The sequence below is a fragment of the Nelumbo nucifera genome, chromosome 6 (genome assembly GCF_055504915.1).
Source record: "Nelumbo nucifera cultivar China Antique chromosome 6, China Antique-T2T, whole genome shotgun sequence".
NCBI lineage: Eukaryota > Viridiplantae > Streptophyta > Magnoliopsida > Proteales > Nelumbonaceae > Nelumbo > Nelumbo nucifera.
In genome coordinates, this window is record NC_142654.1 from 2549486 (window position 1) to 2621574 (window position 72089).

A 72089-nucleotide genomic window follows, 5' to 3' on the forward strand; every position below is an offset into this window, starting at 1 on the left:
GGAGTACGGTGACGAGATTCCCGCGGTTCCATGCAGTGGTCAGTCAGCATTGCCTAAACTCGTGCTCTTTAGATCCGACCTGATATGAATGCCGAAGTGCTTTGGGACCGATGTGGTCCTGATGTGACCTTGCACCGAGGTATACTCGTCCTGAGGTAGACTTGTCCCAAGGTGGTCTGGTTATCAGAGCTCGATCCATTGCGGACTTGGCATGTCAGAGTGAGCTGTTGGCCTGCTAGTTAGGTCGTCAATTCGGCATAAAGGTTGGTCACCAGGTCGGCGTCAGTGCCAAGCCGCCAGGTCGACGCCTGTGCCTGGTCACCAGTTCGGGACACCGTCATCTTGGCTAAGTGGTTCCGGATATCACCCAGTTGTTCCGAGGTGCCATGTGTCACAATATCATTGGAGGGCCAAATCCGCCCTCATCAACTCCCTTGAGCTATTAGATTCTAGCAGTAGTCATTGATAGAAAAAGGTAATTTACTAAATTGCCCTTTCAAGAATTTTATAAGTGAAGGACAATAATTTCAAAATGACAAAAACATACATAGGGCAAAGCATGTTATCTCTTTTTTTTCTACAAGAAGAAAGAAAAAAAAAAAAAAAAGAAAAGGATTTAGAAAGGACAAAGTGTTAGTTCGAAGAATTAAAAAATTAAACAAGTATATAATAGTCGAGTGAGAATTTTTTGAAAGTTAAGCAACGCAGGAAGGAGCAAAGTGGTCCAGTTGGAATATGAAAGTTTAGACAAGCGGGTTTAATGTTTATGTCGCAAATAAAAGTTTGAAGTCCTCGGACCTCGGATCTCCATCACCTCGGCTATACCGGTCCTCGGACCTTGGATACCTCGATCCTTCTCGGACTTAAAGAAAGAATAAATTTACAGTATTGTCTTCGACTAAATCGAGCATCAACAATGTTTATTTCGCAAATAAAAGTTGAGGGGCTAAATGCAAGTGTAACTACTACCCCAAATTACAATTACAGTGGTAATTTGGGTTGTGATCGAATCTGGTGCGGAACCGGAACGGAATAGCTGATCCCTGCGCTCCGCTATGTATAAGATGATCAACTGCCGGACTTCTCTCCTCTTGCCGTCTTGCGGGTATCCAGATTCCAGACACTGTGAGACACAGACGAGCTGGCAAGGGCAAGTCGAGATTTCTCATTTTCCCTATCGACTGTAATTCTCTGGGACTGGGGCTTAAAAGAACTCTGTCTATAAGGCATGCCTTTTGTAGTTTTGTTATTAATCTCAGTTTGCGAAGAATATGAATATGAATATAAATATAAATATGTATAGTATAAAATTTAAAAATATAAAATGCAAGGTTTTACTTTGGCACTCCATATATATTTGTATTTGTACTCGAATATTTTTTAAGGTATGATATAGCTTATCGGTACCACATAAATTGCCGTTCGCTTTTTGCGAGATAATGGGGCACTTGAGGTAAATTGCGATTGCCTATAAAGTATAAACCCAACTAAAGCCAGTAAGCCACTAGCTAAGACTGAGATGATTGAAGAGAGCCGTTCTGAACCTTCTATTATCCTTCATTCCGTCGTTCAATCCGAAGCGAGGAAAACCAAGCATGAACAGTGGTTTGTAGGGATGCCTGCAATAACCCCCATGGCTTCAAGAGAATAACAATTCCTTCAGTTCCCATCCTCCTTCTGTGCGAGACCACGTGTATATCCTCGCTCTTTGTGGTGAAACCCTAGAACACTGAGCTGTCTCGAGCCGTCGAAAATGGAGTCGGGGTCGAACAACGAAGAACCGGCTTCATGGGATGAACTTTACAACGTAAATTTGGTTCCGTCGGAGTTGTTTCTCAAGTTCCGGAAAGAAATTGAGGGCATCCGTCTTGGCCTTAATCTGGAGGTACTTTGTTGCCCAAACATTCTTGTTTCGTTCTATGCCCATTTCATTGTACCCCAATTGGTCATCACCTGGACACATTGTGTCCCAGACAGCCTTTGAATAACAAGCTGAAACAACTAGTAACATACTGCCTTCTTTTCGGTTGCTTTGTTTAAGTACTTATGGGAAATGTTTATTCCTATAAAATTAATAACTAACTGGATCAAATGTTTCTTGATGCATTGTTTCTATGACCACAAGGATATTGAGACAGTTATCAAACGTTGGTATCTGAGAAGTTGAATTTCTAATAATCTAATTGCTTCACTTGCCAAAGGAAATGCTTCTAAGAAGATTTCTTGCCTTTGTTATATTGCTGAGTTTTCTTTTAATGCTTCACCGGCTGCTTCATCTTTGAGTATAGCATATATTCATTATCAATTGCTCTGATGAGAACTCGCAAGGCTTCTCCTGTTAGCCAAAGAATTTGGAATGGTCATTCTTTTTCTTTCTTTTTCACATTTTCCTCTGAATGTGTTCTTTTCACTTAAAAGTTAGGTGATGCATACTTGGATGTGAAAATGAAAACCCATGCTTGATTGGTTTAAAAAAAGTGATGCTGTTACTGGGATCTGTCATGTGGTAGTCGGTACTGCATGCTCCTTAACACCACAAATACATCAGGAATTATACCTTACATTCTGAGCATTTTAAGAACAGATGATTGATGGTTAAAATTGTAGAAGAAACGGATCCTTGCAATCTGTTTATTCTAGGACATAACAAATGTTAATCAGAATTTGTGATTTATTCATTTCACTTTTCTGGCTCAGTTCTACAATGCTCCAACCAATGAGTTCCAGGCAAAGCTGGTATTAAAGCCATTAGCGCCTGAGCGGATGTGGAAGTTTATATATGAGCCTATACATCATGATGTTCGCCTTCTCTCCAAAAAGATACCAGTTACCAAATTCCTAAATCTTCAGGTTAGATGCATTTTCCTGGTTCACTTTTTTATTCAAATTTCTATCCCATGAAAAGAAGGAGATTTGCCAAAAAAAATGTCTGAATCTTTCATGTATGGGATAATATATGCTATTTCAGACTAATAACAAAACTTGTAAAAGCAATTTATATGTCTGGACCGCTTTTGCAGAGTTGATTAACCACTTTCACCCTGCAATAGCATGAAAATAGCAGATAAGAAATGAAAGAAGGAAAAAAAAAACTAGTTTCTAAATCCCACGCTACTACTAAAATGGTAAAATTTGAAACTTGTGGAACTAATTGATCACTCACTATCCTAGTTATTATTAACCTTGAAACAATGCAGATTGGTATAGGCCACAGTTTTCTGTTGCATGCAACTGGTTGGAAATGGAAGCTTTCTACATGTTTTGGTGGAGATGGTGTTTCACGAATACAGAACAAGACATCCATCGGCTTGTTCCCAGGAATGGATTTGCGGTTTGGATGGAGGGCAGAATATGTCCTTCCAGAGATTCATGGGTACGTACTTGATCTTCTACATTTACTTAGGAAATCATGAGTGCAGTGAACTATGAAAGATTATTGGCATAACGGCTCTTATCAACAGTAGACCTAAGAATTTCAATAATCCAACCACTCCTGATCGTTGTAGTTCACATTGTTTATTAAAGAATGGACACCCTTGTTTTTCCATTTGTTTTTCAAATTCTCATGATTGAAATCTTTCACTTTGAAACAGGGCTGTAGGCACTGGAGAGCCATTGTTCAACCTGAATTCAGGACGGCTGCATGCATCACTTGACAGGGTGGAGGCCGTTTTCACTCATACTACGACTGGTACCTGTTAAAGAATATCCTGCTACAATTCATTGATGTACAGATAATTTCTGAACCAGTCATCATATATATTTCAGTTTTGAGAGAACCAGAGGATGCAAACACAGGGCGGATCAGTTTAATGGAACTGAAACTAGTTCAAGTAAAACCCAGAATGCTTTATGTACATGTCAATGGCGATCCAGAAATCATTGCACAATCTCTGTAGTGCTCGTCTCATTTTATGGATCTTATAAGATGTGGTTATGGAGATCACTGGTGGGATTGTACACGAGCCAAAGAGTGTTTATTAAAAATATCCCTGTGGTCACTTGTTTTCTTCAAATAGATAGTAAACGGATCTACCTCATGTTAACTTCCTTTTCTAAGTTTTAATTAAATTAGTTGTATTTGCTACCCCATCAGCCTAGCTCCATGGAACTCAATTTTGAGTATGAGCATTAAAATAGGAACCTGGTTTATGGCATGGAAGATCTTCTAGGTTGTACCTGTTGAATTATGTGTTCAATTCCCCTGAGCATTAAACATGTAAAATCATCCTGTCCGCTTGCCAAATTGTCTGCGGAAAATTCACCAAAAAACATTCAATCCTGGAGGCACCAAACCACCACCCCTAGTCCCACCAGAGATCTCTGGTGGGATTTCCTTGTGATAGGGTCTGTCTTATTCTTACTAACCCTTTATTGTGTTTCATTTCTGCTCGTAATTAATTATTGGTGACCTGGCAAAAAGTTGACCCAACCTTGCGAACCTGACCCGATCCAACCCGAAAAACAGGGTTAGGGTCTCATATCCAGCCACCTTAATATGAGAATGATCCAACCTGACCCTAAAAAGGTTGGGTCGGGTCGGGTCATGGGTCAACCTGCTAACTCGATTATCGGGTCTAATTGTGATTATTTATGTATTGTTAGAAGTTTTCATTCTTTAATCTTTACTATTTAGTCTTTATTATTTATCGTTTATTCTTTGAATTTGAAGGTTTTTTTTTATTTAATGTTTGGAATTTCAATGTTAATTCCTTTAATTTTGACATTTTCATGTATTTTTCTTTACTTTTTAAACTTCAGTTATTTTTAGGATTGACTCAAATTGACCCATGGGTCAACCCGAACATTTTGGATTAGGGTATAGCATATGCTAATCCAACCCGAAATCAATCTAAAGTGTTTTGACCAAACCCAAACCCGACCCGCCCAACCCAATTGCCAGGTATGGATGGGGTCGTACCTCGGCCCAATTGGATCCCCACCTCGGACATGATGTGCTGCAGTTCAAGCATTGGCTCGGCCACATCATCAAATTGGATCAGCAGCATCAAGAGCAGAGTAACAATTGTAGGGCTAATTGAGAAGCCCAGACGATGAGGGGCATGTGGCCAAAGGACAAATCCTCCTTAACCACCTACGATGAATGAATTGGAGCCGCCCTAGAACCTCGGATGATGGGCACCTCGGCCCGTGCCATGTGTCTTGACAAGCAAGGAGCGTCGTTGCGCTCCCCCTAGGCATTTAAAGGCACTCTCTCAAAGTATATCTCTCTTCTTCCACTCTCTCAACTCTATAGCCTTCTTGCCCTCTTATTCTTCAGCACAACTCAGTTAAGGCCAGCTTGTGCTCAGTAGGTCGGCCTAGCCGACCTTCTCTTCCCTTTATTGACTTGAGCATCAAAGTGCCTCTCCCTGAAAAACGTCCTGGAGGCCTCTGACTTTACTCCCTTGCAGGTCACGCTCGATGTATCACATCGTCCTGCTCACTTTGGTGCAGCCTCAGACCACCCCTCCACAGTATCATCAATTACCATCTAAATATAGTTTCGAATGCAGGAAATCAAATTAGAAATTAGAATTACTAGTTATCACATTCATCTCTCAGATGTTCCATCATGAAGATAGCTGTTGAAATTTTTAAAGGAAACTGTCATTAGTTATAATTCTTAAAGGTCATACTTGTGCAAAATAAATAAATAATAATAGTGTATGATGTATGATCCAGTATTTGATGGCTGTAGTTAAGGCAAGGTTAAAGTGTTAAAACGTTAAAGGCAATTACTTATCTTTTCTTTTTTCTTTGGTGAGTACTTTTTTATTAGCATCCCACTGGTTTTCCAACATTAATCCTCACTTTTCCATTGACAACAACACTGCACTGCTCCAAAGAAAATGTAGGAGCTGAGTAAATGCCATTACGCAATATTGGTCCTAGCCATCTGAGTTCTTAGGTGGGAAGGGTGGACATTGGACTGGACATGGACCTAACCCTACAAAAGCAGGAACGGAGTCCAGAGCAGAATTCAATTATTATTAACGTGGTGTAAATTTAGTAAAATAGTGGGAAACAGTTCAGCATCAACTGCTCAAGACTTCAGTAAAATAGTGGGAAACAGTTGAGTCCTCTCCAGTCTCTATTCTTGATTTTTAGAGCCTAGTACCCACATTGATCTATATATTAACATGACATTGCGTAGATCTGGGGGATACAGCCAGCACTGCTCATTCACCAATTTCTGATAGGGTTATTGCTATGTTGGACAGCCTCAGGGGCTTAGGCTGCATTTGGCATTCCTTATTTTGAGAACTTATCTCCTTTTCGCAATTAAAAACTCAATGTTCATAACCACAAAAAGGAGATAAGTACTGAAAATAAGTTTTAAGGAATGCAAAATGCAGCCTACGACCATTCGGGTAAAACCACTAAACATGTAGTGTGTATTATATTTGAGATATCTTTTTAACTCTTTTTGGACCCAGCTAAACAATTTGTGGCATTTTCTGAAACCCTTCTCGTTTATCATTGCACCCAGATGCTAGTGGGGCACATTACCAACCTAGAAACAACCCATATCCGAACTTGGGAGTTGCAGTATACCATTGGGATAACAACAGCAGAGTTATTCTCTGCAGTGACTATTTGATTGACAACATCTTCGCGTAGATGTCTTGCTCTTGGACGTTAGTTTCGGTGGGTCTGGACTACTTGGTTTCCTTTAATAAATGGTTGGGAGCTTAGTTTTAATCATACAAATCCACCAATTCATAATCGAGCCACTGAACTAATCTAGATCACGAGTCATGACAATTGACCAGCAGCAGAATTTAGCCAACTCAACATCATTGTTGGACCCATCGATACCATACCAAATACCAATATGGCGGTAATAGACTTGCAACCTTGGAAGCGGTATTCTCAGTCTATCTATTGTTTGGATTTGCAAGAAGAAGAAAAGGACCGATTCCCTTAAGGGAGGGAGGGGCTGCGTGCCTGCATCAATCAATTCCCAGTTGGTGAAGTGAGCCTAATGCCGCGGAATGTGGATTCCCAACTTGAGTAGAGACTTGCCAAAGTAATTGCCCTAGGAAAAATGCCATGAACTGTACACCTTATAAACGTTCAGTAAAATCATCAATTGCTGTTATTCAATTTTATGATATTAGATCTTCATACACTGGAGATTTACATTAATTTTGGTCGCTCGGTGGTCTGCGAAATGACCTCTCCAAATTTAAGAAATAGTTGTGCGTCTGAGGTGCTCAGGGATGCACAATTTACCATGTGTGGGTTCTTGAGTTTGGCATACTCGTCCATGTAACTCGACACGTTGGTCTTGGTGGGAGACACTGGTGCTTGAAGTGCAAATTGTTGGTGCAAGCATTTAGTTTCTTCTGAGGGCACGAGGGACCCAAGGATCCGAGTCACCTCATGCATTGTTGGCCTATCGCTGGCTTGTTTCTTAGTGCAGAGAAGGGCCAGCTGAAACACCTTCTTTACTGCTCCAAGATCTTTACATGTGGCTGAGATTTCTGGATCAACGGTCTCCATGACAGCGTTGTTGGCAGTCTTGGACATGACCTGTGATTAATGGGATGTAAGGAACACAATTACAGCAACTGGCTGAGAGAAACCATTGGCATAACGATGCAACAATGAGTAGAAGCAAACATTTTTAGTCAGATCAAAAAAAAACAAAAGGTGGCAAGCTAACCAGTAGCATTGCCTACTGAAATTATCTGGATTACAAATAAGAACTCTAACCAGTTGGTGGAGATTGGAGTCATTGTCCACAGCTTTCCTTCCAGTCAAAAGTTCAAGCAGTACAATTCCATAGCTGTAGACATCAGATTTCTCAGTGAGACGGGAGGTTCGAGCATACTCAGGGTCAATGTAGCCTATTGTTCCCATAACATAGGTTGAGGTGTGCGACTTGGAAATACACAAGCTCTTGGCAATTCCAAAGTCAGTGAGATGGGCTTCAAAATCTTTATCCAACAGTATGTTGGATGACTTCACATCTCTGTGGATTATGCGTGGGTTACAGTCATGGTGTAGGTATGCCAGCCCTTGAGATGCTCCTAATGCTATCCGAAGGCGAGTGTCCCAATCTAGTTTCTTCTTCTTTGAAGGTCCTGGAAAGACAGGTGAGAAATAAATCTAATTTATATTTATCTGCATATCAGGTACTATATAGATGCCTGGCTCATTAGCATTTTAAGATAACTACAGGCAACAAGAGCATTTGGTTTGATAGAAGTGTAATGTCATGCATAAACACATGAAAGCAAGCTCCAAGCATATGGCCTTTTGCAGTTACAACTACCAGTCATCCAAAACAAGGATCAAACTACTTTCAGGCAAAAACTTCTAGACTAATAATCCCAAACATAAAGATATGGTTTATGGACATAACTGGAAAAGATATCAACCCTCAAATAATGTTTGATCAGGCAATTGCAACACCAGCTTTTTATGACCTATGCAAGTAAAACATGCATGCATTTTAGCACTTCTACAAAGATTGAAGACTTTGAATTCTTACCATGGAGGAGATCCCAGAGGCTGCCATTTTCCATATAGTCATAGAAGAGCAGGTTCCCAAAGGGGGACAAGGAATAACCTTGGAGGCTGACCAGATTCCGGTGCTTGATGCTCCCAACTGTTTCAAGCTCTGTCTCAAATTCCTTCAGGGTATGTGGGTGTTGAGAGTACAGTCTCTTGATGGCCACTGGTCTGCAGTTCTTCAACACACATTTGTACACTGTGCCTGATGCACCATAACCAATTATATACTTTTCACTCAGATTCTCAGTCATCCTCATGATGTCCTCATAGACATGCAGAGCCATGTTCATGTGAAGAATGACCAGCTTTGGTGGCAAATAGTTCACTGTAATTTCATTAAGCAGAATATTTAACTCTGTAAATATAAATTAGCTAAAAATAAAAATCACCAATTCATAATGGACTTTCTTGGACCAGGGCAGATCCATTGACAGATGGATGTCAATTTCTGCCAGCTTATCTGATCAGGCTAATTTCTGGGCAAATATCACCTTAAAGGAATCTGTTGCTTCCAACTCTCTACATGTATCAGGTTTTCCTCTGTCATTAGCAGGCCACTTGTGGTATATCAAATGTTTGCCACAGTTGTTCTCCTGAATTAATATTAACTTGGTATAGGGATCTCACCTGGTTTGTGAGGAGATCCTTCTAGAAAAGGTGTTGAATTATGCGGCCAGCGTACTGCCACCAAGATAATAAGAAGGATCACAAGGGCACCCAAGCCAATCCCTAGGATTGCTGCTTTGGAGATTGAGACTGCACATACAATGTTAAACATCATAAGGACAAGGAAAAGATAAAAGGTTATTTCATTTCTTGTACTGATACAGTTGGCATCCCACTCAGGCAGAAAATTTAAGCATGTGTCAATTCACTACTTGAACAAATCAGTAATAATTGTGTTCATTCATATTTATAACTCCAACATCTAAGATCAGAATGTTCCGTGACTTGTACATTTGAATATAGCTCATATTGCTAACAGGAAAGGAAAAGGTTTGTAATCAAACAAAGAACCATAGTAACATACTAAAAAGATGTGCCCTACTAAAAAGACACTTTCAACCACTTGACAGGATCTCTTGAATGCAAAAATTCTTCATTCTTGCCTCCAAGAAACGAAAGTAATTTGTCTGTCAAACACAACCCAGCTTCCAGATGTGAATTGAAAAAATGTTGGCATGATTAGCATTTACTTATTGGATTAAGATGGTATAAACACTGTCAAATGGTTCAAACTAAATCTTCAGGCTTACCTCGTTCTGGTGGAAAAGACGTGTAGCATGGAGAACTGATCCAATAGCCGCAGAGAGCAGGGTTTCCAATGAAGCTGCATACAAGATGGTTATCCATCCATAGAATGTGGAGACTATAAAAAGATGTATATGTTTGTAAAGTACAAAAAAATAAAATAAAATACAAACTATCTTGATATCAAAACCACAAAACTTGGAGGTAGAAGATAGAGTGAACCTAAAATGTATAATCTAAATAGAGATTGATCAATGGCCTTACCTATCTGGCAAAAACCTTGAAAAGTTGTTTCCTGTAGGAATAGCACCAACTAGATTGTTGTAAGATACATTCCTGCTTTGATACAATGTTAAAGCAAGAATGCTCAATTAAAACAACCCCAGTCAACCTAGGTTGAAAGGAAGATAACACAATAGATCTTATTGCAGAATATCTTTTTCTTTTTTTTTTATAATTAACAGATATCATTTCATTAATATAAACAAAAATGTACAAAGATGAACAAGCGGGGTATGACAACCCCTAAGAGAGATCCTATTGCAGAATATCAATAAACTTACAGGATGGTAAGGCTGAAACAGCTAACCAGAGGGAACAAGTTCCCTGATAGATTGTTGTTATTGATTCTCCTGTCATTTTTTGCACCCAAAGATCAAAACCGCAGAATGGGAAACAAAAGGACACCATTATGATCAAAGGATCATAGAGTACAATCCACAAGAGGAACATTTGCACTTGCCATTTTATGCCATTTCAGAAATAACCCATGTTAGTTCTTAAAAGAATGAAGAAGATTAAACCATCCAATTCCCAAAGTTTTCTTATGGACCAAGAAAAAAGTTGAGATTCAAAATGCAGATCATATGGTTGCAAAACCTGAGATCATTTTGTGGCTTTTGTTAATGACCAAGTAAAATTTGTTGGTGGGATCTATGGAGTAGTTTCTCATTATCCTTTGTAAGTTGTATCTCTTCCCACATTTCACTTTATAATGAAAATCCACTAAATTCCAGCAATGCCATGGAAATTTTTTATGTATTCTAATCAAAAGATAATGTCCAAATGGAACGGTAGAGGGAAAATATTAACTTACAAAGAGTACAAATTTTGTAGCTGACCAAGTTCCACAGGAATTGGACCCAGTAGGTGATTATTTGAAAGGTCTCTGCTATGAAGAAACATGGTTTGCTTAGTTTCATTTTTTATTAGTTGCAAAATATCAAGGATCAAAGAAAGCTCGATAACATTCAAGTGGTACAGTTTAGGATAACTTACATATTCATGATACTCCTCAAGTTCCCAAATTCTGCTGGAATGATCCCAACCAAACGGTTCTTACTCAAATTCCTATTTGGGGGGTGGGGGGGGGGGAGACATTAGCCTAGAGTGGAACAAAGAAAAGAACTACTTACCAGTTACCATATCAAATCACTTACAATTCTAGAAGATGCTCCAAGTCACCAAGAGAAGAAGGAATATAGCCGCTAATCTTATTATTAGAAATGTCTCTGAACAAAATGAAAAGAAAAATGATGGTTAACAAAGGAAGTGATAAAGAACAATAAATGTTTTATATGCCAGCTAATACTTACAAAGTGTCCAAATTACCAATCCGGGATAGCTCAATTGGAATGGGACCTTTGAGATTGTTCGATGATAGATTCCTTCAGACAGAAAATGAAAACATTGTCAACTATAGAGTAGGTTCTGCATGTGGCCAAGAATTAGAAGTAAAAAAAAAAAAAAAAAGCCAAACTATATACACATAACATATTTCAACTCAACAAAGCCCTTTCCCAGCCAAACAGTTGCAGTTAAACAAATCCTATTTTGCAGTTACACCACAAAAGGAAGTATCCTCTATCAGGTTGTAAAGTTTTAGATCTAATAACCTCAAATAATTTACTTTTTGTCCTTTCCCCAACTCTTATAAAACCATCTACTTGTATATGGTCACTCCTTACTGGTGCATCGGAGCCCTCCAGAGCTACTTAATCTTCTTTCCCTCATTTTACAGCCTATGAGGCTACACCTAGCCATCTTCTAAAATCTTTCTTTCAATTTTATTGATTTTCCATGATCAGACAACACAAATGCACCTCTCCGCCTCATAATGGATTACTGGGCCAAGGTAAAAGAAGCTAATACTTTGTCTACATTACCACTCTAAGTTTTACCATTACCCTTGTATATCCACTCCAATTATGGTTGCCCCATCTACGTGTAATTAAAATCATCTTCAGCATTCATTCTAGTAGCATGTATCTATATGGTTAAGGACATCAAATAATAAGTTACCAGCAATGTGCAGAGTTAAGTGTTATAGATGGAATAGGAGGCAGGAGGAAAAAAATAGGACCCACAGAGCATACAAGATTCTATTGAATGTTTACCCTACAAAATCTTGCACCCAAAAGATCAGTTTATTTGGTTATCAATCTTCCAACTAGTTCTTTAGGATCAATGAGTGATGTGTGTCACATACAAGTATGTCATACTCTCCAGCCTTTCCAATTTAGATGGGATAGTTCCTTTCAATTTATTGCCATGCACATTGCTGCAACAGATCCATAGACACATTGTCAAATAGATGAAATTTTCAAGAATTTAGGCAGCAGGTTAAAGGTCAAATGCTTACAGGCTATTGAGATTTGTACATGAGCTAAGATCATCAGGAATTGGCCCTTCAAGATTGTTGTTAGCCACATTTCTGTGAGAAAATATTCCACTGGTAACTGAATTGAATGATGTAAGACAACTGTATCTAATAGAAAAAATTCAAGAAGTTAACAATTTTGTTGATCAAGACATACAGGTCAAACAGGTCAGTGAGCTTTCCAAGCTCAGGTGGAATTTGCCCTGTGAGCATGTTGTCATTCAGTTCCCTGCACATGCAAATATTGCAAACAATAGAAAAAGATTATCATCCCAAATGCCTAGTAAAACATGATGCCTAGTGATGCAGTGAGATGGAATTTCAACTTTACCCAGTCTTCCAACTGCACTGTTCATATCAGGAAACCAAAACCCCTTTTTTCTTTCTCCATTGGGTGACAAAAAAGAAAAGAGGGGTACACAACACAGTAGCACATCCCTACCACCAAAGAATCCTCTAAAGATCCATTTGATAACAGCTGAAGTGGCTAAATTGAAGATCTTTTTGTTTTGTCTTTTAGTGAATAAGAAATAAGATTTTAAAAGGCCGGGGACCCCTTAATGGCTGAAGATGAAGTTGGGTAGCTTACTATAAACTAGAATATTTAATCATTTTTATCCACTAAAAGATAAAGCAATAAGTCAGTTCAGCAACCTCATCTATTAACAGATAGCCCCCAAGGCAATACTTGTGAAATCACATTACATTCCAAATCTTGAATTAGCTCTAGACCTTCCTCTACAAAAAAATAAAAAAATAAAAAGAAGAAGAAGAAGAAGAAGAAGAAGAAGAAGAAAGAAATTAAAAAAAATGAACCCAATAGATAATTGAATTTAGAATTAGCAGTCAAGTTTATAAAATCATATAACTTTTTAATCTTCAAGTTTGAGAGGATGGTTCCTCTAATTAAAATGTCCAACAACACTTGTGAAGCACTCCACATCACCAAATAGACTTAGAAGGCAAAGCAATTTTTCTTACAAGTAGTGGAGTTTCGTCATGTTCCCAAGCTCTGGTGGAATGGATCCTGTCAGCTTGTTACCATGCAAGTACCTACAAGAACACATGCATTCCAAATTTCCAATGAATTCCTTTTTTACAGTAACCGAGTGGAAAATACTCACAAGATTTAAAAGGTACAAGAATATTAGATAGTTAAAAGGAAAAATCAATCTCAGAAACAGAAAGGAAAAAAAAAACGATTATGATGGAATAAATCAGCTACTATGTATAGATTTTCACATAGCTCTGGCCTTAGCTACACCATCTTCCATATCATTCTCTTCACTAACAACAGTCCAGAATAGAATAGTCGAGGAAGATTCCATGGACAGGGTCCTTTTTTATTTTGGACAAACTCTTCCTTAGTTTTACACTCTTTTCCTATATAATGGCATTACTAGAATCAACACCATCTGCTCACAACAAACATACACAATTTATTTGGTGGCCTCTAGATCTCCCCTTTAAATAGCTTTTATAAAATGAGCATATGGATGTTATTAGTAGAACCAAATATGTTTGAGCAACTCCTCAACATTTATTCTACAAGATAACAACAAATGGAAAATCTAGGTGGTTCTTGGTTGTATATTCTGCCATATGAACCCCCCCCCCTCCCAATTAAACACATTCTATTTCACTTTAGCAAGAATAAAGTGACAAGGAAGCAGCTCAAAGAATGATAAGCTAGAAACACCTTCCATCAGCCTTAATGTGGAAAACACTGGGTGCATTCCAATCCTTGGAAACAAAAAGTTTGGAATGACAAACTAAAGTTATACAAAATAAACATTGAATTTACACTAAGCTTACAATTTCTCTGTGTAAGTCAGATTGCCAAGAATGGAAGGAATAGATCCAGTTAGCATGTTGCAACTCAAATCTCTGCATCCAAGACAATAGACATTAAGCATCACAGACAGAAACCCTCCAAAAAGAAAAGGATACATATTATCATCTCAAAGAACCTAGTGATGGGGCACTCCTCAGCAAGGGTGGTATAAGAAGAAAATTTAAGAAAACTACCAAAAAATAAGTACTGATATTGCATAAGACTATGTTGCATTTTTGCAAAAGAAAAAGAAAAAAAGTTCTCTAAAAATCACATGAAGTTCCAAGAATAGTAAAATTACAGCGCTTACAGCACTGCAAGAGCTTGCATCAGACCAATCACTGGTGGAATTTTCCCAGAAAGCTGGTTTCCTTGCAGAGATCTAGAATGTACAATAAATGGCAAACATAAAAATTAGGCAAACAGGCTACAATGCAACTTGAACACGAAATAAAATTAAATATTGAACGCAAAATAAATTTAGATCACATACAACGTAGCTACTTGGAGGAACCCTATATTGAATGGAATCTCTCCTGTGAGCTGGTTGTAGGACAAGTCCCTACCAATCATGGGAAACAAGGGAACTTTAAATTAACACAATCTACAAAATTTGAGAACCATAGTCCTGTAAACTTAAATGATATACATACAAGACCTGGAAGCCAGAGCAATTGCCAATATTTGGAGGAATACTTCCAGTGAGGCTATTGTTTCTTACATCACTGCAACAAGAGTATGATGTAAATCAAGCAAAAAACATCCATATCATTAAAAACACACGAGGAATAATTAATGTAAGATAGAGAATGCATTAAGAACTTACAAATACCACAATGCGGTCAATTGGCACATATCAGGAGATAGAGTCCCTACCAAATTGTTATCTCTCAATCCCCTGGATGAAAACATTCCCTCAAAATCAGAAACCGTAAAGATATCACCCCACTAATTGGAGAATACTCATTGAAACAAAGAATCCTAAATATAACAACCTGCAAAAGAAAAAAAAAGAAAGAAAAAATGACAATTTGCTAAAAATTGTAAACAAACATTATACTTACAGATACTGCAACACTTGGCTCCAGTAAATGAGCCTTGGTATTTCTCCACTTAATTTGTTCTGGGCCAGATCCCTGGAACATAGGTGTCAGAAATCATGCATCTCAACCAGATCCAATTGAAATAAAGGGGAAATACGTGGGGAGAGAAGCTCACAATATCTTCAAGTTTGGAATCTGAGAAAAAGTTGAAGGAATGGATCCAATCAACTGGTTGTTTTTCAAAATCCTGGAATAATAATTGAATGAAATTATAATATGGACAGACAGAAAATTGACAACTTGAAATAAAGTCAACTAACATGCATGGAGCCTTACAGAAATTCTATCTGTTTCAACTTTGATATTGAAAATGGTATGTCCCCGTAAATGTTATTGAAGGACAAGTCCCTGAAATGTCAGCAACACACAAGCAAGTCTTTATTAACATAGAATAGCATGCTGAAACTCCAACAATCAAATACCAGCATGACAAGTAAAAACTTGTTCCTATCAAGCAATACTTACAGGCTCTTCAAAGATGAACAGTCACCAATCTCATCAGGAATCTGTCCAGAGAGAAGGTTTTCCCTCAGATCTCTGCCCAAAAACGGAAGTAGAAGATCACTGGTTAAACAAGACCAATCTGCAAATATTCGAAGGAACAACTAAACTGAACTTTACAATTGATAGTTAGAGGTATGGAACAATACATAGATAATAAACTTTTCAAATCTCCAATGGCAGGCGAGATTTCTCCACCAAGATTTAAACCCGACAGGTTACTACATTTGATCAAGCAACAAAACTAAACGTCAAAACTATCACCACCATAAAAACGAGTTCCCTTCAGGAAAAAAAAAAATCAAGGATCGTTGAAGTTAACATTGTTATCAGTCGTTTAGACTAGTAAAAAAGAATCTTACAGTGCAACGACATTGAAGGTCACGTTGTCACAGGTTATCCCCCTCCACGAACAGTACCCGTAAGTAGGCGAATCCGTCCAATCATATAATACATTGTCGACATCTCGAAACGACTTCTTGATCTCCAATAATGTCGCTCCTTTAAGGATGAAAGTTCAAAAAACAAAATAAAGCGTTGGAATCTAAGAAGGTTTAGTCCAAATCACTTTTTTTCCGCAGAAAATCTCCATGGATATTCAAATCTGTTACATACTCTACCAAACACCCATGACATGCAGCATAGGAACATGACCAGGGGAAGCTAGTATCAAACAAGAACTTTTTATGCTTATCGATTAAAAAATTCTTAGTAAAGGAAGAATGAATAAAATAAAATGCATTTCATACTTTCTTTAAAATATTCAGGAGAAAGTAAAAAAAGAAATATTTTTGAACTTCAAATACTGGCCATAAGCCCCCAAATCCTTGAATACAGAAGATGCTGAACAAGGCCATGTTTAAAAACTGAAACACAGATTTTAAAAGCATATTAGAAAGGTTATTTGTAAAATGTATATTTCTTCCTTGTTTGGAAGCAACATTTCGAGACAAAGCTCCAGCTAGAACCTACGCAGTAAACAACAAAGCGAACCAGAGAAGAAATATCTTTTATCTTTTATGGTGTGGTTAGGGTCTTGAGAGAATCATGCAAAAACTAATTTTTTAAGGCAGACTCAAATGAAACATGAAGGAGAAATAACGTGAACAAAGAAGTAAAGAAAAAAAAAAAAAGATCTGAAGCAGAATGTGAAATGAGCATTCTTGCTGTCTAAAAACTGAAGCGGAAATTCAGATGGGTTGCTCTGTAACCCAAAACTGAAGCAGAAAGCCTGATGTGTGTTCTCTGTCTATGCTTTACCATCATTCGAGTCCGACGAACCGAAGCTCAGCCAAGCGAGAAAGACCAGAAGGACCAAGGAATGCCGGGATGCCATAATGGACTATGCAACAGAATTGACGATAAAAATACGCAGCATCTCAACAGTCATCCCAAACACGGGATCCAACTGGAACGCCAAAATCAGCAACACCCCTTCATGCTTTAAAGCTTTAAACAGTCACAATACTCTAAAAAGGTAGCCATGCTTAAAGCTCTTGATTTGAAGCATATTCTTATATTCTGTGATCACTTCAGATGTATGTTAAGAGCATCGTCTTGGAGAGAAGGAGAAGCAGAAAAAGTTCTTCCAGTTGCAGACATTGAAGCGACGTCGTCAAAGGATTCCGTCATTTTATCCCGAAATTTTCCTTATTTTTATTGACTATTGTGTTGTAATTAATTCTGGTTCTGGGAACGATTATGTCACGACGTGCTTACTGGTTCTGTTCCATCACATCGTTGTGGCAGTGCTCCCTAAATACGGAGGGGCCAGTGAGTACTCAGAGAAAACAAAGCTGAGGGAATTATTTCCAAGATAAAGTTAAGAGCCTTCTGCCATAAAACCTGCAACAACACTGCTCTCTCTTTCTCTTTTCTTTATTTCTCTTACGTCCTTTAGCTTCGACTTCTCTCTCTTGCTGCATTTGTTGCTGGCAGCCTGGCAGCGGCAGGTTATCTTTTCGGGTTGAGCTCTCTCTCTCTCCCGATTTTCTGATAATTACCATCAGGGCGTCAGCAAGCGATTAAAATCGGAGTTCAAATCAGCCCCCCCTCACACCCCCCACCACGAGACTGCCCCCGACAACGTCCTACAGCACATCCCCGCCGTTTATTGAGAACATATGATGATATTATTATCGGGAGATGTTCCCAATATACGGAGAGGATATGATGTGAGACGTTGTGGCCTTCTGGGGGACAGTCTTGTGGGGTTGATTCGGTCTCGATCAATCGCGCCACAGGACATGTGAGTTGACATCTACTACTGACAGCTAACGCGACCACCGTCGCTGGACTCCCTTTGCGACTCCAACGGAACTGGAACACACCAGCAGCACGTCAAACTTTTATTTTTCTATTTTCAATCAATGATGTGTCCGGGTTTTATTGGGGTCGCAGCATTCCCCTGCGACGCCTAAAGAAATACGGATAAATTGATAAAACCAAATTCAATGCAGAATTCTGAATGATAGCCCCCCCCATAGGCCCTTTATAAATCGCATCCTATCCGTAAATTTGACATCAATTTACGATCAGGATTCATCTTGTCCGTGACTCATTGGAGGGTCGTAGGAGAATGCTCCCTCTCCTCAGCAGATGCAAACTCGCAAAAAGGAGAAAGAACGTGGCTTAACAGTCAAACAAAACGAGAAAAACTTTTTTGAGCCCCATATTATGTTATCATTTAAACAATAACTTCAAAAAGAAGAAAAATCTGACAAAAGTTGTATGTGTGTTACGTCCCGTAGCCGAAGGAGGGATTCCATTTTCTCATCTTGCCACGTCAACTGATTTGAAAACATTATTATTTCAGAAATGATGTCGATTCTTTGGCAATTAGTAGAAGAATCAATCATTCCCACTGGGGACAATTTTCTAATATATCCCATCTTTATACTTGCATTGGCTTCACGTCCAGACCACCATATGTCAAACCATTTATTTATTTTCTCTCTCCATTTGTCTTCTTCTATGTCCTCTTGCACTTGCCGTTCAACTGGTTTGAACGTTGTATATCTGGTAAAAGAGCCACAAGTACAATTTGAGTGTCATTTTTAGTTTTTCTTTATATATATAATGCACAATATCTTGATCAGTTTTTGGTTTAAACATTTTACAAAGTGCCAAGTGATCAGATCTATCGATACACGAACATTCATCCAAATTGCTAAAGCTAGAAGAGGCAGCCTCGTTTGAACTAAATGAATCATTATCAAAAGACGAGAATGTCTGGTTAGCAGATCAAAAGCACATCGGGAGGGGGTAGCAATAGCCAGATGAAAAAAGGAGGAACGTCGTTAACCATTGGCTCATGCATCGTCCAAGGGCCTAATGCATACCTTCAACCAGAACCCTATGGCCTATGCTATCATCGACTCTTGCAACAAAGTAGTAAGAAAAATGTTCATCTAGTTCAATATATATCAATTGTTCATTGTAATCTATACAAACCACTCGTTCCAAGAAAAGGAATTTCCATCCATTGTATCAGAATTCAACAAAAACTGACAGAACAAATGCATGCAATGACAAGCCATCATGATGCAACTTTGGTAATTATAGCACATGTTTCCGGTAACAAGCTGTGAAGGGAAAAACGAAACACACCAAGACTAATTAAAAGCAAAAACAAAAAAGACCAACTTTAAGACGCCATTTGGGGGGAGATTCAACTCAATGTAACAATCTCAGTCTTCTTCTGATGAAAGTTCCGATCTAGTGTATATGCATAGTAAGCTTCATTCTACAAAGGAAAAGAAAATTTGTGTTGTCTCCCGGACTTTAGTGAAAACAATCTGGTAATATCATGCATCTGAGTCACCTGAACTTTGTGACCTTGTGCAAGAAGGTAAAGAAGAATAATGAGGAGTTTCCCGAGGACCAACCATATTGACATTTTCTAGTATTGGGGTCATCTTCAATCCAATTATCTGCACAAGGGGATTTGAATAGCCATCCAGAAACAAATTTGTAATCTGCAGGGAACAAATCATTAACCTTTATTAACCTTCATAGATTTCATTATACTGTATTATAAATTTCAAAGTTCAAGGATCATGAAAAAAAGATCCAAGAACACCCAAGTCTAAGAACCAGAATGAAATACACATGTATACTATGGAGACAATTCCGAGAACCTCCACACACGTTTAAGGAGATATGATCATATTGGTCGAGAAGAAAAACTAGTGATACCAAGCAACTAGCATGTTCAGCATACCTGTATATCGACACTATACATATTTACACCAACACTGGATGTTACATGATCCCAAGTATATTGCTAACTGCATGAACACTGCTAAAATAGGTAAAAGGTGCAGTCAGACAAATGAACATCAATGAATTTCAGATGTCTTATCTTTATCTTATGTTTAGAGCCTTTCTTTAACAGAAAGCTTGATTGTTAAGACGATAGAGGGATCAGCTTTATTTTTTTTATCAATAACAGCAATATTCATTAATTGATTAAGAAATTTTATAATGGGAAGGAGCGAAAATATCTAAACTCCCGGAATCAGCCAGCATACACCCAAAATATAAGAGCAATTACAACTGAGCCCAAAATATAGAGTTCCTGTTCACCCCTTGCCTAGCTAGCCCATCTGCAAAAGAGTTTGCACTTCTTTTTACCCAAGTGCATTGAATTTCAATGTCCTTAGTCAGCCACTTAAATTTCCTCTTTTCATTGCTGTAGTTCCAAAGCCTAGAATTGTCCTGTTTAGCCAGCTCACCACAATCTCAGAGCCTCCTTCTATGATCAGTTTGCTAATATTCATGTCTTTAGCCCTTTGTACCCCTTCTAGAGCTGCTAGTATCTCAGCCCTCATGGAATCTCCCACCCCAATTGGGCCAGAGAACATGTAAGTGAAAAAAAAAAAAAACTAATCATGGGGTCCAGATGGCTTCAATGGGGGCATATCATCTCTCACTTAGCATTACATGGGGCCCATATCATCTCTTGGCCCCATGAAGACAAGCTTGCAGTTCTTGTATACTATCTCTCTCTTTTGCATGGTATTCTTGGATGAGAAAATAGTTTTAAATAGATATGTTTTGACGAGGTCTATATGTTCTTGAAATTTCTTTAGGTGTCAATCATGACACTTCCAAATCCAAACCTTGAACAATGGTAAGCAGTCTTAGAGACAGAAAGGGGTACAATGGTAAAATATTGGTAATGACCATTTTCTTTAATCCAATATAAAGGTGTTTGTTCATGACAGCCCAATGGTCAGGTACCTTTGTTAAGGTGGTCAATAAGTTCCCTGGTAATAGATCTGAATAAGTATTTTAAAACTCAGTTATACAGATTGAATCCTGGTAAAACTAGTTCTGATCAAGTTGGGCCTGTCTGAGGTTTGTAAATAAATAGATCAGCAATCAGGTCACCAATATTAGCTACTAAAATAGATCAGCAATCAGGCGTTTCCACTAAATCCACCCCCAATTTTTTTATTTTCGTTTACCATGAAATTTAAATACTTGTACTGTTGTAATTTATTTTATTTTTGTGATTTTAATATTCTTACAATTTTATTCCAAAAAAGAATTAATTTTCCCACTTCCATGTATTTTGTCAACTGAACTAAGCCTTGTCCCATCTATATGGGGTCCAGTTAAATGAATCTGCCATTCTGCCCTATTCATTGTTAAATTATGGACCCCCAAATCATTTCTTACTATTTCAACCCATGTCCTTTTTGGTTTTTAGACCCTTCAACTTGTAACAGATCATTTTTTTCTCATTGGGGGTGCTGTAGGTGGCCTTCTTTGCATGTGACTAAACCATCTTGATTTACTTTCTCTCATTTTATCACCTACTGGAGCTACTCTTAGGTTCCTTCAAGTACATTTCTGATCCTATTCTTTCTAGTTTTCCCACTCATTCTCAACATTCACATCCCTATAATATTAATTTTTGGACATGTTTCTTGACTGCCTTACACTGCTCCATACAACATTGCTGGCCTCATAACCATTTTATACAAACACTTCTACGTATTTTCTTACTTTTAAATCATCATAGTCTAATCCTTGTACCAACCATATAGAGCCAGCCACATGAACCCTGTTCTGTCATTCCGTTCTGTTTAATGCCATATCCATTGTTAAATTATGAGCTACTAAATCATTTCTTGCTACTTCAACCCATGCCCTTATATGTCTACCTCCTAGCTCTTCAATCCCCTTCAACTTTTAACAGATTACTTCTTATTGATGATGTAGATGGTCTTCTCTGCACATGACCAATCCATCTTAGTCTACTTCCTCTACTTTTAAATATTTTACTTAATAACTCAACCAGATTATGAGTAACTCAGATCAGTGGCTAAATGATCAGTGCAATTTTCAGATTTTGAGGCACCAATTTGAATTAAAAGACCTCTTATTTGTATTTCTTAGCTTCAGGGCCTCTTTTATTGGCATTCTCTTTTCCATGGTTTGCAATTTCAATATTGATGGACATTTCACCATGTAGAGATGGGGAAATTTCGGGAACATTTTTCTAATGTCACTAAGATATTTGGAAAATCTAAAAAAGAAATTTTTTGAAAATATGGAATTTGTTAATAAACCTTAAAGAAAACATTAGAAGAAGTATGATTGCACATTTAAGGCTTAAAAACCATAGCAAACAACCATATGAATCAAATACAGAAGATTAAGAGACTTCACTCAGTATCTCTCTCTGTTTCCCTTTTAGTCTTCTATTTATCTTCTCTTTATTGCATATGTCACTACTTTCCATTTTGACTCGTGTCTTTTTTGTCATTAGATTGAGAATCATCTTTTGTAGTTGTGTCTCTTCTTTTTCTTTTGAATTATACTGACTTAGTTGAATCGTATCAAAATAGTAAACCAATCATTCAATCACTGCAACCCCATTTATTCTTTAAGGGAAAAATTAAGAAATAAAAGAACTACGATCATTTAATGGAATATCAGAGTCTCTAACAATATTCTAAAATTTTAAATCTTAAAAGCATATTCCATCAATAAAATCTGAAATATCACTAGCATATCAACAATATATCAAAGATGGTCGGAAAAAAAATCCTGCCAATATTGTGAACCATGCTCTTGTAGCTAAACTGGTCTCTTTGGACTTTGCCTCCAAGGCTCTAAGGCTAATATGAGTTAAACAAATAAAGTACAATGATATTATTAGTTACTAAGCCTTTTTAATTGATAGCTCTAGAATTTTATTAATTGAACAACAACCAATGTCTAGCCATAAAGATACCAATAGTAATCAAAAACATTACTAAGAGGATGGAAAATGGATCATACTCCTCAGGAGGACAACTAAGTTTGTCCATCTAAGACCCCTTAAAAGGGTTATTACCCAATGTTGTTCCCAGCAATATGGGGTCATTAGGAATGGACTGGGATATGGACGTAAACCTTGAATGTTTTCTTGCATAAACTGGCTGCTCTCAGACTCAAACCTGTATTCTCAAGTTTGACAGCCTGAGATTTTACCATTGCACCAATCAACAGTTCCTCTTTCTAAGGTCCTATATAGTTAAGAAAAGGCTTTATTGAGTTGAGGTAAAGTGATCTATAGAACACCGTTTGGTTTCACACTTAGGATTGTAGACACATGCATTAACACTTTTTTTTGTTAGAATATCCAATCTATTTTTATAGTAGCTAGTGCACCAAAATGCCTGCAGTGGTAATTCAGAACAGTCCTGATCCAGCTATTTTAGATTAATGAAAGCCTATGTTTTCCTCCTAAGGAGGATACCATCACAACTTTTTCAAAATATGGCTCAAGTGTGATGTTTCACAACACAAATTAGTGCTTCTAATATGCACAAACATACCTGAGTGCACCCAAACAGCTTAAGCACTTTCAATGATATGCAGCTGTCCACTATTAACCCTAGTGCCTCATCTGTCAAATTGCGGCACCAAGACAGATCTAAACTCTGCAGTTTTCTTGAACGTTTGGCAAGAGATATGGCTGTATTGTGGCCAACCTGTAATAAGTCACATGATGCATGAGAAAGCAGGTAAACAACTTTTTAGGTTCAAACAAGCCAAGATTATGGCCTCCACAAAGTCCTAAACCAGAACCTAGCTGAATGATTATTTTACAACCTAGAGCCAGACAGAGCTTGGCATACACAGTAAACAGGCCAAGCCACTGAGTTCAAATAACAAGTTTAAGCCTGACAACTAACAGTAGCCAGCACATATTTGTTTTCTCCCCCTAGGCCCCTCTCATTAACCACAATTCGCACTGCTCAAAATGATATCAAGTTCAGAAGACCAACATAGTGAGTAAAAAGGACAGACAAATTTGAGGAATCAGATGAAAACAACATCTATGACCCTAAGTTAACCACCACAAAAACTTATAGAATGCCAATCAGAAACAGAAAGTATGACAGAGTAAGGAGAATATATGCATTGGTGTGTAGAATCATTTTGAGAGTAGCTGCAAGCAATGGCACAAATGAAGTGAATAGGTTTAAGTTGCAGAAAGAAGCCGTGTCATGGAAAAATAAAGTTCTAATTTTCCATGTTATAGGAACTGAACCAAATAAAAGTTCTGAATATGGAATTCAAGAAAAACAAAGCATACCTTAGTTATGAAAGAGATACTAGATATAAAGATCATCTAAAGAAGTAAAACTGTTTCTTTTCCTTTAAAGTTTCATTGGTGGTAGGGGGAGGTAAAATGTAGTGTTGCAAGTTAAAGTGCAACATTGATGGACAAATGTGGTGTACCTACATGAAAATGATATTTACATCTTGACAATCATTGATTTTTATGATTTAAAAATGGAGCCACAAAATCCTTGATGGAAAATGTAGTGTTGCAAGTTAAAGTGCACCTTCTTAACACTATTCAATGAAAGATCCGTTAAGAACCCTCCTGAGGTTTCCAGAAATGCTGCAACAGCTTCATCACTGTGAATAAGTGTTTTAGTTAGTTAGCCAATGAAAAGTAATGGCAACAAATTGAAGAATGAAAACACACGAGTTTAACAAGCTATATTAACAATCTAATCACTACCATATTATATTACAGTTAAAAACTTGAACATATGTAAGTCAAATAGACCAAGTTACAAACAAGCAAGCACACAAATAAAGGGACTTGGGGAGAAAACTAGGATTCCAAAGTAGTAGGCTAGGAACACAGTGTGTAATAGGGAACACACTATTGCCAGGTCCTTTATCTGTTAACTTCCCCAAAACCAGCATTTATAAGGTAGAGCAGTAATATAAAGAATTTTCTTGACGGATACTATTTTCACCTTTACTTTCTTCTAGATGAAGAGATATATAATCTCTCCTACCCAATTACTTATGATTGATCGTCTCTAAGAAGTAATAAAAGGCCATTACCCAATGCCAGCCCCAGCTATCTGGACAAGGACAAGGACCTAACCTTTGAAACTTCTTTGCACAAACTGGGTGCCCTCAGATTCAAACTCTAAGTTCTGGCATTGTCTGCATGAGATTTTACCATTACACCAAGCAATGGCCCCAATCTTTAAGAAGTAATAAACAATGAATTCTCTTTCCAGCATGATTACTAGTTATTAAAGGGATTCCTAATTCAGAATCACTCCTGCTAAATTTCCATTCAAGTTCCCACAAAATTAAGAATAGACATGACTTCAGCAGTTCCTTTTTGCACTTACGTTTGTATGAATGTTTTCTCATACCAATCAACGAGACAATTCCACATCAAAGGATAGTCTTTATCAGATTAAGAAGGAAAGACAACCATAAACGAGAAACAGATTCCTTCCATTCTAAACTTGATATCCAATCTAATCTTTGTCTCTGTTACTGATTCACGGTTAAGTTTACTTCTTAATCTGACATGGACCACCCTTTTATGTGGTATCTCATTGATAGTTATGATGAAACATTCAGACAAATCAAATGTCTGAGCAAAAGTGAACTCATAAGCTCACGAGACTTCTAATAATGCAAACATTGCATGCCATTTTCTGTCACTGCCATCCAATCTTTTCCAAGATTATTCTTGTTTCAAAAGTTACTTGTATCTGCCAGAGATCTATATAGCCAAATGAACACAAGCCATAGAATTAAGAGAACCATAATTTTGGTCCCTAAAGAGCCATTGCTTTGTTGCTCCCATAGTGTTCTGCTTATCACTAACAAGATCAAAGAATTTTATTAATCAACAAAGACTGATAAAACTTAAGAGCATCATGATAACCCAACTAGGGAACAGATACAAAAGCTTTTTAATTGAAGAATCCAAATAGGAAACCAGCAAAACAAATAAACACATCTCAGAAAGAAACAAGCTATCTTGGGACTGATGATCCCTAATAATTCCACACCTCATTTTATTATTATTATTTTTTTATCAGCAACACAGAAATTTTAAAGACAAAGATTGCAACCCTAATGAGATGCTCACATTTCTCTAGACTGTTTAGGAATATTTTGAAGATTCCATGAACTCTCACTTCCTTCCCTAAACCATCCAATGGCCACCTAAGAATCCTACTCAACCTCCACATTGGTACAACAAAAACTTTAAAAAAACTGAGCCTTAGTAGTGATGCTTTTATCTCCATTCTAAGAGAGCCACAGCCACCTAAACCAATAAGGCTATAAAAAGCTAATAAAATCTCTAAGGCCCTAATAAATCCCTAAAAGCACCTCCACCATAAATATCCTTGGTTCCCTAGAGTGCAACCAACAAAATTTAGCTTCACTGCTTTTAGGGGGAGGGGACAAGCTCTGATTTTGGAACTTATCAAAAGTTAACTTTTTTACAACTGAAACTTTATATTAAAAATATACAGAAAATTATAAAAATGTAAAATACAGCCAACAGTTAGGCTAGAACCTCCACCCTACCCCTTACAAATTAACTCCATCACATGAATGCCCAAAACAACTGCTCCCTAGTCACCCCTTGTTTAGCTAAGGCATTAGCTAACCCATTTGCCAACCTAGGAACCATTGAACCGTTATCTCCATACTTCTGATTATTCATTTGATTTCCTTAATCTCTTGTCTAAAATACCACAACCCTTGTCCATTATGCTTTAGCCTGTTTATAGAGGTGTAAATCGGGCCATGTTGGGCCGGCACGGACGGACCGCATGCAGCCCGTGCAAAGTGTGGGCCGTGCCATGCCAGCCCGCGGGCCAAGTTGGGTCGTGCTTCCCTCCCCTGGGATACTCTAGGGGGTCGGCACGGCACGGGCCAAGCCCGCATGGGCCCGTGCCGTAGGCCAGACTGGTCCACGAGTCAAGTCTTGGGCCAGGCTAGGTTGTGGACCGGGCCAAGCAATGAGTTTTAAAAATTTTAAAAAAATAATGAAAATTTTATCATAAATTCAAAAATAGACAAAAAATTAAAAAAAGATATTAAAATTTTATTTTATATGAATTTTAATGTATACAATTGTTTGTATATGCAATAATAAAATGAAATAATATAATAAAATTATATATATTAATATATTATATAATTATTATATAATATATATACATATTATATATTATATATAAATATATATATATGGGCTAGGCCAGGCCACAGGCTAGGTTGTGTTGGCACGGTCCGCTCGGTCGTGCCATGTCGTGCCGGCCCATGGACCTAAAACCCTAGGCCCGACACGGCCCATACGATCGTGCCATGCCTGACATGGCCTGCAATTCGTCGTGTCGGGCTGGCTCAAAATTGTGTTGAGCCACAGGCTGTACGGCCCAATTTACACCTCTACCTGTTTGTTACCACTTGTGAATCACCTTCTAACAGAACTCTTGTGAGATTCAATTCCTTTGCAATTGATAGAGCCTGTAGCACAGCCATCAACTCTGGCCTCAAGGAGTTTCCATTCCTACTGAACCTGGAAAAAAAGTGCAAGAATATCACCCTTTTCATACCTAAAAGCACCCCCTCTACTGCCATCAAAATCTCAGGCTGACAAGTGTGAGAATGTCAGTTCAAATCTAAGAGCAGCCACTTTGTCCAAAAGAATGCTGAAGGTTGGCTCTGTATCCAGTCCACCACTCCAAGACCCCAGAAAGCTAGGACCAACATTGGGTGGCCCTTGGTCTGGATCATGTTATCCATAGACAAATCACTAAACTCTTCTATGGTTCATAACCAATGAACCACTCTAATGGCAAAATCATCTGTTAAGACATGACCAACCAACTTTTGCCTAAAAAGGCTGCCATTTCTTTCCTCCCAAATGGTGTACAATACAGGATGTCTCAAATATCTGATCTTTCCTCTCCTCCTAGGGGAGAAAAAGCTTGCTGAGAAGTAAGAACATCTGTGCTAGAAGCTGCCAAGGAGCATTGAAGAAGGCAAAGAATTGGCTCCAAAATCCCTCATAATTAGCCTTACATAGAAAACACATATGGGGAGATAAAGGCATTTTTGCCTTCACATTTATTGCATCTCACAAGTGTTGACTTTCTATATAAGACTTATTGTGTTCTACAATGTATATGCTGTCCATGCACAATGTTGGCTTTCAATGCATCTTTTGACCCTATAAGTGGAATGGGTGGATAGGAGTATGTCCCACATAAACTCTAGATATCCGTTTCCTGTGTTGATTGATATAGAACATGTAGAAAAAAGGAATAAATAAGGTACCCTCATGCTACAAAAGGAAAATTAGACACTAGGAACATATTATAAACCAAAATAGGAAGGAAAGAAAGACCAGAGGCACAAAACCAGCACTACCCCAAATAAACAAGGATCCTAGAGTTAATAGGGTTGAACCCAAAGGGTAAGCACAATACAGAGATTTGTATGCTAAATTTGGAAGGGTGACTCACTCCCGTAAAAGAATCTATTAATTCTCTGTCAATTGGTTAATCATAGATGTGATGTTTTACCTCACATGCAAGGTTTCTAGTTAAGGTCTAGGATGGGAAACTGTGCCAGGTAAAAGAATAGAAAACACATTTGGTTCCTTCATGCACGCTCCATCTGACTTGGGGAGATATACCCAGTTGGTAGAGGGGGTATCTTTAGAAATGAGGAAGGAAGAATTATTGTTGTCTACTCAAGATCGATTAGTTTGGAGATTCTTTGAGGACAGAAATAATGGCTGTGATGGAAGGTCTTCAAAGGACTATAGAGTTGAACATTCAGAAGCTAGTAATTGAGGGGGACTCAAAGTTGGTTATTGAGTGGTTGAAGAAGGAAGAGGAGGCTGGATGGTGGCGCTATATTAATGAGAAACGGAGTATGTGGCTGTCTCAAGGAATGGAAATCAATGTGCAATGGGTGAAAAGAAATGCTAATTCATTCACTGATACATTAGCAAAGCAGGAGATGGGAAGGGATCATTTATTTTGGGCTGTATTGTAATTTTACTGTTTGTATTTGGGAGAGTTAAGAGAGCTTATCTATCCCCTTATCCCCTTTGGACACTTTCCTTATTATTATAATAAATCAGTTTCTGTTATTCAACAAAAAAAAAAAAAGATATGCCCAGTTGGTAGAGCAGCGCTCTTGCAATTGGATTGTAGTAATTATGGGTAATACATCAAAATGTCAATTATGTGTGTATGTGTGTGTGTGCAACCAGCATGTTCATTATGCAATGGAGCAGTAACACAAATCTGTGAACTATCTTTATTCAACCAGAGTTAGGCTATAGACTACCTGTTTTACACCTCAAAACACCAGGAGTTTGTATTTACTAATATCATATATTTTCAGTATATTATTTTTTACCGATTATTTTCAGTATATTATTCACTATATATATAATTTACTCACGAGCTGACCAAATCAAGAAGCTCACTAGGTTCCCAGCCAAATTAATCACTCTCATTTCCACATTTCAATGGCAATCATGACCAAAATGAAAATAGGTAAACGTGTTTGTCAATAATGTAACACTAAATTTGCAAGTAGTATCAAGTAAAGCAAGTAAATTACAAAAAGAATATTTCCAAAAACAGCATATTTCCTGAAAATGCTAAAAAGAGTGAACTTTACAACATGAGTATGCATAATTAATTTTGCAAAAATATATCACCATGAGCAACTACATTTAGTTTATTAATTATGGAAGAGAAATAACAACTAGATCATGATGTTAACAGAACAAAGAAAGAAAAACCTGAATGCATTGCGGCAAAGTTTGAGCATTTGAATCGATCGACAACCATTTGCAAGGTAGCATATTGCAGAATCAGTCAATTTGTGCAAGTTAGCAAGATTAAGTGCACATAATCCAGAACAAGCTTCTGCAATGACTTTTAAGGAGTTATCAGTCAATTTCCTGCATCCAGTAAAAAAGGTTTCCAAAATCAACAATGGGCAAGTTAACATTACATCATTTCAAATGTTGTGTATAAAAGCAATAATTCTGTGAATCAAGGGGAAAAAAACTAGTGAGCTATAATATGCTTACATGTAAACTGATCATGCATTGTTGAATTACTTTTGTCCTAGAAAAATAGTGAAGGGCGTCATTAACCATGTGGCATCAGAAGATTTTGCATGCCTAAAAGATTTTTCTAATAGTTAGGGTTTAGCTCAAAACTAAATCAGGATTATCTGAATTTAGAATTACTATATGCCTTCTAAAGAGAAAAACTTTTCTTGAAAATTGATTTACAAGTTATTCCCATTGGATAGAAAGTCTCCAAGGAATGTAATTACATGATAGATAATGTTTAATTTTGAAGACTATAACTAGTGCTGTCAATGGGTCAGGTTTGGTCAGGGTCAGGGACTCAGGGTAGACTGTGTCCCAATCCAATAAATAAATGTGCAAAACCAGTTCCGAACCAGAACCTGTAGGGTCTGTAATAACAGACACAGAACGGACGCAATTATTAATTGGGACTAGATCCAATTATAATTGATAGATATATTTTTAACCTGTAATTTAGCAATAAACCTACTTGTTTTTTAAATTGACACATTTTGACATCATAATATGATAATATTACATCATGAAAAAAATAGGGATATAACTTCTAGGATGGTTCTTTCAGTTAATTGAAGCTGGTGTTATGATTTCTGTAACTTTTGATATTGATAAATATAGGTTTGATTGGTATAGAAGAAGATAAGCTTCTCCAACAATCAGACTATGAGGAAAATTATTGAACCAATAGTCAAATATTCAATATACTGGAAAACCAAGTCCCATAAGACTTCACTGAATCCCCATTCTTAATAGAAATCTTATTGCAGTGAAGAGCAAAAAACTAGTTCACACCACTTGGACTCACTGTGCTCAATTAAAATGTTCAACAGGATGGTTTTTTTATCAATAACAAAACTTTCATTAATCAAACAGGATAATTAATTACACAGAGGAGGAGATAAACTCTCTTAACTCCCCAGCAGAGGCAAGAGCCCCCAAAGTGAGAAAAACCAGAATTACAACTGAGCCCAATATATAGATTCCCTGACCACCCCTTGCTTGGCTAACTCATCAGCAAACGAGTTAGCAGATCTCTTCACCCAACTGAACTTTATTTCCATGTCCTTAACCAGCCATCTGAATTTTCTCCTTTCATTGTTGTAGTTCCATAAACCAGCCTTGTCTTCTTGCAACCACCCTAGCACCACCTCTGAATCCCCTTCAATTGCAAGCCTTCTAATGTTCATATCCTTTGCTCTATGGGCACCTTCCAAGACTGCAAAGATCTCAGCCCTGAGAGAGTCACCAACCCCAATTGGGCCTGAGAACAAAGCTGAAACAGTCCCATTCTCATCCCTAAATACAACCCCAATGCCCAACTGCCCAGGATTCCCTCTACTACTACCATCAAAGTTCAATTTTATAAATCCAGTGGGAGGAGGGGCCCAAGACAGACTTAGACCCATTTTGACATGGGCGCTGCTAGCGATCTCTCTCCATTTCCTCAGCAGATCATCCACAGTAAAACCTGTGAATAGGTCTGAGGATTTCAGCCACTGAATGTACCTAATGTGAATCAGCTCTATCAAATTTTCGACACTTCTTTCTCTTTCAGAGAAAAGTCTTGAGTTCCTTTTTCCCAAACTGACCAGCACACCACAGACCTTAGGCATCTCCACATAATCCTACCCCTCTTCAAATGCCACTTGAAAAATGAAGAGTAAAAGAAGTTCTGCACATCCACAGGGGGGCTCCACCCAAGCCCAAAAAGGGAAAAGGCCCATTCCCAAATAGTTTTGGCAAACCGGCAAGAAATCAAAAGGTGAAAACCAGTCTCCCCAACAGCTTTACAAAGAATACACCTATGAGGGGATAAACATGTCTTGGGTCTCTTTCTTTGAAGCAGATCACTAGTGTTGATTCTATTCAGAAATGATTCCCAACAAAAACTCCCAACCCTAGGAGGAATTGGCTTGCACCAGATCTCTTTAATAGGGAAAGATAAGCCTACGAGTTGTCTGGCTGAGTCAAGACTTTAAAAAAGGAGGCACCAGAGAAGGAACCTAAGGGGGTGGGGTCCAAACTCTGGTATCATCCTTTGTGGGGTCCAAGAAAACATTTTCAAGAACACCCAAGAGAGCCAAAGTGCTGTTCAGGTCTGTATCTCTAACAGCCCTTCTCAAACCCAAATTCCATCCAAACCCAGAATTTGAGGATGAAGGGATAATGAAGGAAAATATGGGCTCATTTCTTAGGTCAAAAAGAGCATACAAAGATGGAGACTAGTCCTTCAATGGGGAATTCCCTACCCAAGTCTGTCCCTAGAATTTTGTGAGGTTGCCTGAATTTAAACCATACCTGATCAAAGGGGAAAAGACACGTAATAGGTCGTGGATGGCTTTCCAGGGTGAAGCACTTGTAGTCCTTGCTAGCATTCCAGCATCCCATCCATTGTCCTCCAGCCCATGAATGCTCACCACTATTTTAGCCAGCAGCTTCTCCTTTCCTAAAGAGAACCTCCATAACCATTTCCCCAATAAAGCCACATTCCTTTTTCTAATATTCCCAATCCCTAAACCTCCTAACCTATTGCTTCTAACCACCACCTCCCACCCCACTCTATGGTCCCTCTTCTCATCTCCCAGCTCCCACAAAAAGTGTCTCATCATCTTTTCCAAACTATTAGACACCTTTGTTAGAATCTTAAACACTGATAAGAAGTAGATGGGTATATTGGCTAGGGTAGCCCTAATTAGTGTGATCCCCCCACCAAAGATAATTCTTTTTCCAAGAAGCAAGTCTCTTCTCAAATCTTTCCACCATCGGATTCCAGAAATTGCCTTTCTTAGGGTTGTCTCCCAGAGGTTTGCCAAAATAACTCAAGGGCCAACTTGATACTGCACATCCCAACAGCTCCTCACATTCCTTGATCTCCCCATCCTCCATGTTCACTCCCACTACACAACTCGTCTCAAAAATCACTTTAAGACTGGACATCTATTCAAAGAGTTGTATTACCATTTTCAAGTTCCTAATCCATCTCAAATTCCCACCTTCACAAAAATGCATTGTCTCATCTGCACTATAAGTGGGTAAGTGGGATCTCCTCCTTTCCTAACCTCCGCCCTCTTATCAAGTCCCTTGAATATGCTCTATGAATCAATCGTCCCAGAACATCAACAATCAAGGTAAACAAGAAAGGAGAGAGTGGATCACCTTGTCTTATTCCCCTTATAGCTGGGATGAAATCTACCACTGTCCCATTTACCAACATAGAGTAATGACAGTTCCTGACACAACCCATGATCCATTTACACCATCTTTTCCCAAACCCAAAATTACCCATCACTTCCTTCAAAAAGGACCAATCCACCAAATCATAAGCTTTTTCTAGGTCCAGTTTGCACACCACTCTTCTCTTTTTGACCTTTTTGAAATTTTCCACTCTCATTGGCAATTAATATTTGGTCAGCTATCTGTCTACCCTTCACAAAAGCTCCTTGGTTAGGTGCAATAATATCAGGCAAAACTTGCTTTAACCTCAAAGACAGCACCTTTGCAATTATCTTATACAGAATGTTTACCAAACTTATTGGTTTGAAATCTTTTGGATGAGAGGCATCTTTCTTCTTTGGGATCAGAGCAATAAAGGTGGAGTTCAGCCCACGATTAATTACTCTCCTCCTATGAAATTCATCAAACACTAGCATTAAATCCCTCTGCAATATTTCCCAACAGTCTTGGTAAAAGGCCATTGTGAAACCATCTAGGCCTAGAGCTTTTGTTCTGTCCATAGAAAACACAACTTCCTTTTATTTCCTCCACTTCAAACCTCCTTTCCAACCTTTGTCTATTTTCTGCCCCTAAATCTGGCCAATCCAACCCTTCTAACCACACCCTCCCACTTAAAGGCCTTCTGAAAATGGATATAAAGTGATCAATAAAGGCCTTTGCTATCTCATCCTAGTGGGTCAAAATTGACCCCTCAACTTCCTATCTCGAGATAAAGTTCTTTCTTCTCCTACCATTTGCCACCATATAAAAGAAACCAGTATTTCTATCTCCCTCCTTCAACCATTTGCAGCAAGATTTTTGTCTTCAACTAACTTCCTCCTTGTATAGACAATCCTCCAACTGCCTTCTCAATTCCCCTCTTTGTTCCTTGTCTCCCTCTTCACATTCTCCCCTTTCCTCTTTCATGTCCAAGTCCTCAGTCTGATCCATCAAATTTCTCTTTCTTTCCTCTAGTCTACCAAACTCCAATAGATTCCACTCCCTAATCTTTGCTTTCAAGAATTGGAGCTTCTTATGAAGCCCCATGCCTTCCCACTCCACTGAAGGATTACATTGGTCCCACCATTCTCTAATTTTCTTAGTGAACCTCGTGTGTAGTAGCCACATGTTCTCAAGTCTAAACGGAGTAGGTCCTCCTTGCAAATCACCATGGGTCAATGATCAAAAGTGAGTCTAGGAAGTGCCCTAGATGCTGAACTCCCCCAGTGTTCTTCCCAATCTGTTGAGAATAAGAACCTATCCAACTTTGAGCAAATTGGATTCAATTGAAGATTAGACCACGTAAAAGTCTCGTGGGCTAATGGGATTTCTTTAAGCTTAAATGTATCCACGAAGAGATTGAATCTCCTCATACTTGTTGTCACCCTCTGATTAGGGTTATTAGTTTCTTCTGTGAACCTAACCACATAAAAATCCCCACCCAAACACGAAGGCCCTTCCCATAGTCCCCTAACATCACCCAATTCCTCCCACAGTTCCTTTCTCTCCCTATAATCATTTGGTTCATATACATTCGTTAACACCCACTCAAACCCACTCTCTACTTGCTTTAACTTCAAAGATATCTCTCCCTATAATCATTTGGTTCATATACATTCGTTAACACCCACTCAAACCCACTCTCTACTTGCTTTAACTTCAAAGATACTACGTATTTACCAATTAATTCCTCTATTCCCATAAGCACATCCCTCTTCCACATTGTTACAATTCCTCCTAAGGATCCCCAAGATGGAGCAACCACCCAATTGATCCCCCTAGCTCTCCATACACTTTTTGCCCATCTGCTATCAAAGTCCATTCTTTTGGATTCCTGGATTAGCACCACATCCGGGTTATACCTCTTAATCACCTTTTTGATCATGCTCTTTTCCTTGCACTCCCCAACCCCCTCACATTCCAACTAAGAATCCTCATAATAACCTTTTTCCTTGCTCCCCTCCTACTACTAGCCTTTACTTCACCCTTTCCTCCTATCTCCCTTCACTCCAAATTGCTTGTCACCTTCTCTCTGTTCAGCCTCACTACTTCACTCTATTTCCTCTTCTTCGTTTTACTCTCTTCCTTCTTTTGTAGGAAAATTTTTAAATCATTCGGATTCTTCAGTTTACACCCTAATTTTTCTACAAATTCGTTGAATAGGATGGTGGAGCTAATAAAGATTGATTGGAGCAAAGTTAGCAGTATTATTAGAGATTCCAAGACCATCCCATCAAGAATTCATCTGTCTCATCAAGGCACTTCTAAGTTTTTATGAATATTTCGGGCACCAATGGGATCTTAACCAAGGTCTTCAAATTAGTTTCCATAATAATAATGATAGTGATCATGACAATAGAAGTAATCATTATAAAAATAAAAACAATAAAATGTAGTGTTGGCACAATATCATTCATTTGAAACCTGAATCTCACAAAGACTGGAACATATATAACATGAACAAGCAACCTATGAATACTCTTGCAAATTTTGAATAATGCTCAAAGGGACCACCTCTAACCTATTGCAAGATGTTTTCTCTTTAACTCAAATGATTGCCAACCCTAAATAACATGTCTTAGGTCGAAATTGATTTTTATAATTTGTGGTTTATTTTGTAGTCCCCCTATTCATAAACTTCATTGCCTCAATAAACAGGTATGTGTACAGAAACCAAAGTCAAACTCCCACCCCTAATAAGGTGCATGTCTTGAAGAACGTAATAAAAAAGAGTATGGTCATGATGTAACCCTATAAATTAGATCAAAGGTTTAAAGGGAATTTCATGCAAATACCCAAAATGTACAAGGAGATGGATAAGGAGCTCACCAGCAATCAGCAAAAACAAGTTCCTTTATTCTTGGACCATGTATGGCAATTAGTTCTCTAACGAAACCATCACAAACAGTTTGAACACGTGACATTGACAACAATTCCAAACATTCTAACTTCTTCAATGCAGGTAAGATTAGCATTGCATCTATATTTGGACAATCATCTAAATATAACTCCCTTAGTACCGATCTCAAAGAATCAGCTAAAGCATTGATACCAATAGAACTGAGAAGAGAGCATTGTCCCAAATTTATAGATCTCAGAGAAGGTGTCGAAGCAACAAGTGCGTTTAGCCCAACATCTGAAAGGCGGCATGCCCCTATCAAGGATATAGTTGTTAATGCAGGCAAGGTATTTGGTGACTGAGCCAATGTAGCACGTAGCGTATAATCAGAGATACATCGTCCGCATAGGTCAAGTTGTAGCACCTGATTTCATGATAGGGAACATTCAACCTAATTAGAAAACTCTAGTAACTAAAAGTGAAGAAACTACAAGTCAAACATCTTTTGCTAAGTAAGAAAGATCTTCCAGTTAGGATAAGATAATTAGAAGAGAGTATAATCTAAATTAGAACTTGCATTTAGCTTTGCCAAGTTGCAAAAGGAGAAAACTTTTTTCAACTTGTAAAAGGAGAATACAAAGTATAGAAATATATCTTGGCAAGACATTTTCACTAGACTACCAACAAAATATAACAGTCCAAGTTATATTTGCAGCCAGGTAGCTCCCTGATTTGCAGCCAAGCCCCAAAGGCCCAACTTCAATTTTGTTTTAGGAGCACAGGAGATCTAGTTAAAATAATCAACACAGGTGACTTCCTTTAGCAAGAACAAGCATCTGCAAAATACAAATTGCTTATTCTAATTTTAAGCCTGTCTCCGCTTGAACCACTCCTTGGGTTTTCTCTCTAAATGAATGTTCATCCAAATACATGCTTACTAGTAAAACACCATAAACATTCTTCAGACACCAAGGTGAAATATGCAAGATTCATGCATTTCCAAATAGGTAGTATTTGTCGTCAAACAACTCCTGATGGTTGGTGTATCTCCTAAATATTTGCTAAACAAGACTATCTAGGAGAAAAAAAAAATCTTATGCATTACAAGAGGGAGGGAGGGAAGGAGGGAGGGAGGGGGAGAGAGAGAGATCATGGGTATCAACATCAATACTATGCCATTGCAGAAATCTTAAAGAAGATAGCATAATTTTGCAAGCATGAGAAATTTTATTGAAAAAGCATTAAATACTGAATGGTTTTCCACTCACTAATAAAAGTTTGGTATACCAGGACCTCAGTCAAAAACCCAGATTCATATTATAACACCAAACTACTGTATTGGGAGGTTTGCATCATGTTTATGCTTAATGTTAGAGAGAAGTGACAAAGTAGAAGGAACCACAATCTGAAAATATTTCACTCTCTTAAAGTGAGGAAGTCTAACAATATAAACTATCAAACTTAGCAATCTGAATATGAATGTGAGTTGCTTGCAAAGTCCTACGACTTGCACATATGCTAACTCCACTACAACAAAGCATATGCATAAATTGTGAATTAAATTAGCAATCTAACTCAATGGTACACTGTATTTCTCTCTATAAACCCTACTAGGAATATAGCAAAGCTGCACCATCCAGTTCAAAATAAAATCAGGTTAATTATGGTCATTCAACTTCATATCCATTATAGTTTGTATACACTCATTCAAGTAACACAAAGACCCTTAAACATGATCAATGCTGTCTTTGGATCGAGGAGCTTGAAATTAGCCTTTTCGAATTATGATCCATTGAATTGGGTACAATGGATTAAGAATCAAATCCAATTGATTTGAAAATTGACTTGTTTGGATGTTGGTTGGGAATCATGTGGTTGACTGTTAGAACTTAGAAGTAGGGTATCAATAGGTTAAATCTAGAACCAATCTAGTTGGCTCCATTTTTCAACCCAGACAGGATATTTTTCACCAGACCCAGGTCTGGATCTGAAATGGATATAATTAGATGGGTCCATATCTGGTTTGTTATACATTCTGACCAGATCTAAGGTTGGATCCTAAAAAGAGAATATCCAAATCCTGCCTAAATTTTATTTGTATCTACTCAATCAATTCCATCCTGAAAAAGGATTCCTTTTAATAATTCAAACCCACTAAATATGCAGGAGTAGTAGTAGGCATGAAACATGTTGATTTGGAGAAGAACCAGCCAAATCCAATATGGGGATGTTGGACTTGAATCTGGTTTAGATTATATTAGAATCTTTTAAGTTGGACCTACATTCAACCATTTACACAATCAGAATATATAATGCAATGTATGGTGGGATTCATATCCATTCCACATTTCAAGTGGATGTAACTGATGGGTTTGGGCCGGATTCATTTTGACATACAGAATAGGGATCTAGAGCAGGATGGATCCTGGACCTGACCCTCCCCATTTCACGCCCTTTATGAAGGTGTGGATCTTGGATCTAATCTGCTTCATTTAATGCCCTAGTTAAGAGAACATATGGAGAGAGGCAGAAGAGTGAAATGTTTGCTCTTTTCCATTTACAATTCTTCATCAAGGGAGAATCAGAAATTGACACAACCTAATGTGTCATTTTAATTATGAGAATTTTACCATTTTTATTCCACCTGGGAATTGGCTCCAATTCCATTTCCACCATTCAGACAGCACATACAAATGATTTAAAAGTAATGCAGTAGCCTAATTTCCATTACTGATTCCAATTCCACCATTATCTTAAGACAACCTAATTGATCAAGTAAATGCAGTAGCCTTTCATTGATATATCTTACCAACCACTAAAACCTTCTTAGCAAATTAGTAAGTTGGTGTTACTTCTTTCTAGTCTCCTATGCTGAAACATCCAACATCCAAGAGCAAGTAAAAGTTGTATGACCTACCAACCTGAAGAGATGCAGGAATGAAGAGTACTTGAGAGTTTAGACTCAGCCCTATGTAGTTATTCAGGTTTCACCCAGGATGCTATTCAATTAGAGTTTCAACAAAAAACAAAAAACAAAAAACGGAAAAAATAAAACTATGTCGAAATAGCCCCAAATATCTATATAAATCATAGAACTCAATAACTTTATCAAATTAAGAAAGAAAGCCACCAAAAAATTAAGAATTGTTTACCATTAAGTTTTCGGTGTTACATATCCCAAAGGTTCTGCTAAGTTGCTCCTCTGTCACCCATGAACAATTCTTTACACGTATCTCTGTAGGACAGCCACTGACAAGTAGGTTCATAAAACGGGAGTCCATCCTTCGAGAGTCACAGAGCAACTCACTGAGTTTGTGCCTTATGTCATCCGGGACACCTTCAAGAGCAACAATTGCATCTGAATTCTTAGCAAGGATGCTTAGGGATAAATCTTGCAACGAAGGAACTGAGGGATTTGGAAATTTTTGACCTCTAGTTTTTGAGGGCATCCATTTAATCACTGGTGCATGTTTGCTTTCAACTAATAAGGAATTCTCCTGCTGAGAATTTAGCTTCATTCGATCCTTAATAATCTTCATTGCAGTTGAAAAGGGACCAGGCCAATCTTCAGTTTCCTGATTGGTTTCTACTGATGGCATTTCCCTTTCATGTGAATGAGACGGACTATGGGACTCTTCAACTTCAGGTTGAAAATGGGCGAATTTAGAAGCATTTGCTCTAGCTGTATCATGGAACCTTTCCTTATTTTGCCTTCTTCGCATTGCCTTATTCCTCACAGCCATTTTTGTGGCCCGCTTTTTCAACTCCATTTTTCCAGCTTCGTGCAGCTGAATAAGACCCCTAACTGCGTCTTCAATTAATTCTTCACATTCAGGATCCAAATCATCGTTCACTGGATTAATACCTAGCGACAAAAAAGAATCCTTAATCAATATAGCCTTCCCTTTTTCTTCTCTGCTATACCTTTTTTGACCATTAACAAGACCATTATCATCATCAATTGGATCTGCCTCCAAATTTCCCACATCAACAACCCCTCCACTTTCGGTGATTTTTCCCACTTTTTCTTCATCTCCTCCTCCTGTTTCCCTCGCTTCCTTCTCCTGAAAAACTAACCCATCATGGTCACCGTCATTCTTAGTTATCTTATAATCAATACCGGTCCCTTCTGTTCTTCTCTTGGAAATTCTAGCTCCCGATCGTAAATCTGTAAACCAATTGGCATCTCCATCTTCTTCCACTGGATTCAAAGCGGGTAAATTGATATCGATATCCAATTTTCTCTTTCCATTCCCCCGGGCTGATTTCATGGTTCTTTGGCTTTTCGTCCTCAAACTTTCCGAATCAGGGCTCGCCATTTCCGTCTCTCCACTAGAAGTGGAACCCGACGCGGGTTCTTTGGTAACCGTAACTTCTTCGGCATCCAAATCAACTGCATGCTTCTTAATTCCTTCATTCTCTTTAATTTCTGTTCCCAACTCATCATTCTCTCGATCAATGACCCTGTCTGCAGCAGAACTATAAACCACGGGGGGTACCTGGTTATCCTCACTCGTTCCCTTCAGACTTTCAACATCAGAATTCAAACTGTCCTCCTTGGAACTCAGAGCCCCAAGATTTTCTCTAGTAACATTCTTCTTTTCGTGTCCCTTGCAGCTACCTTCATCATTTCCAGCAGCTTTTGACTTGGACGCAAGTCGAAGACTCCGTCTTGGTTTAAAAGCTTCAGGCCTTTCACTAAACGAAGTAGGAGGAGGAGTTGAGCTACTCATTGCAGGAGAGGGGAGAATGACATTGGAAGGTTCCTGGAGTTGTATTGGAGTAGATGGTTCAATTATTCGAGCATTTAGGGTTTTAGGAGAAAATTTAGGAATTATTTCACGAGATCGTAAAAGCGTCATTGACGGATATGCATAGATAAGCAGACAGATGAAATAGAGGAAATTATGATCGACAAAGGCGGCGAGAGATGAGGAGAAAGATCGACAGCGATGGATTCGGGGACGGGGACTGGGACTGGGACTGGGTGCAGCAAACCAAAGGTGCTTGTAACAACGTCTTGGCGCTGAGACTTCGTGAGGAAGCTCGCAAGTTGCACGTCGAGGCTGCCTCGTCGGTTCGTTATATATTTCCCGCGCAAAAATCGTTGCGCAATGATATAGTGTGTCTCGTATATCCTTTAATAGTATAGTGGTCAAACTTAAATGGTCAACTGAGTGGGAGTGGCTAAAACTGTGCTCTTCTCGTCTTGATGAAAAATAGTTGGACAATCTTCCTTCATTCCTTCAAATAAAACCCGAATAATTCCTGGATATGGATCTACCCCTTCACTTGATTATCATATTTCGGATCTACCCCTTCTTATCCGATCTGTTTTCTTTTAAAAATAATAAATTATTCATATATATATAATAAATTAAAATAAATAATTCATATAAAAAAATTATAAAATTACAATATAAATAATATATTTATAAATAAATAACATATTATATACGCAATACCATATAAATGGGATGTATGGCTCAATTTGAAAGCAATACAAATACAAATATATATAACATAAATAGATACAAAATAATATAAAATATAAGTTTTTGCACCATATATTTGCATTTATACTCACAAATACTTGTATACGTAGGGAGAATGACGGTTCAGCGCAGGGATTTTGCGTGAGCCTTAACCAACACCCAGGACCCATGAAACTCGCCCACCAACACCCAAAAATTTTGCGTGGGCCCCACAAGCATTCAAAACTTGTTAAATTCAATAATGAGATGAATCCACCACATACATCTAGAACTACGGAAATGGGTTTGTATGGGTCGACCAACACAACTAACACCCAAAAACCTATGAAACTCAACAATGTGGGCCCACCAACACTTGGAATCATAGAAATGGTATAACGAAGATAGTGAAAAATAAAAATAATAAAAAACAAAATGGTATAGACTTTTACTGTAAATTACGTCGTGCCGCCCGCAGCCTACCACGACACAAAGGTAGGGGTCATGTTGGCCTGTTGGTAGGGGTGTTCATGGGTAGAGTTGGATTGGTTTATTGGGGTTTTCCCAACCGATTTGACCTGGTCGGGTTACCTGAGGTGGAAACCGAAACCGATCCACTGATAGGCTAAACCGATCTGATCGGTTTGAGTCGGTTTGGGTCGGTTTCTGCTTTGCTTTTGTACAAAAGGACACCTAATTGAATTCTAATTGTAATTGCCTAATGGGTTGCCTATTTGGTGTAAAAAATTATAGAAAGTTATAAACTGTGATAAATTGTCTATTCTAATTGTAATTGCCTAATGGGCCTTTTAGTTATAGTAGAATACTAGTTATAATTAAGTAGGAAACTACTCAAACTAGGAACTACCGAACTAGTAGAAGACTAGTTCGGTTCGGGTCGGGTTAGTTTCGGTTTTCACACAATAAAATCGAAACCGATCCGATATATCGGTTTATATATTTGCCCAACTCGATACCGACCGGTACTAATGAAAACCCAGTCGATTCAGGTTGGTCGGTTTGGTCGGGTTGGGCATTCTTATGAACAGCCCTACCTGTTGGCTTGAGTTTTCAGGCCAAGGAGTTCGTGGTACGGCACGGTATAACATAATATGACAGTACATGCCTAGCCCATCGCCCAACATGATATATATATAATTTTATATACTATTTTATTTTATTTGTATTATAATTTATTTAATTTCATTTTATTATTATATATAAATAATTGTATACATCAAAATTTATATAAAATAAAAATTTAAATTTTTTCAATTTTTGTTTATCTTGTTAATTTATTTTAAAATTTTAATTTTTTTTCAATTTTTTTAAATATACCTCTCGTGACTTGGCCCAATCCGCAACCCAGCATGGACCAAGGCTTGGCCCACGAAGTAGCCCGTGCTCGTGCCATGGATTGTGCAAGGCCAAACCTTCTAAAGCATCCCAGAGGTAGCAAACACAACCTAGCCCAACCCACGAGTTGATATAGCATAGTTACACCTAGGGGTGCAAAATGGATCGGATCATGATCTGGTTCTATCCGAGAATCGATCAAATTTAGTCGAATTCGGAACGTGATCTGGTTCTACTTTTATATTATATTTTTATAGATTTGTTATATTATTTATTTTTTTTATAAAAAAACATGTATATATGATGAAAATAATTAAAAAATACTTATATTTTTGTTTTTACTTTACTTAAATTAGTATATTTTATTTTTTCTTTTAATAATTTATTAATTTTTATAGAAAATAAGTCAGATCGGATCAAATCTGCATATCTGACTTACTGATAGGATTTGAATTCAAATCGAGTCCTGTCGATCTTCAGAATGGATCAAATCCAGCATGAATAGTATCGGTTGGATTCGAATCCGATCCGTTTGCTTCCCTATTTACACCTCTAGACATATCGCTTGCTTTGCTGATCAAGCGGACCTAAACGGGGAGCTTGTCGGTGGAGGGCATCTAGGCAAGCTCTAGCAAGTGGAGAAAGGTCAAGGTGTATAAGAAGTTTCAAGCCGTAATGGAACATAATGAGAGTGCCCAAAGAGTGACTAAACACAAAAAAGCCAATCGAATGGGAATGGCAAAACTTAATACACTAAAGCTAAAGACGAGCATCGATGCAAGGATCAACATCCTTTCGAGAGGTAAGAGCAGCTCGAGAAGTGGAAGAAGTAGGTTCAAAGGGGAAGGGGCCTGCAGCTGAGTCAAACCCTCCCACTCGAACGTGGCCTAATTCAGCTCCTCCCTCATCGAAAATGTTATTTTATGAAAATGTAGTTTTATGGGAATTTTTGAAAAGTTTATTACATTTGTGTAATTGTAGAGATTTATTGAAAATTATTTTAAATTGTTAGTTTATTGGTTTATTACACTAATTTATCTTTTATTTTCCAATATAAATTAATCAATAGTTCCATTTTCCAGAATTATAATATTTTATTTCCCCATCTACATTCAGTTATAAAATATAACAATAGCAAAAACTAAAATTTTATACTTTTTAATAATTATTAAATATAATTCTTAATTTTATAGAAATTAGTTAAAGAGTTTTCAATTTCTAAAATGTTGTTATTTAACATGAATATAACAATATTTACCCAAAATACATTAAAAATTCATGATGAGTTAATTATTAAAACAATATTTATTAACTTTTGGTAATTTACTAACCGCATTTATTAACTTTTGGTAATAACACTATAATACTCATTGAATATGGGTTGGAAAACTCACATATTCCTTAGTCGAAAATATTTTATATCAAAAACTTAATTTTTTTAACTTATTTTTAAAAAATACCACTATAATTGTTTAAATTTAAATTGTAAGTTTAAATATTTTGAACAACCAACCAAACTAAAAATTGACCCAAACCGTTACAACCCAAATTGGCTAGTTTTCACTAATTATTAGCTAGTTTTGGGTGAAACTCCCCAACCTGACTAGGTTGATTTGGTTGGCCAAACAACTTGCAAACCAACCCATGATCACTCCCAATTTCAGCTAAATTAATAGTCTAATTTCTAATAAATAACAATAATTTAATAATCATTAATTATTGAAAATCTACAGTGAAAATACACAATTATTGAAAATAAATTTACAATGATAATACAATACAAAACAAATAAAAATACAATAATTACAAAAATGCAATAAATACTAAAAATCTATTAAATTAATCAATAAATAGTGTAATCTCAAATAATAGATTAATCTCTAATAAATGTTAATCAATAAATTATAACTAAAATACATAATCACTAAAAATAAATTTATAACAAATCTACAATAGATTCAATAAGTAAAATAAATTAAATTTAAAAAGTGAAATAGTAGTAGTTTAATCTCCAACAATTATTGAAAATTTTCTGTTAAATAGCATAACAAAATTAGATTTATACATAATTATTGAAAATATTTTTATCACAAAAAAATAAATAATTAATGAAAATGCAATAAATATTATTTTAGTATATAAAAATATAAAAAATATATGGATTCAGATTTTAAAACTATTATTAATAAATAATAATTATTTGGAAGTTATTTTCTAGAATTATTAATTGATATAAGTGAAATTAGTTTACAATATTATTTTGTTATTTAAATAATATCATTATTTAAAATTTTAAAATATTAATTATTTATTGAATTTAATAATCCATAAAATTACAATTTATACTGTTATTACATAATTTTGTAAAATATTAACTTAGTATCAATTTGAAAGTTATGAAATCTATTATAATTATTTTTCTACTTTTAAGAGAATTTTTAAATTTGTTACATAATTTCATTATTTTAACTATTTAAAATTTAGTTATTTTAAATATTTCATTTTTAAAATATTTAGTTATCTAAATATTTAAATAATATGTAAATTATTTATTTTTTTATTTGAGTTTTATTTATTTTAAATTTATTGCATAATGTTAAATATTTTGTTATATAATTATTTAGCTATTCTTAATATGTTGTTATTTAATATATTTAGTTACTAAAATATTTAAATAATATTTTGTTTTTAATGTTAAATTTTTATCATTTGAATAATATTTAAATTGAATAATTTGTAAAATTATAATTTATACTTTTAGTACATAATTTTGTGATGAATTTTGTAATAATACAAATATTATTAAATCTATTATAATTATTTTTTGTGTTTTTAATAAATATTTTAAACTTATTTTATAATTTCATTATAATATTTAAATAAATTTTAAATTTGTTAATTCAAACTTTCCTTAGATGGATACAAATAAAAAGTGATGGGAGAGGATAAATGGGAATTAGAGATAATTTAGGAGAAAGTGAGGGATAATGGTGCTACTAGGCAAAGTAGGGAAGAAGATAAATAGGAATTAGAGATAATTTACGAGAAGGTGGGGGATAGTGTAGACATTAGAAAATCAAATATCTCTTTCTTTTTCTATTGGTTGTTAGAGATAATTTAGCCTATGTTATTTCCTTATTGGTTTAATAGGCAATTGTGTGGAATTAAAAAATAAAAAATTCAAAAAAAAACAATAAATTAGGAAGGGGGTTTGGAGCAATGAGAGGCATGCTGAGGTAAACCATCTTACTATATATACTAGCAAGGACCCGTGCGATGCACAAGAAAATATGAAAGATTTAATAATTTTATTTTTCATTTAATGTTGATTTATAAAAAATAATTATTATTAATTGAATATGAACAAATATTTTTTAATAAATTGTAGTAATTTTAATAAATTTTATTCTTTTTATTTATTTTTAAATAAATTTTGATTAATTTTAAATAAATAAAAATAATTATAAAAGCTAACATTTTTATTAATTCCACCAATAATTAACAATTATATAGGAATGACAACAGGGTGAGTTCAGGGTAGGGCACCCCATCCCTTTCCCTGTCCCATAGTCAAGACACTCTACCCCATCCTCACCCCATCCCTAGTGTCACATGGGTTCAGGGGCAAGGCACCCCACTCCTCATCAAGGATGGAGAATCCTGGAATTTCCCTACCCCGTCCCTAGTATTGGGCGGGTTCAAGTAGAGGTGTAAATTGGGTCGTGCTGGGTCGGTGCAACATGACTCGCATGTGGCCCGCACAAAGTGTGAGTCGTGTCGTGCTGGCCCACGAGGCATCTCGGGTCGTGCCTCCCTCCTCTAGGATAATTTGGGGGGTCAGTTCGGCACGGTCCGCGGCTCGATCCCGCACGAGCCCATGCTGTGCCATGGGTTAGGCTAGTCCATGGGTCGGGCCTTGGGCCAGGCCATGTCACACACCAAGCCAAGCTCAAGGCAAGGAGATCCAATGTTTTTAAAATTGGGCCGGATAGGGAACTGCCCTGGGGTCAAATGGTCTGATTGTTCGGTTTGAACGGATGACCCACTCTGACAAAAAAAAAATAGAAAAACAAAAAAAAAGGCCAAAAACTATTGTTCAGGTTGACGATTCGACCGCCCAGGTCAGCGGTTTGCTAACCAAATAAACGATTTTTTGACAAAAAACGGTTTTGAGGTAAAACGGTGTCCGATTCCCAATTTTTTCGGTCTAACCATCTGGCTTGATCTAGTTTTGAAAACACTGTCCCCGTTAACCCAATATTCAATTTGATGGTAGAAATTATCAAAATGATATATTGAGTATCAACCACATGGTAAACTTCTAAAAGTACACTAAATTGTCTTTAATATTCAAAAATGTAATTTTATGAAAATTTTGGAAGATTTATTGTACTTGTGTCATTTTGAAAATTTATTTAAATTTTTATTAAATAATTTATTTTCTTTTTAAATTGTTTACTTACAGAAATTATACTAATTTATCTTATAATTTCTAATATGAACTAACCAATAATTTCCTTTTTCCAATATTATACTAATCTATCTTAATTATTTGTTCAAATTATAGGTTTCCATCTCCCATAGTCATTTATCTTTAATAATTTTCAATAGTTTGCAATGAAAATTACATAAATTTTCAATGGTTTTCCAAAATCTATCAAATGTAATAAATTTTCCTGAAATTTCCAAAATATTCTAATAATTTTTAATAATTATCTAATGCATTTTAAATAAACTTTCAAATACTTTATATCTTTTAATTTCAAAAATGTTATTTTACGAAAATGTAGTTTTATGAAAATTTTTGAAAAATTTATTACATTTGTGTAACTATGGGGATTTATTGAATTTTTTTTAATTGTTATTAAATATATTTTTTATTTGGTAGTTTACTAACAAAATTACACTAATTTATTTTTTATTTTTCAATATAAATTAATTAATAATTTCATTTTCTAATGTTATAATATTTTGTTCCCCCATTTGTATTTGGTTATTAATAATAAGAAGAACAATAACTAAAATTTTATACTTTTCTATAATTGTTAAATATAATTATCAATTTTATAGAAATTAGTTAAAGAGTTTTCAATTTCTATAAAATGTTGTTAATGAGTTAATTAATAACAAATTTATTAATTTTTGGTAATTTACTAACCGTATTTATCACCTTTTGGTAATAACACTATTTAATACTCATTGAATACGGGTGGGATTAAATATTAATATAAATATTTTAAATGAGGGAGAGTGGATATAGATTGGGGGGATACATTTTAGGAATTGATTAAGGAGTGAGGCAACATGATACTTTCCTATTGGTTTAAATTAGATACCTTAGGAGAGAGATTATAGGAATATTTTTAGGTAGTTGGGTGACATGGCTTAATGGGAGTGGGGGGAAGGGGAGAGGAGAGAAAGTCAAAGAGAATGTAGGGTGGGGATAATGGAGCAAGGAGAGGCATGGTGACGGGGACTACTACTTTGTTAAGCGAAAGTTAAACAATATACCCAAATTGATACAACCCAAGTTGGTGGATTTTCGCTAATGGTTAATCGGTTTGAGTGATACAGACTTGATCAGATTGATTTGATTGGCAAAATAGCCTGTAATTAAATTGAATAAATCATTGAACACTCCTAATTTCAACTAAATTTATAGTCTAATCTCTAATAAATAACAATAGTTTAACCTCCAATAATTATTGAAAATTTAAAGCAAACGTACACAATCATTGAAAATAAGTTTATAATGAAAATATAATAGATATATAATAAAAATATACTAAATTAGTCAATAAATAGTGTAATCTTAAATAATAGTTTAATCTCTAATAAGTATTAATCTATAAATTATAAAAAATATATAATTACTAAAAATAAATTTATAACAAAAATACAATAAATACGATAAATTAAATTTCAAAAGTTAAATAATAGTTGTTTAATATTCAATAATTATTGATAATCTTCTATTAAATAACAAAACAAAATACATTTATAAGTAATTATTGAAAGCATATTTATAAAAAACAATAAATAATTACTGAAAATAAAATAAATATTAAATATAGTATATATAAATATATAATGAATATACACTATTATTGTAAAATCAGTAGTAATAAATATAATTTTGTTAATAGTTATTTTCTATAATTATTAATTGATATAAGTGAAATTAGTTATTTACAATATTAATTATTTATTGAATTTAATAATCCATAAAATTATAATTGTACTATTATTACATAATTCGTTATTAATTTTGTAAAATATTAAATTATTATTAATATGGATATTATGAATTCTATTATAATTATTTTTCTACTTTTAAGATTTTTTTTAATTTATTACATAATTTCGTTATTTTAACTATTTAAAATTTTGTCATGTTAAATATTTTGTTATTGAAATATTTAAATAATATATAAAATGTTTAAAATTTTCATTATTTGAATTTTATTTATTTTAATGTTATTACGTAATATTAAATATTTTGTTATATTATTTAGCTACTTTTAATGTTTTTATTTAAGATTTTTAGTTATTGAAATATTTAAATAATGTTTTATTTTTAATGTTAAATTTTTTTATTTGAATAACATTTAAATTGAATAATTCATAAAATTATAATTTATATTGTCAGTACATAATTTCATGATGAATTTTGTAAAAATATTGAATTATTAATAATATTTTAAATTTAGTATATAATTTCGTTATAACATTTAAATAGTTCTGAATTTTTTTTAATTGAAACTTTCTTTAGATAGATATAGATAAAAAGTGGAGGAGAGGATAAATAGGAATTAGAGATAGTTTATTAGAGAATCTCTCTACTAAATTAGAGATAATTTAAGATATAAATAGGAGTTAGAGATAATTTAGGAGATAAATAGAAATTAGAGACAATTTAGTAGGAAGTGGGAGAAAGTAGTGCCACTTGGCTAAACATTAGAAAAGCAAATCGCTATTTCTTTATGATTGTTAGAAATAGTTAAGCATATGCGATTTACTTATTGGTTTAATGGATAATTATGTGTAATTAAAAAAAATAAAAAATTCAAACAAAAAATTAGGAAGGGGGGTTTGAATTGAGGAGAGGAGAGGGCTGCTGACATGGCAGGACTATATATATATATATATAAAATAAAATGTTGGGCAAACTTAAATTGCATCGGATCAATACCCGATGCCTCAACCTAAGCCTAGAGTTTAGCTTAGGCCCGAGTTGTTTTTTTGTTCAAGTTAAAAAAAAAAAAAAAACTCAAACCCAAATGCAAAAAACTTTGATTGAATCAGGTTAGACTTGAATTGGGTACACCCAACTTGCACCCTAGCTCTATTGCCTGAAACTGTTTTAAAAAAACCCATGCATCACACAGGTCCTTGCCAGTAATAATTATCAGGGTGTTTGGCTCCATTTACATTTATTCAGTAAACGTTTATTGGCGGTGCCACATAGGCGCCATCTTAGCATTTTCTCTCTCTTGATCTTCTGCATGCATCAAAAATGTAAAAAATAAATTTTGGTTTTTGTGCATGCCAGCCGTTTGTGGAAATTATTTTTTTAAGTTTCCACAAACAGCTAGACGTTTATTTATTGTTACGATCATGTGGTGCCTAATTGTCATAAACGATTGCAATTATTACATTTCTCGGTTTTACCATCAAATAAACTATAAACGTTTATTCAATAAACATAAACGAAACCAAATATATACTATATAAATTAGTGAAGGCATGAGCACCAACCGAATGGCATAAACCCTAACCACGATGATGAAAATGCATCCAAATTAAAGCAAACAAATCTAATGTCAACATTACAAAATTGGAGAATATGAAGTTGTACCTTGATGATAAGATCGGCAAATGACGAAACAACCACTTGAAATAAACCCAAAGTCAACGGTGAAAAAAGGGGAAGAAGAAGAAAGAATAAGAAAGGAAATGAATGAAAAACAAAAAATATTGACGTTCAATCTAGCTCGTTGCCTCGTTGGTGGTGAGGTTGAACTTTGAAGGTCCAATGGTCTTTGTTAATAGAGGTAGAGTTTCAAGGGAAGGGATGTGTTCGAAGGAAATGAAAATCGATCAAAAGATGCCTATTTTGATAACCGATCACGGTCTATCTCTAGTATATCTGAGCCATAGGTGGAGTTTCAAGTGAGTTCACATCTACGCCCCACAACACATCCTAAGCAACATTACTCTTCTAAAAGGTGGATTTAGAACCATTAGTAGCGGGGCTCAAAACCGCATTACGTCTAGGGCTTACCTAATTACGTGCCAATTGAGTCACCACTCTGTTACTAGGTAGATCTGCAGCAGAAGAAATCCTTGCAGTGTCTAGGCCATGTGTGATTAGGACAAGCTTGATATGTGCTTAAGGGTCATGTGCGGCTCGATGAGTGGCTCCACCAAGGTCAATGACATTAGAGCATGACATCGTAGCTTATGACCCGGGTCCATGTGCTGTTTCTATGAGTGCGTGTGTTCCCATGAAGAACTCTGATAGCCATGCTAGCCACTAACCAGGGCTGCTTCACAAGGGAATGTTCATCTAAGAGTGCCAAAGTTAGACACCCAAGGAAGTTGACCATCGTTCCTCAAAGAGTACGTTAAGCTTTTGGAGCTCTACTAATAAGAAACATTACTTTTCCGAAAAAAAATCATACTGTTATATTTATAGTATTGCCACTCAACGTAAGCCCGCCAAGCATAGGCAAGGTTAAACCTTTGTCAGATCGTGACAGACTCCCCCACTCAATCCGTTGTTGTCTTCGACAACAGCTCCTTTGTGAATGGGTGTATGCGTCTCGCATCATCCACGTGTGCTTCAGTTTAGGGCGACTTAGTCAACTAGGGTCTTGCCTATGTTGGTGTCCATGTAAGGGGATGGAACCATTTCACCATGCTAGCCTGCATGAACTTCACCCGCTGTGTTGGGTTATTCAAACCGTGCGATGGCTATGTCGTTAATGTGTGTGTATGGCCCTCAAAGATGATGTGTGTGAGATGCTTCGCGGAGGTTTGTCCTGTGTATTGTCTTATTGGTAGCTTTTCGGCGGTGCTACTGAACACGATGTAATAGGTCTCATCCTATTATTGGTGGTCATCTCCTATTGTTGGCGTAGTGTCTTGAGAACCCTTTCACCATGCTGGCCTATAGACTTCACCTCGTTGTGTTCGGGTTACTCAAACCTAGCCATGGCTTATGCTTTTTTAACATTCGAAACTACACTTCACCTCGATGGTTTGGACTACCTATTCGCTTCGAGGAGGCCCCAATGTGTTATGGCTCAAGGATCTAATCGCAATGTGCGTGAGTGGTGGCAACTTTTACCCATGATGCTGCCGAACATGAACTTGCTTATGTGATGTGCGGTTGTTGCTACGACCGCCATGCTCCAACTGCTAGTGTACCCACATTCCTAACATTCCAATATTGTGACTTTAACCAATAACCCTTTTCTGAACACGAACTTGCTTATGTGATGTGATAGGTCTCCTCCTATTATTGGCGGTCATCTCTTATTGTTGGCGTAGTGCCTTGAGAACCCTTTCACCATGCTGGCCTATAGACTTCACCTCGTTGTGTTCGGGTTACTCAAACCTAGCCATGGCTTATGCTTTTTTAACATTCAAAACTATACTTCACCTCGATGGTTTGGACTACCTATTCGCTTCGAGGGGGGCCCAATGTGTTATGGCTCAAGGATCTAATCGCAATGTGAGTGAGTGGTGGCAACTTTTACCCATGATGCTGTCGAACATGAACTTGCTTATGTGATGTGCGGTTGTTGCTACGGCCGCCATGCTCTAACAGCTAGTGTACCCACATTCCTAACATTCCAATATTGTGGCTTTAACCAATGACCCTTTTTTGAGCTAGTGCTGCAACTTTAGTGATACTCCTTGACCAACCATCGACACCAACCAATTTCGGACTATCGTTCCCACCTTAGTAATGCCTTTGACAAGCTACGAAACAATGGCTAATCCATTATGAAACCAAGACGTAAGCGCACCACCCACACCTCACCAAAATGAATAGCGATTGATGTTCGTGAGAAAGCATGGCATTCCCCCACTCAAACCACCACAGTGTACCTTCTAAGAGATGGCCCATGCATTTGCCCCCACATGAGCGCTACTTCGAGATCATTGGAATGGGGACACAATGAATGGCCTCTTGCCAGGCCTGATGTAAATGCTTGCTTGTACCCAAGTGAAAGTACCATGGGACTACACCCCACGAGGTGGCTGCTTGTTGAGATGATTGCTCCAGTTTGGCTGCTTGTGTGCTTTGATACCAACTCTTATGGGAGTATATCTATAGCAGAAGAAACTCGTGCGTAGTTCAAGATATGTGCAACTAGGACAAGCCTGATGTGTGCTTAAGGGCCATGTGTGGCCCGATGAATGGCTCCACTAAGGTTAGTGGCACTAGATCATGACCTCACGATTCATGGCTAGGACTCTTTATGGCCCTTGCTAAATCCATGGGAGGCGTCTCTTACATGCCAAAGGAGGATCACCATGATGAGAGGTGCATGTTGCACCGATGATGTAGGCACTTATATGCTAATGATATGAAAAACAACCGTTGGGCCAGAGCACACCTATAAATTGTGAGCAACAGGATAGCTCAATTAGCTTAGACACGGGGTTGACATGGTGAATGGTCATAACCCACATGCCAAACCTCCTTTCAATGTACATGATGGAGTGCCGGTCTATCTATGCATTATCCCATATGTGCCAAGTTTAAACACCCAAGATCAACCGCCCCTCGTAAAATAATAGGTTAAGCTTTTGAAATTCTACAAATAAAATACATCACTTTTCCAAAAAATATAATAGCATATTTATAGTATTGCCATTCAACATTCGGTTGGTAGGTCAGCTTTTGTTAAATGCATATACCAGGTCAGTAGGCAAATCTCCTACCTTAAGCCTTTTTGGAGGCGCGGGTTAAAATTCGTGTTCGTGGGAAATTAGGCTCTCCGAGCCTCTGTTACGTTATTCGTTATGATTACGGATTACCGCTGCGTAAAAACTGAAAACTCGGGGACCATTTTAGAATTTAGAACCTGGATTCCCTTCTCGGCTGGCCTTTTAACTGTTGTATAATGAAAGAGAAGTTCGGAACTGGTTCGTTGATGCCTGATAGTTATCTCTAACATTCACCTCATTCGCCGTTGATACCCGATCCTATCTTTTCCTACTCAGGACATGGGCTTCCAACAACACCACAACAACAGCAGCAATGGCGTCTCTCAGAGAGTTAACAGCCCAAGATTCTCGGGACCCATGACTCTCGAAGAGCTCACTCCTTCAAGCGTTACAACAACAGCACCAATCCAAAAACCCATCACGAGGTTGACCTCCAACTCAACTCCCCAAGACCGGAGAGCCCAAATAGCCCCGTTTTGCTTGATGGGTTGGAGTCAGTTTTTGAAAGGAAACAGCCCCTTCATCCGCTTCAGCGGTTTCGTCTGTTGAAGAAGCCGGTCGGGTCCGTTGTTGCGGATTTGGGGTTGAGGGAGAAGAAGAGACTGGGGCATTGGATGTTCTTGATGTTCTGTGGGGTCTTCTTGTTCTTGGGTGTCTTGAAGATTTTCACAAATGGGAGGTTTGGATCTGCAATTGAAACAACGAGCTTTTATCAGGTCAGTGAAATCCCTCAGGCTCTATCTCCTTGATTTGTAACTTCTTTTCGGTTTCGTGTTTTAAGTACTCACTCCTCGGTTGTTGCGTCTAAAGCGTTGCATTGCGACTGTTGAGTGACAAAAAAAAATTACTTTTTTTTTTAATGGTTGCAGCGTTGTTGTTAATAAGTTGATTGGAGAACCGGCATATCTCCCTACCGGTCACCCTTCCCCGTTGACGTCTGAAAATAGTTAGTGCGTGATTGAGTAATGTTGGTAATTTTACATGCTTCATTGGGAAAGTTCACCTTTGTGTTATTGGTACAAATTTGCAAATAAAAGGCTTTGTCTTCTGGATGGCTGGGCTCTAGGTATTTTGGTTCTCTCTCTCTCTCTCTCTCTCTTTCTCTCTTTCTCAGGTATTTCGGTTGTCTTACCCCAAGCCCGGATAAAGTAGGATGGTAGCCGGCAGTAAATCTTTTGCCAAATTTATCATGGTCATTGGGTCCTGATTTATCTTCTCATGCTAGCAGAACCGAACGATGAAACAGGATTCATGTAGTCAACCCCATATGGTTGGGATAAGGCTTAGATGATAATGATAATGTAGATCCTGATTTGTCTTCTCATTCTAGCACTAACAGAACGGAATAGAGAAACATGATTTATGTAGCGGAATACAATGATGTTAATTTTGTTCTGTTGTGACTAATAAAAACAGGGCTCACCCCCATTGGGATGTTGGATTTGTCACACTTAGGTGTTAGAAATTAACTTCATCCATAATATGCAGTGTTATCTTTGTTGTTGGGTTTTGATTGGGTCACGAGAGACCATGGAAATCATTTGTTGCCCATCATGTATAGCATCCTTTTATGATTCTCTTTTATATTAAAGATATCTCTTTGATCTTTACTGCTCAAAAGAGGGTGCAAAAAAGGTGCATCTTCAAAAGATGAGGGAAGGATAATCATGAGTAAGAAATGAAATGTGGAAGAATCTAGAGAAACTTTTAAGTTGTTATTCCAAGGTTCCAGTTCTTAAGCCTCCTGAAGAGGGCCTTGTAGAACTAAGAGGTCATGTGCTTAATTCTCTTGCCAAATGAATATTCCTGACCCTATGTAACATCAGATTCATCTAAATATTTCATGGTATAATTTTTCCATCTCTATTTTCTCTCTTCTTTCTTACTTTGAAGTTGTTTTTTGTGCATTCTTTATCTTATCTAGTTTATTCCACTTTTCCCGAGTAGGACCATTCTGACACCTCCATCACTGATAAGTGTTCCAAAGCTCTAGTGAACATGATGAGTATAAGGAAGGTGGTAGCAATATTGAACGAACCCTAAAGATGGTTGCATCTGGTGTAGTGAGTACTGAAAACAGCATGGTCAAAGTAAGTCTCCTAAAAAGATTGCAGTGCTTGTTCATATCCCTAGTCTAAGAAGTATGTGTTACCTAGTTCATGAAGTTTCCTTCTTTCAGTATTCAGATATCTGGTCCAAGCCAAATAGTGAGAATTTTATTCAGTGCATTGACCAGCCAAAAAGCCACAAAAGTAAGAAATTCTAGATTATTCTATGTGTATTGATGCATCTTTTTTTTTTGTCTCCCTTTATAAGATGTTCTCTAATTCCCCTTCCCCCTAATGGTGTCTGTCGTGCAGAGTTGGATGAAAAGACAAATGGTTACATTCTTGTAAATGCAAATGGGGGCTTGAATCAGATGAGATTTGGGGTCTGGATATTGTGCATCCTGATTATTCAAATAGGCTTTTATAGAAATGTTAATAACAACTGTTTTCTGATGAATAAATATTTCTAGATTGCAGATCTGTGATATGGTTGCAGTTGCTAAAATCATGAAGGCAACACTTGTCCTTCCTTTGCTTGATCATTTGGACTGATGAGAGGTTTCTTCTTGAACTCCTTGACATTTGAACAGGTCATCAAAGACAATATGTAAAAAAGAAATCCTTCGTTTTCATCAAGTTGCCTGTAATTCTTATTTCCTTCTCACATCTCATGCAACGTAGACTAACTCTGCCAGTGTGAGTTTTGTCTTACACTGCTGGTCCCAAGTCTGCATAAAAGAGGAGGGTTGTGTCAGGTTGGCAGCCGACACTAAACATTTTGCCAAACTCTCATGGTAATGGATCCTGATTTGTCTTGTCATGCTAGCAGAATCATGGTGAAACAAGATTTATGTAGTTGGGACAAGGCTCAGACGATGATGATGAATATAATGTTAACTTAGATTTGCCAAATCTGACAAGTAATAAACTCCAATTTAATTTACCTGCTTTATTTAGTTATGTCTACCCGTTGTGTAATTTTGTTTGTATACTATCTTGTCAAATATGCCAGTTTTCCAGGTTGATGTGCTGCATCTTGTGTCTCTTTTCATATTGCATAGGATTTATAGATGGTAGGGAACATTAGAATTTAATGTGGACCTAATATATTTTTCATGCTTTTATCTACAGTGGCTTCAAGGATTTGTTTGATTGGAAGCACTTCATTGAAACATTGAAGGATGACGTCCATGTTGTTGAGACATTACCACCGGCCTACGCTGAAATAGAACCTTTCACAAAGACACCTGTATCCTGGTCCAAGGTTAACTCTCAATTGTGAATTTGTTTATCAGTTGTTTTGAATAGACAGGTGCTTTGCCTCTCCACCTGCAGTCCTGCAATTGATCAACATGAGTCTAATAAGCATTATCATCTCTTAGATGGGTTGGCCAGAAATTGCACCTATGTGGATCCCAACTGTCTAGTCATTTTGTTTATTTTCTCAATAAAAGTACATTCAATGTCAAGCACTAATGTTTAAACAATTGGAAATAAATAAAAGTATGAGAAATATTCCAATAAAGAGTTCAGCAGTTGGATGGTAGGTGGGTTTATCTGATTGATGTAAATCCTGGGTATCAGTATTCGGGAGTTTAGCAATTGATCTAGAACATTAATCTATGAGCACATACACATAAACCATTTAGTCTGTAGATAGAGCACATACACAAACCATTTAGTCTGTAGAGAATTGATGCATCAGCATCTGGTATTGAGTGCCAACACCCATGTCTTATATTGTCTACCTGTTACATGTCTGGGATTTAACAACATTTAATCAGTTCATTGCTATGGTTTAGGTTAATTTTTACAAAATGGAGGTCCTCCCACTTCTGAAGCAGCACAGAGTTATTTACTTCACTCACACTGATTCCCGACTTGCAACAATGAACTCCCGGATTCCATACAAAAGTTGAGGTGCCGTGTGAACTATAGGGCATTGAGATATTTGGCCCCGATAGAAGAACTTGGAAACACCTTGGTTTCAAGGTTGCGACAGGTTGGAGGCCCTTATATTGCACTTCACTTGAGGTAATTTATATTATTTTCTTCCTGCCACAACTTCCTAAACAAGATTTTTTGATAATCCCACCAGAGGGAAAGAGGATTGATTATTAAGTTAGAATTTACAGTTTTTTTTTGGATCAATAACCACAGAAATAAAAAGTAAGGTAGAATTCAGAGGTTCAAGAACATTTATTGGTTATGTAAGCATGACATAGTGAAATCAATATTGAATAATTTCATCAGTTCAAGATACAGGATATAAACATAGAATTCTGGATGATTGTTGACCAGAAAAAGAAAGCCCAACTAAAAACCGTATTTAATGTTTATGTCAACCCATGAGACAAGGTACTCTGGGCTTTGTGAAATCCATGTCAGTTTATATGAAAACTGATAGTTATCTCCCACAAAGAAATCCAGGTCAGTGTATATGAAAACATATGGATATTTGAGTAAACAACCAAAGAAAAAGTCATTTCGAACTTGCTCAGAGACCTGACTGCCTAGTAGTCTAGGCAGTCATGGTTTCTTATATTCTTTAATTGGGGACACATAGTCCCATAGGAATGATCTCAGTCAACTTGTTGAAGAACAGAAAACATTAATGGGTAATTAATTTCAAATGGAGATCAATACAATGTTACAGATATCTTTCTTATTTATCACCACATAGACTAAATTGGAGTGACTAAAAGGAGGGGAAATAATTATGGTTTCTGAAGGTTCTGTATCCTTGGTTTCTCAAGATGAAAACCTTCAAATCGTAGTTTGTAGTTATATAGTTCAATGAACAATACCTCTGTAATTGTTCAAGATGGTGACTTATTTTAGTGCTTTTAATAGAAAATTAGTAATTTAAGTTGAAAGGACTATGTGTTGATCTCAGATATTAAATGGCCTTGGAACTTTTGCTGAAAATCCATGTTAACACCAACATATGTCCAAAAGGAGGATTGTTCTGGATTCTATTACTAAACATTCTCGTTTTTCTATTCAGGTATGAGAAAGATATGCTGGCTTTTACAGGATGCAGTCATAACTTGACAGCAGAGGAAGATGATGAGCTTAGGAGGATGCGTTATGAGGTCAACCATTGGAAGGAGAAGGAAATTGATGGGTCTGAGAGAAGGAAAGCTTGGGGGCTGCCCACTAACCCCAAGAGAGACTTACCTTCTGCTCAAAGGTTTGGGTTTCCATTCCAGGACCACAATTTACCTGGTGGCTGGTGAAGCTTATGGGAATGGGAGCATACAATATCTCAAGGATGATTTTCCCAACATATACACTCATTCCACTCTTTCTATGGGAGAGGAGCTAAATCCTTTCAAGAATCACCAGAACATGCTTGCAGTATGTTGTTGCTCTTCGGAGTGATGTTTTTATCTATACGTATGATGGGAATATGGCAAAGGCTGTGCAAGGTCATAGGTGCTTCGAGAATTTTAAGAAAACCATCAATCCTGATAGGTCTGATAGGTATTATGCTGATCAACGTCTCTCTCTCACTCTCTCTCTCTCTCTTTCTGATCCTGTGTCTCCGCCACAAGCCTACAACTAACTGGGGCCAACATTGTGTAATGGCCTTTTCTTATATATGTAAGAAAAGTCCTTACCCAATGTCTCCACTATCTGGGGTCTTGGGAGGGGTGAACTGGATACAGACCAAACCTTTGGCGTTTTGTTTTTGCACAAAGTGGCCACTGAACCCATGGCCATGTTATCGCTTATGAGCCCGGGATTTTGCCATTATGCCTAACAATGGCCTCTATGTATATAAACTTGAATATTAAGCTAATATGTGATTTTCTCATTATGACAGGCTGAATTTTGTAAAACTAGTTGATGAATTTGACGAGGGGAAGTTATCTTGGAAGAAGTTCAGTTCCAAAGTGAAAAAGCTACACAAAAACCGAGATGGAGCTCCATATCTAAGGGAGCCTGGAGAGTTTCCTAAGCTGGAGGAGAGTTTCTATGCAAATCCCCTTCCAGGATGTATATGTGAAACAACAACAAATGACAAGTAGAGGTTGAAGTAAGAGGTTTTACTAATTTTCTTTGAAGGTGTGAAGCCACCTCAAAGCCAACAGAAATTAGAAAAGACGTTAGCACGGCTGCGGATATATCATCATTATGGTTGAGAAACTTAAAAGTTATATCTCTAAAGAGACAGCAATCCATGTCATTCAAATGCCCTGGTTCTGGGAAGTCCACCGCATGAAGGCTGTAAAACCAGTGCAAAGATGTTTGTTATGAGATGTGCCTTGCCTCTCTCTCTCTCTCTCTCTCTTTTACTGCAGTCCAGTGCAACATGGAGTTTGTTCTAATGAAAAGCAAAATAAGAGAAGCTTTCTGAAGCAAGCTTCGTCATTCATTAGTCATTAGGTGATTTGTTCGAAAAATTAGGTGATTTGTTCAAGCTGTAGAGAATTGACATGACCCCAACAAGGCAACAACGATTCCAGTGGTTCTCAAACCCAAAATTATAATCGACTTGGAGATGCTAGTAGTTGGGTGATACTTGATAGATTACGCAATTTGTGATGCATTCAGGTGGTGAGAGGGTTGATATGTGATAGGCAAAATTTGCATCACACTATATGAAGGGGCAATACACAATTTAAAAAAGGGAAAATTAGTCAGAGTCAGCTGTATATTTCAATTTATGCTGCAGGTTGGTTTAAAAACCAGCAAAACTCTAACAGCCAATTGTACATTTCAAATTATGAAACCCCCTGCCATGTCATCGGAGGCTTATGTGGCTGTTGCCAAAAAATTTATACTAAAATCAAAATATCGATCTCTTGAACTCTTGCTCCCTTTGTCTCTCCCACTCCCACTCCCTCTCCCTCTTGATCTCCCTTCCACTCTCTCTCATAGTCATCTCTCGACCTCCTATTCCCTTTCTCTCCCATTCTATCAGCTTTGGTCTACAACCAAATTTCTCTCTCTCTCTCTCTCTTTCTCATTCTCCCTTAGTCTTTCTCATGCCAAGGTCTTATGTTCTTTAATACGGTTTGGTTAATACCGTATAAGTGTGTCAGAAAAATAATAAAAAAAGAACGAGAGGGAGCAGGAAAGAAATTGAGAGAGAATGATAGAGATTGAAGGAGAGATCGACCAAGAGAGAATGAGGGAAAAGAAGATATCAATGTGAGAAAGGAGAGATCAATTGAGAGAGAAAAATAAGGGAGAAGGAGAGATTAAACGAGAAACAAAATGAAAGAGATTGAGGGAGAACAATAGTTTGATAGAGAGGGAGAGAATGAGAGAGATTGATTGAGAGAATGTAAAACCCTTTTCTCAAATCACACGGTCATTGAGTAGGGAGAGACAACTGTGAGAGTGAGAGTGGAAAGGAGATCGAAAGATAAAGGGAGTGGGAGAGAGTGAAAACCCTTTTTTTTTTATTTTCAAATAATCTAAACTGTGTCCAACATGGATTAAGAATCCCATATTGGAAACAACCACATAAGCCTTCGATGACATGGCGGGGTTTTTTATAATTTGAAATATACAACCGACTGTCAAAGTTTTGTTGGTTTCCGAACCAACCTACAGTGTCATTTTAAATGTTGAGCTAGCTCTGACTATAATTTTCCCTTTAAAAAATAGTTAAGTTCCAAAAATTGGATATCACATGAATGAATGTTGATACCTTTAACCTTGGATATACATATACTCATTCCAAAAATTTTCATAATTAAAGCAGCTAAAAAATCACTAACTTCACATAGCATTTGAATTGAATTTACGGCATGTTATTATGCAAAATGAACACCAGAACTCCTACCCAAGGTTTTTAAAACTGAACCAGACACTGAACCATTTTGGGGACCGGTTCCCAAGTTGAATGGTTTGACCATCCAGTTCGAACGGATGGCCTGTTTTGACTAAAAAAAATAAAATAAAAATGACCAAAACTGTTGTCTAGGTTGATGGTTTGACCGCTCAGGTCATTGGATTGTTTACCAAATCAACGATTTTTGACCAAAAAGCAATTTCAAGGTGAAACAGAACCAATTACCTAATGGATAGGGATGTGGAGAGTTTGGAATCTCCTCCCATAACACTTTCCAACATGATCCGACACTACACAACTCACATGAGACTGAGACCTACAATACAACTGGGATCCACCATGTATGAAATGGGTGGTGTAAGATCACGTTCAAAAGTATCTTGTGGGCAGGACATCTAAACTTAACGTAGGAAGAGTTTGTGGGCAGGGGATCCAAAGTAGCGCAGAGATTTAGTATCAAATCCCAGTGCCACTGAGGTTGGAGAGGGATATGGCCTTATAGGCGCGAGGGATGGGCACCCTATCGTGTAGCCCATTGAAGCCACCAGACCATGAAAAAAAGGAGACTGGATCTATTCCTCACACTGACCTCATAGGCACATCCCGCTGTGCATTGGGAACATCTCCAATATTTTATCACATCCCGCTGTGTTATTATTTACAGGAGATGTTCCCAATGCACGATGGGATGTGCCTGTGGCTGTGAGGTCGTTGTGAGGCTCCCTGTGTGAGGAGCACATCCCACCTCGAAAAAAAGGGGAATCTCCAATATTTTATCACATTCTAGCAAGCCCAAGAAGCCTCGGAGCATGTGCCTCAACAATTAGAAGGGATTTTTTTTGTTCGATCCACCTCAGAAATCTTTATAAGTTTGTACAGTTGGGAACAATGTCAAGGGGAAATTCCATCACAATTCAAGGGGTGGTGTAGCATAACCGAGGGTTTGGAACAACACATTTAGAAAACCAAAAGTTTCTGAGGGCAAATAGACCATAAATTTCTCTAAAAGAAAAAAACATATGATTTTGTTCAGGTAGAGAAACTTAGGAAAGGAAACTATGATACCGTCACCACCCGGGGTTGACTGGTCGAATCCCTTCCAGCAGTATAGATTTTCTCTTCTGTTCACATCCGGACATACAGATACAGTCTCTAAACACCCGGTAAGCACGTTACTAACAAAGTAGTAAAATATCGTGGACGAGGTTGGTTGATGAATTGTGTATCCACCATCGTCACATCCACCAAATTATTAGTTGAACACTTGTGCCTGCCTGGCTGCCTAGAGAGAGAGACACACACAGACATTTTTCTTTCATCAATCAAATATACAAAACAAGATGTTATCCAAGTTGTGTACAAAACAAATATGTACAGTGCAAATACATATAAAATAATACAAAATATAAGGTTTTGCACTCTATATATTTGCATTTGTACTCCTTCCAAACTGAGCCTAAACGACTGAAAGAATACAAATAGAACCACACAACCACTTGAGGTTAGGCATGTCAAACAAGGTATGGCCATCATTTACAGTATCCAGTTTAGCCATCGTCATGTCCAACAAAAAGAATCTTTAGCATGAAAGGATGGATTCAATCAGGTCATAAAGAGGTGCAAGCTCTTCCTTTTCAATCAAACGAAATTCCTGCATCACACAAAGCCGATGAAATATGATTATCAAATGCAACTTTAGTTAATTTTAGTATCCAAAAACCTGAAATGCAACTCAGGAACAAAAATTCTGATTCAAAGCCCAGTTTGGATGTTAGATTCATTCTTTCTCAGAACAGTTTGTTACACTAGGGACTGTTTGATAACAGCTGAAAATGCTGAACTGAAAAGCTTATTGCTTTGTCTTTTAGTGAATAAGTTTTTAAGGAGGTCACAGGCTCCTTAATGTTAGATCACTTTCTTTTTGGCAGAAAAGTTAGATTACTATATGTTATGGACGCCTTCCTCGGGAAGACGTACCATCGCCGCCGGCAGCAACAAGCACCTGACCCACCGCCAGCAGCAGCAGTGATTCAGTGATGCTCATCCTACCCAGTTCGGCAACAACAACGTTATCTAGATTAGATTAGCTCATTTTGCTTGTTCTTATCTCTTCTTATCTTATCTTGTTAGTAGCTTATCAGATTAGGATTAGCTTATCTTATCCTTAGTAAGATAGAACTGGAAGTCTCCCTATTCAGCAAGGAGACTCCCTTTGATTAGGACTCTTGTAATCTCCTATTTAAGGAGACCCCATTATTGAATGAGATACCGAATATTCAGTTGAAGAAGTGAGTTAGGAGAGTTGGTGATCTCTTGAACAAATCACCAGAGGCGTCAAGATAGGTTCATCAAGAGCAGGAAGGAACAAGGGAAAACAGGAGGTTTTCCCCGTGGACCAACCCGTGACGAGATCCTATTCCCGGGCCCTCAACACTATACTCTTGAAAATTTTATTATTTAATTATTCTATCAACTAAAAGACAAAGAAATAAGTCTTTCAGTTACAGCAACTTCAGCAATTGCTGCTGTTTACATACCAGAAATATAGTTTTTCCAATGTTACACTGAAAGCATAGATTTCTAAGCCATCTGAATAAAGAAACAAGTATACTTGCAGTATGTTTAGTTTCTTGTAATCTCTGGCAAGGTTCCCCACCAAGTCCAGCAAAAAAATATTTTGTTCAGCTCCTTTTTTGAATAGAAGAAAGCTCTTGCAGGCTATCTATGTGGCTATAATATGCACACCCTTAAGTGAAGGTGTTGGCCAACCTAGAGATTATTTCATGTATATGATTTTGTATAACCAAAACGGTCTTAGGTCAAGCATCTCCATGTGAATAGAAGCATGAAAGTCTGTTATTAAGAGCAATTTGCTTCTATATTTTTGAGTAAAAAATTACAAAAAAAAAAAAAAACCTCAAAGCATGAGAGCTTACCCATGTGAATAAAATAAAATGCTTAAAGCAAGTATTCAAATGAGCTTCTTCCTTCAGACTGACAATCTTCTGAAAATGTGAGTGATAGATGTGAGCATATACCCTAAATAGTCTTTTGAAGATTGTCTTAACAACATCTCGGAAATTTGAAGGAAATGGTGCCCCTGTGGCAGGAAATAGATCAGCATGAAATATTTTCATGAAAAAAACGCTCTAGTATTATTAACACCATGGAACTTTACATACCCAATTTTTGAGGAAATATTGATTCATCATCGAGCTGAGATTCAATCCAGTCCATCAAATACTCAACATATTTTGGTGCAGATACCTCAATGGGTTTCTTTATTTGAACCCCATCAGCCCATCTGTATTCATACCTGTGGAACATCCAGTTCCTTAGAGCACTTGCTTGGCAAATGCATAATAAGCAGAGACCTATTACATATGAGAAAAATTAAAAAGAACTTCCAGAGGCTTGATTCAGCTGTGCTCCAGGTTAGAAGTTGGCAGACTTCCAAGTGGTGATAGGGTGGATGCTGGAAGGTGTCTCAGGTCTATGGTCAATACATCATTTCCTTAGGGAAGGTAGATCCTTGGCTTGCATTATGGATGCCTTGTTCAGCCAAGTCAAAAGATAAACTAATTCTGTACTGGACTTTCCAGCAAGAGAGGGAGTGGACAAGGTTGACTATTCACGTGTTAAGGACCATTGGGAATTGCTAATTTGGGAGTTATATTTTGCACTAAATTCTTCAGAGTTGATAGAAATTCCTGATAAAAGAACCTGAAAGTCTCATATGGGTACAATAGCACAACCTAGTGGTCTTATACTGATAATTAACTTTACAGGTACTTTATTTGGTAAGCAAGCTTGGTTTGATAGGAAAAGAGTTCAAAATAATTTGGGAACCAACTTGTATATGCCTTTTCCAACATAGTTTGGTAAGCCAGCTTGTATTTAATTATGCTTCTTCCAAAGCACTCTAGAATACTACTGCCCATGTATACCTCCAATAGGATCCTTCCCCTCTTAGCTGGTGGAGCCAAGTAGGAAATAGGAATTAGATGACCATAGATTCAATATGCCTGAAGCTGACCCCATATAGATGGGATAAAGCTTGGATGATGATGATGAGATTCAATATGCCTGAAGATGAGATGCAATGGGTTCCAAATACTAGAAAACTAAACTTGTAATAAAGAATAACAAAGAAAATAAGAAGAGAATGGAGAGAAGAGAGAGCAAAGTTTTGGGGGAAGAAAAAAGTCTGGCCACTTGAGCCATCCATTAGCTTACATATGTAAATAGTAAGAAGAGTGTAATAGAAACATATCTCCATTAACAAATAGAGGCAGAAAATGCTTCCCTAAATCTGAATTTCCAGAGTGAAGGGACAAGAAGAGGTGGTTAGTGTCCTCAAGACTCTTCTTATGAAGGATGCACAAAGGGATGAAAGATATCATTCTTTCTCCTAACTGCCTCATTTACCTGTATTAATGACTCTGGGAATTGCATCCTGACAAAAGACCTTGAATTTTGCTGGTGTAGGGCCTAATCAAACTACCTTACACAAAAATAAAGAAGTTACTGGAGAAGTGGAGGCCAGTTTGCAGGGGGAAAAATAGGAAGAAAGGATTCCAACTTCCAAGTCTGTCCAAAGTCCAAAGAAAATCTAATAGGTGAAAAGGATGCAAAATACAAGTAGGAATCCTTTTTATGCTCCACCACCAAATAAGAACTTCTCCTGTGAACCTGCTTGAGTGGGCAATTTTCTTGATTAAATATTATAGTTTCCTATAAGCATTGGATTATAACATGATAGCCCCTGGGGCAACAGTACAGGGGATCTCCAGGTCTAGGACTGTTGTTGGGTCAGAAGCTACCAAGGCCTAGCTCAATTGCATGAATGGTCCATATTCTTCAGTTGTATTACCATCCTCATTCCTAAATTATCAACTTTAACTTGGTCTATCCCAGTTAGGACTGTCTAGAATAACCCAAGAGCAAACATATGGAAAATATTGTTGATGCTAGAAAACTTGATGACTAAATAATTTTATCAGTCTATACTGGTTCAGGTTACCGTTTTTTTCATTTTGTTTTTAATTTTTATTTTTACCCACTTGATAACTAGTTCATATATGTTGAGATAAAATATGAAATCTAAGCCTGAAGCCACCCAGCACAAACTTGAAACTTACATGTGTCATGAATAACTAGTATAAAACTATGTAATAGATTTGTTTATCAAAAATATGGAATAGAATCTTCACTAAAAAAGATCAAACTGCAAACCACTTTCATATCATTACAAGCAGAAAGAGAATTTAGGCCAGGGACTGGTAGAAAGATACTTTGGTCCTGCAGTCATTGTGGGACAGCTGGATGGCGTGCAAAACTCGGTAAGAGTGCCATATAAAATGTTGACCTGATTGAAGAAGTCTACAGCTGAAAAAAAGGAAACAAAGAATAACCATCAAAACAAAAAGAAAAAATCCAATTCGAAAACTAGAATTACATTTCATAGATGTCAGCACATTCATGTAACTGGATAAAAGACAGTGTGATACTCTGATAAAAAAAAAAAGATTGTAGTACTGCCAATTGGGCACGGTATATGTTAAAAACAAAAATCCAAGGATACCTGAAATATTGATAAGTCCCTACTGGATTAATTGCTGCACCGAAAATAATAGCAACCAAGCAACACAAAGTACACTGCATACTATACAAATTGTTCTTTTCCATATAAAAAAAAGATCAAATGTTACCAACACAAATATGCATACTGGAACTGGAACTATAAAAGTGATAAATTGAACATATTGTTTTAAACCCAACCCATTGGGGATATCTTGGGATTTTGGTTTTGATCTTGGTCCAAGGGATCATGAATATGTAGATATTATCCAACTCCTTGATATTTTAAAATCCGTTCCCCTGACTCTTGATGAATCAGATCAAAGAGTTTGTGTTCCTGATCCTCTGCGAAATTTCTCATGCTCTGTTTTTGTATTTATCAGCAACAGCATTTCTCATGCTCATCTTTCTTCAAATCCCTTGATGAAAATCCTATTGGGTCCCCTTCTTTCCTGGTGAAGACAATGTGGGATGGTCTAGCCCCTTAAAGGTCAAAGTGTTTTGCTGGGAAGCCTCCTTGTTGATTATCAATACAGGTGATATGCTCCATCATAGAAGGGCATCTTGGTGTTTGTCTCCTCATGCATGTATCCTTTATTTTCAAAGTGTGAGGATGCTTACATCTCTTCCTTGATTGCCTTTCATTACAAAGGTATATAACCTTTTTCTTTATACTTCATTTGGATTTATTTGGCCTACTCCCTCAGAAATCATTGGGCTCTTTTCCTCTCAGCTTAATTCTATAAACACCAAGAGGACAAAGCTTCTTTGGCATTGCATTAGGGTAGCAGTCTTATAGGGTTGTAAGAAAAATGCTTGGATATTTGAGATAGTTTCAAGAAGAAATGCTCATTATTGAGCCATGCATGGTGCAGGTACTACATAGGTTGATGACAAGAGAAGAATTTAAAGGGAAAATGGTTGGTTCTATCTTAAGGGGGTGGTTCAATGTGATGAGCTTTTCTCCTTAAAGACAGGTGGTAGTGAAAACTTGGGAAAGGACAGAAAGGAGTCTTCTAAAACTGAACTTTGATGGGAGTTCCATTGGCAATTTGGGACAATCAGGAGAAGGGGGTTTGAGATCATGAGGACAGAATTATGATGACAGAGTTCCACACACTTCTTCCACAACCAAAATTAGCTGTTGATACATGCTGGAATAGGCTTTTTGTTGAAGGGGATGGTTAGGTAGCAGTTGGATGGTTTCTATCTAAGTGATGGGCCATGGAAATTAAATTTTGGACAGGGAATAATCCAAGAACAGCTGACATGTGTGGTTGTCGAGGAGAGGAGACAAATTGGCTAACCACTTGGACAGCATACGAGATATCAAAATGAGTCATGATGACAAATAAGACTACCCACAAGATGCCGATAATAATAGCATCTTTAAGAGGTCCACCATCATCTTTGGATAGCTTTAGATTGACCTCAAGTTGTATTAAGTATCAACTTGCTTATTATTTGTAAGATGAGTCAAGTTTGACTAAATTTGCAGCATACTTCTGCTGATTGACAAAATATCCTGAGAAGAACGAATTACCTCCAAGCCCAAAAAATAGATAAGAAGATCAAGATCCTTCATCTTGAAAGTATAACTAAGGAGATCCTTCAAATGAATAATACCCTCATGATCATCTCCAGTAATAAGAATGCCATCCACATACAATGGTAGGAGAGTAATGCCTTGTGGCCAAGTGAGGATAAAGAGTGAATAATCTGAAGGAGTCTGAATAAATTCGACATCTATAATGACATAATGAAACCTCTCAAACCAAACATTAGGAGACTGTTTAAGACCATATAGGGATCTCTTAAGGTGACAAACCAAAGTAGGACCACCACAATATCCTATAAGGAATTTCATAAACACTATCTCCCTCATGACATCCAACTGATGAATGTCCCAATGTTTGATAGCTGAGATTGCAAGCACAATGTGAACTGTGGTCATCTTGGCAACAAGAACAAATTATCCTCATAATTGATGCCATACTCTTGTTTATATCCTTGTGCCACCAAACAAGCTTTGTACCTATCAAGGTTTCCATCAGAGTTCAATTACACATAATAAATCCATTTACTGCCAATAATGGAAGCATTTGGAGGATTAGGAACCAAATCCAGGTATCATTTTCTAGAAGAGACTATATTTCAGCATCATAGCTTCTTTCCAATGTGAAACAGCCATAGCCTGCCACTAAGTCTTAGGAATACCTGTAGATGACAAAATTGTAGAAAATAAGCTATGGGAAGAGGCTTAGAGATACGAGTAGAATGATGTAAAGGTGGGGAAAGATAAGGTAAAGCATCAAAAGAAGAGGTACACAAGGAGGTTATAGTGTTAGAGGAGGAAGGACCTTGAACCGGTAGTGTTGGGGCTAGGGTAGTAGATTCTTGGGTAGTTATCTGCTTTCTAGCATATTGAAGGAGAGATAGAGCAGAGCTTATGAGGAGTCCAAAGAACCTATAATATCAAAGGAGCATAAAACCAAAATGGAAGGAACAAGGCGCTTTGCAATATGACTAAAAAAGGAGATATTTTCAAGAAACACAACATTTCTGGAAATCCTTATTCAATGGGCTTGAGGGTCATAACAAAGAAAATCCTTTATGATTTGAGTTATATCCCATAAAATCACAAAGGGCAGATTGAGGAGTGAGCTTAGTTTGTTCATGGGGAGGAAGGTGGACAAAGCACACACACCAAAAAATATGAAGAGAAGAGAAGTCTAGTGACCAATGGAACAAACTTTGGAATGATGAGGTATTACCAAAAACAAAGGAGGGAATCAAATTAATAAGATGAACAGATGTACTAGTTGCCTCCACCCAAAATGAAGTAGGAGCATGAGAATCTTGCAACAAGGTTCTCACAACATTCAATATATGCCTATTTTGCATTTTGTTACCCCATTCTATTGTGGAGTTCCAAACTTCCGGGGAAAGGATTTTGTGAATGTATTCCATGTTCCCTTAGAAAGAATTGGAAGTCACCATCAATGTATTCCCCCCCTAAATCTAAACATAATATTCCCATAATTGTGTCAAATTGGTTCTTTACCACGGCTAGAAAAAGTTTAAAAGTAGAAGAAACTCTGGTTTTTGTCTAAGAAAATATATCCAAGTATAGTAGGTAAAATCATCAACAAAAATCACATAGTATTTATAACCCATCTATGAAATCACTAGAGACGACCAGACATCACTATGAGTCCACTTAAAAGGAGCATCATAATGTGCAGTAGAAGTAGGACAAGGCAATACACTACATTATTCAAACCACAAGAAATGTAGGATTTATTAACATGAGCAAAAAAAGTAACTTTAGAAGACAAATAGCCAAAACAAAACAAAAAATCAAGTTTATTAGCAAAAGGGCGGCCAAGGTGCCTTTGCCATAAGTGTCACTCATTATTTCTGCAAATAAGTTTTGAACTAGGTGTAGTGGAGAGTAAATAAGATAGATTAGGTGAAACAAGTGTATTCTCGAACTCTAAGGCAAACAATCATCCACGTCTATGCCCCTTCCCCTTTACTGTCCTAGTGCATTGATCCTTAATCAAACAACCATCATAAGAAAAATATACAATGTTACCATCGTCAACAAACTGTCCAACTGAAATCAAATTGGTCGTAAGTTTAGGGACAAGAAGTGTCTTAGGAAGGTGAAACTGAGAAGAATTAAGTATGTAAAGACAAATCACTACAACTAATGTTTTATAGCTTTTCACCATTGGTTGTAATGCTATGTTTATTAAGAGACTAGGGCTTAAGATAATGACCAGGATGTGTTCCTATCATGTGATTAGAGACACCAAAATCAATTATTTAAACATGATTAGGTGAACAACAATAAAGAGAAGACTTACTAGACAACCTAATAGATGAAAACACAATAAAAATAGCTATAGATACTAATTTCAGCACCTTATTCTTAGTAAGAATACTAGAAGACTCACTCTTGGTTGAAGGCCTAAGTGGAGAAGAGGGAATCGTGCCACCACCAGTCGGATTCTCAATGCAAATCTAGAAAGCCTTGTGCTAACCCATTGTTTAACCACAAATACTTCCCTTATGTGGACATGTAGGACACTTAGTTATTATGTGTCCCTTCTGCTTACAATAGGTACATATATTCTTATTTTTGCAATGAGAAAACCACATGGCCGTACTCCTTACATTCATAGCATTGCACATTGGATAGATCCTTTTTAGGCTTGGATCTATTTGTTAGAAAAACTGCTTCTGCTCCCAAATTCTGCTTCGGCTTGGATCTATTTTTAGGCTTGGATCCTTTTTAGCCTTGTCTCCTCCCTCAAAAGTTCTCCCAAAAGCAAATCCAAGCTTGGAGTAGTATCTCTACTCAAAATATTTGATCTGATTACCTCATATTCGTCACAAGTGCATCAAGAAATGCATGGTCTTTCTTTTGTCAAAATGTTCTTTCATAGTCTTAACACAACATGCTGTTAAAGATTTTTTTTTTTTTGATAA

General features: G+C 37.0%; 4 protein-coding genes and 1 pseudogene across 8 annotated transcripts in view; 2 read left to right on the forward strand and 3 right to left on the reverse strand.

Moving 5' to 3' along the window:
* Positions 1-1506: 1506 nt before the first annotated feature.
* ORG4 (OBP3-responsive protein 4 (ORG4)) lies at positions 1507-4090 on the forward strand. Its single transcript, XM_088889426.1, has 4 exons — positions 1507-1885; positions 2698-2850; positions 3198-3373; positions 3594-4090. The coding sequence occupies exons 1-4, from the start codon at positions 1754-1756 to the stop codon at positions 3700-3702; spliced, it is 570 nt and encodes a 189-aa protein (XP_088745552.1). The 5' UTR covers positions 1507-1753; the 3' UTR covers positions 3703-4090.
* Positions 4091-7079: 2989 nt separating this feature from the next.
* Positions 7080-17496, reverse strand: LOC104609325 (LRR receptor-like serine/threonine-protein kinase ERECTA). Of its 2 annotated transcripts, XM_010275612.3 has the most exons (27): positions 17135-17496; positions 16237-16375; positions 16024-16095; positions 15839-15910; positions 15650-15721; positions 15489-15560; positions 15335-15406; positions 15097-15168; positions 14924-14995; positions 14764-14832; positions 14581-14652; positions 14252-14323; positions 13418-13489; positions 12594-12665; positions 12419-12490; positions 12266-12337; positions 11373-11444; positions 11217-11288; positions 11056-11127; positions 10874-10945; positions 10341-10409; positions 10042-10113; positions 9783-9856; positions 9154-9282; positions 8504-8851; positions 7723-8093; positions 7080-7539 (listed from the first exon to the last, which is right to left on the reverse strand). In XM_010275612.3, the coding sequence occupies exons 1-27, from the start codon at positions 17208-17210 to the stop codon at positions 7144-7146; spliced, it is 2967 nt and encodes a 988-aa protein (XP_010273914.1). In that variant the 5' UTR covers positions 17211-17496; the 3' UTR covers positions 7080-7143. The 2 variants fall into 2 exon arrangements, with proteins under 2 accessions (XP_010273914.1, XP_010273915.1); XM_010275613.3 differs by lacking the exon at positions 10341-10409 and having other exon boundaries at positions 17135-17477.
* Positions 17497-19270: 1774 nt separating this feature from the next.
* LOC104609326 (F-box/LRR protein) lies at positions 19271-41428 on the reverse strand. Of its 3 annotated transcripts, none has more exons than XM_088890832.1 (7): positions 39791-41428; positions 39513-39697; positions 36351-36784; positions 29991-30152; positions 24727-24802; positions 23710-23865; positions 19271-19851 (listed from the first exon to the last, which is right to left on the reverse strand). In XM_088890832.1, exons 1-7 carry the CDS (start codon positions 41220-41222, stop codon positions 19681-19683), a joined length of 2616 nt encoding a protein of 871 aa, XP_088746958.1. In that variant the 5' UTR covers positions 41223-41428; the 3' UTR covers positions 19271-19680. The 3 variants fall into 3 exon arrangements, with proteins under 3 accessions (XP_088746958.1, XP_010273917.1, XP_010273916.1); XM_010275615.3 differs by having other exon boundaries at positions 19271-19619; positions 19762-19851; positions 39513-41428; XM_010275614.3 differs by having other exon boundaries at positions 39513-41428.
* A 12692-nt stretch (positions 41429-54120) lies between these two features.
* Positions 54121-61019, forward strand: LOC104609327 (O-fucosyltransferase 35-like; annotated as a pseudogene). Its single transcript, XR_016077131.1, has 10 exons — positions 54121-54871; positions 55402-55436; positions 56149-56245; positions 56335-56407; positions 56516-56586; positions 56681-56761; positions 57335-57467; positions 58006-58237; positions 59211-59680; positions 60033-61019. The product of XR_016077131.1 is annotated as an O-fucosyltransferase 35-like (transcript).
* A 2276-nt stretch (positions 61020-63295) lies between these two features.
* LOC104609400 (MOB kinase activator-like 1A) overlaps positions 63296-72089 on the reverse strand; it is a 14612-nt gene continuing 5818 nt past the window's right edge. The window contains exons 4-7 of the mRNA XM_010275694.3: positions 67307-67400; positions 65195-65328; positions 64949-65112; positions 63296-63663 (exon numbers count right to left, since the gene is read on the reverse strand). Of these exons, the coding sequence (XP_010273996.1) occupies positions 63592-63663; positions 64949-65112; positions 65195-65328; positions 67307-67400 (464 nt within the window). The 3' untranslated portion in view covers positions 63296-63591. The remainder of the gene's footprint in view (positions 63664-64948; positions 65113-65194; positions 65329-67306; positions 67401-72089) is intronic.

Excerpts from the sequence above, each read along its gene's own strand:
- LOC104609326 (XM_010275614.3), bottom strand. The coding sequence starts at position 41,222 with ATGACGCTTTTACGATCTCGTGAAATAATTCCTAAATTTTCTCCTAAA. Across the intron at positions 23,866-24,726 it reads CATTGAATAGTGTTAAGAAG|GTTGGCCACAATACAGCCAT; the intron begins GTGCACTTTAAC and ends GACTTATTACAG. Across the intron at positions 19,852-23,709 it reads AGCTGTTTGGGTGCACTCAG|ATTACAAATTTGTTTCTGGA; the intron begins GTATGTTTGTGC and ends TGTTCCCTGCAG.
- LOC104609325 (XM_010275612.3), bottom strand. The coding sequence starts at position 17,210 with ATGGCATCCCGGCATTCCTTGGTCCTTCTGGTCTTTCTCGCTTGGCTG. Across the intron at positions 16,376-17,134 it reads TTCGTCGGACTCGAATGATG|GAGCGACATTATTGGAGATC; the intron begins GTAAAGCATAGA and ends TCATCCTTAAAG. Across the intron at positions 16,096-16,236 it reads ACCTTCAATGTCGTTGCACT|TAACCTGTCGGGTTTAAATC; the intron begins GTAAGATTCTTT and ends GATCAAATGTAG.
- ORG4 (XM_088889426.1), top strand. The coding sequence starts at position 1,754 with ATGGAGTCGGGGTCGAACAACGAAGAACCGGCTTCATGGGATGAACTT. Across the intron at positions 1,886-2,697 it reads GTCTTGGCCTTAATCTGGAG|TTCTACAATGCTCCAACCAA; the intron begins GTACTTTGTTGC and ends TTTCTGGCTCAG. Across the intron at positions 3,374-3,593 it reads GTCCTTCCAGAGATTCATGG|GGCTGTAGGCACTGGAGAGC; the intron begins GTACGTACTTGA and ends ACTTTGAAACAG.